This window comes from Hibiscus syriacus, unplaced genomic scaffold (assembly GCF_006381635.1).
Source record: "Hibiscus syriacus cultivar Baekdansim isolate YM2019G1 unplaced genomic scaffold, ASM638163v2 tig00110733_pilon, whole genome shotgun sequence".
Taxonomy (NCBI): domain Eukaryota; kingdom Viridiplantae; phylum Streptophyta; class Magnoliopsida; order Malvales; family Malvaceae; genus Hibiscus; species Hibiscus syriacus.
Window position 1 is genome coordinate 3,544,951 of NW_024062845.1, and position 72,089 is coordinate 3,617,039.

The following is a 72,089-nucleotide window of genomic DNA, read 5'->3' on the forward strand; positions in this document are numbered from 1 at the left end:
TAACTCGCGTACCTTGCATTCTCTTTAGATATACATTGGGTTATGAAATTGAAATATGAAAGTACTAAATATGTGATTGAATGAGAAATGATTATATTACCGATTATTATGAATTAGCATTGTGATAACTCTCTAAAAGAGTTATCTTTAGTACTTTTTCACCTAGGTTTAGCTTGAACTTGAGCATGTGTAGGAGCATTTTAGGATTAAAATTACTTAGCTCTACGCATTTTGCATTATAGGAACATTGTGGGTTACTAAGGGCTAAAATCAATTTTTGTTGTTGGTTACACTGATGTCGCAGGATTGCATGAAATGTTGATAGGATACTATAGCGATCATCCAAGCTCCAGACGATTGGGAGAAACTTCTGGATTGGGACAGTTGGCGTGACCAGCTGTCATTTAGCTGTATCACCTGAAACATGGAAATTGTCTATTGGGAGATGAAATTCCCATCCAAGCTATAAAAGGGAAGTACCTTAGCATAAAAAGTAAAATGTTCAAGAGCCTTTTTCAAGTACCCACATCTTCATATTAAATCATCAAATACGTAGAAGCCTAAGTCCTTTGTCAGGGATTGCTGCAGCACATGAGAAGCTTTTTGGATAGCTTCAGCAGTCAGCAGATCTCCATTCAAGGCTTTCTTTTGAGAAATGGAGTGATTTGAATACTTAAACCTTTATTGAATTATATTTCAAACTTTATATTTTGTTTCTTTGATACTCATTTTATGAGCTTAGTCGTTTATGATTGTGGTAGAAGTACTCATAATTAAATATATAGTATTTTTTTATTAAAATTGGAAATTGTTTTATTCGATTTGTTATATGCATTTATGAGAATTGGTGTTGTTTAGTAGCATAGTGTATTTTGAAAAGCATGCAGCCAATTGATTAGTGTTGTTAATATCTTGAGCCTTTAAGATACAAAAGTTGTTAACGTAGTTCAAGAGGTTTTAATCAATTTTGATCGAATAAATTGAGTGTTGGATGTTTACATGAGATTTGAAGTTCATAATATTGTATCCATAGATTTGATAGTTGACCACGTGCTTCCTAGAATGTTGTAGCATGAACTGGTGTTTTCACTTATTGATTTACATTTTGTCTTTAGCATCTCATACATTTGATAAATCATATTTTTGCAAACTCTAATGACAACACTATGCTCCTGTGGGTTCGACATCCGTTGCATTAATTGCTATCACTTTATTGTTTGAGCGATATGTATACTTGCGTTAAATTTTATAGTATTTTACACATCATCAAGTTTTTGGCGCCGTTGCCGAGGTGTATCTGTTTGATTTAGAGTTCTTTTAATTTTTCTTACTTATTTTTTTCTTTTGTAGGTATTTTTATTTTCTATTTTTCCTAGTATATGCCCCTAAACGATGACGACTTAGAGCCGTTTGATCCAGAGATTGAAAGAACATTTCACAAACGTCGCCATGAAGTTACTATAGTTAGACGAGGGAATGATATTTTACCCCTGCAACAAAATGGAGAGAATGATGAGTTACCAGATGGCATTGAATCTAGGCAACCATATCAGAATTTGGATGATCAAAATCGCTCCATTCATGAGCATGTGGTGCCAATATTGGATGATCTTCATCCGGCCATTGTGAAGCTAGTTATTAATGCTGTGAATTTTGAATTAAAGCCAGTTATGTTCCAAATGCAAGAATCTATGGGACAATATGGAGGATCTATTACTGAAGATCCTAGGGCTTCTTTGAGGTCATTTATGGAGATTTGCGATTCTTTTATTCAGCAAGGTGTTCCAACGGAGGCATTTAAGCTGAAGCTATTTCCTTATTCGATGTGTGATAAGACACAAGTTGGTTGAGTTCATTGCCACCAGTTATTATAGCATCCTGGAATGAATTAGCACAAAAATTCTTGTTAAGGTTCAACCCACAGAATATGAATGATAAGCTTCAAAACAATTTAACTTCATTCAAGTAGTTGGAAGATGAAAGCTTGTATGAAGCATGTGAGAGATTTAAAGAATTGTTGTGAAAGTGTTTTATGCATGGATTCCCACATTCGACTCAAATTGAGATGTTTTATAATAGATTAAATATACACACTCATATGGTGGTGGATGATTCAGCAAATAAAGCTTTGTTGGATAAGACATAAAATAAAGCATATGATATCTTAGAAAGAATATCCACAAATGATTACTAATACCTTAATGCGCGCAACATATTTAGTCAGTATGGTACTACAGCAATAGACTCGGAAGCTTTCAACTCTATGGCATCTCATATTTCAACACTGACTGAAATAGTGAAAAAATTGCACAAACCAGGAGGAATGTATGAAGTTAAAGCCACATCTCTTATCACTTGAGTATATTGTGGCAATGACCATAATTTTGATGAATGCCCTCAAAATCCGAAGTCTATATATTATGTGTGGAATTATCAGAGGAATGATAATATTTTTGGAAATAAATAAAATGTTAATTTCAAAAATCATCCCAATCTTTATTGGAGAAGTTAGAATGTCGCCAATCCACAACATCAACATTATCAGCAACAACATTACACGTAACAGAACCAGATGCCACAGCCATAGGCACAACAATCTATTGCTCATCCATAGTAAATGCAGAATTACCAAGTTCAATCTTCTAACCAAACTTCAACCTTACCCCCTTTTAAAGCCATGATGAAAAAATATATGGAGAGTCAATCTTCCTCATTAAAGGCTATAAATAATTAGATGGGACAAATGGCTAATGCTCTAAATAGTAGAATGTCAGGATCACTTCCCAGCAATACTGAGAATCCTAAGAAAAATGGTAAGGAGCATTACAAGGCCATTATCACCAAAAGTGGAATCCATATTTGGTAAACAAATTGAATAAATGAAGGGAAATAATGACTAGTCCATAAGCATGGTAAAGGGAAGAGAAAAGAAGTTAAGTCTGACTCCTATGAGAGTCATTTCACATCATCAGATGCAAGACAGAGTAGTAATTTAGAATCATTGCCGACAGCAACACCTACTACATCTGATGCTCAACCAACTTCAATGTCTTGGTAAAAACAACTAAAAATGTCTCCACCATTTCCACAATGCTTCAAGAAGACAAAGGAATATCAACAATACAAAGCTTTTATTGATGTTCTTCGCCAACTCACAATTAACATTCCATTGATTGATTCTTTAGAGAAAAACACGAACTATATCAAATTCATGAAGGAAGTTCTTTCGAAGAAACGAAGACTTGGTGAGTTTAAGATAATTGCTCTTACTGAAGGCTGTAGCACTATGGCTACAAGTCAATTGCCACCAAAACTTAAGGATTCAGGGAGTTTCACTATTCCTTGTAACATTGGTGACATATTTGTAGGTAAAGCTTTAAGTGATTTGGGTGCTAGCATAAATCTAATTCCATTGTCAATCTTTAAGAAATTTTGGAGTGGTGAAGTAAGGCCCGCTATAGTTATTTTACAACTTGTCGATCGATCTATCGTGCATCCTAGTAGTATTGTGGGGAATATTCTTGTGCAAGTGAAAAAGTTTATTTTTCCTACGAACTTTATCATTTTGGATTGTGAAGCGACCAAAGAAGTTCCCATTATTCTTGGTCACTCATTCCTTGCTACATGTCGAGCTGTGATTGATGTTGAAAAAGAAGAATTAATTATGTGCTTCAATGATGAGCATATTACTTCTAATGTTTTGAATAATGTTTCTTATATAAATGACAATGTTGATTGTTTTTTACTTAATGTGATTGACATTTTTTCACGTGAACATTTGGAAGAATGCTACAGTGCTGATACAACTCTGTATGATTCAGTAACAATCGAGGAATTTTTGACTCATGAAGAAGAAGAATGTAGTAGCAAGTATTTCCAGAGCATTGAACCCTTGCAAATGAATGATCATATTCTTCAAGCACAAAATCCATCTATTGAAGAACCACCAAAGCTCAATTTGAAACCTCTTCCTGAGCATGTGAAATATTTTTATCTTGGAGAAAATGAGACACTACTAGTCATTGTGGCCATACAGCTTACAACATCATAAGAAACTCATTTAATTAATATGCTGAAGCAGCATAAGAAAGCCATTGCGTGGAGCATTGCTAATATAAAAGGTATTAGTCCATCATTTTACATGCATAAAATTCTTTTGAAGGATCCTAATATTAGTTCAATTGAACATCAGTGATGATTAAACTCGATCATGAAAGTAGTGGTTAGAAAGGAGATTATCAAATAATTTGATGTTGGGATTATATACCAGATTTCATACAACAATTGGGTCAGTTCTGTGCAATGTGTTCCAAAGAAGAGTGGTATTATTGTGGTGACAAATGATAAAAATGAATTATGGCTGACAAGAACTACTACTAGTTGAAGAATATTCATGGATTATAGGAAGCTCAATAAAGCAATAAGGAAAGACCACTTTCTATTGCGTTTATAGACCAAATGCTAGATCGACTTACTGGTAATGTTTTTTATTATTTTTTTGGATGGAAATAGTAGTTACAATCAAATTACTATAGCTCTAGAGGACTATGAAAAGCAAACGTTCACATTTTCGTATGGTATGTTTGCTTTTTGTAGAATGTCATTCATGTTATGTAATGCTCCAGTCACATTTCAGCGTTGTATGATAGTTATTTTCTCTGATATGATTGAGGATTTTCTTTAAGTATTTATGGATGATTTTTGATTCTTTGGGCATGACTTCGATAAGTGTTTGAGCAATTTGGATGCAGTTTTGAGAAGATGTGATGAGACCAACTTAGTTTTCAATTGGGAAAATTTTCATTTTTTGGTCACGGAAGGCATAGTGCTAGGGCACCGAATTTCAATCCATGGCATTAAAGTGGATAAAGAAAAAGTGGAGGTTATTGAAAAATCTCCATCAAAACCAATGTGAAGGTAATTCGAATCTTTCTTCATCATGTTAGTTTCTATAAAAGGTTTATTAAATATTTCTCTCGAACTGCTAAGCCATTGTGTTCATTGATGGAGAAAAACAAGAATTTTGTTATTGATGATGAAGTGCTTCAATCCTTTTAGACAATTAAGAAAAATCGAGCGAATGTCCATGTTATTATGGCACGTGATTGGAATTTTCCCTTTGAATTAATGTGTGATGCTAGCGATTTCGCTATAGGAACAATGTTGTGGTAACGAAAGGATAAATTGTTTCATGCTATACATTATGCAAGTATGACATTAAATGAAGCTCAGATTAACTACAAAAAATTGAAAAGGAGTTTCTTGTTGTGGTGTTTTCTTTTGATAAATTTTGTTCATATTTTATGGGCATGAAAGTGATTGTCTATATCGATCACTCGGCGCTGAAGCATTTATTTGCCAAGAAGGGTACAAAACCTTGTTTGATCCAATGGGTGCTTTTACTTTAGGAATTTGACATTGAGATTTTGATAAGAAGTTATCTAAAAATCAAGTGGTTGATCATTTATCTAGATTGGAATATGGCAACAGAGATGGCATCATTCTAGTAATAGAATATGAATTCCCTAATGAGTGTTTGCTCATTGCTACAACATTAATGTGTTATACTGATTTTGCCAACTATATAATTAGTGGGATGATGCCACTTGATCTTAATTATCAAGGTCAAAGGAAATCTATGAGGGATGTGAAGAAATACTATTGGGAGGAGCCATACTTATTTAAGTAATGCAATGATCAACTTATGCGACAATGTATCCCTCAATGGGAACAACAAAGCATTCTACAACATTGTCATAGTGCCCTATATGGAGGACATTTTGGTGGTATGTGTACTGCAGTGAAAGTGATTCAATGTGGATATTATTGGCCATCACTTTTTAAAGATGTCAATGATTTTGTAAAGCATTGTGTCGCTGCTAGGGAACAGGGAATATTTCTCGGTGTAATGAAATGCCAACACAACCTATCCTAGAGATCGAGCTATTTGCTTATGGGGATTAGACTTTATGGGTCCATACCCTTCTTAATGTGGCAACCTTTTTTTTAGTTAATGTACACTACATGTCAAAATGGGTGGATGTTGTAGCTTTTCCAAACAGCAATGCTAAAGCAGTTTTGCGATTCTTGCATAAAAATATTTTCACTTATTTTGGAACTCCTAGTGATTTTATTAGTGATGAAGGATCTCGATTTATTAGTCATCAGGTTGCTAGAGCATTGAGATATGGAGTGAAGCATAAGATTGCTATAGTATATCATCCACAGTCTAATGGTCAAGTTAAGATGTCTAACCGAGAAATCAAGCAAATTCTTAAGAAGGTGGTAAACCCTTCTATAAAAATTGGCCACAATATCTTAAAGAAGCATTGTGGGCTTATAGAATCGCTTACAAGTCGTCATTAGGGATGTCCCCTTATCGTCTTATTTATGGAAAAGTTTATCATCTACATGTAGAGCTAGAGCATAAAGCTATGTGGGCATTAAAGAGTCTGAACTTTGATCTAGATGTGGTATGTGAAAAACAAATGTTGGAGCTTAATAAGTTAGAAGAACTTTGAATTAATAAATCCTATGAGATTTCACACATTTACAAATACAAGAGTAAAAAGCGGCACGATAAAAGGGAGTTCATTGCTGGACAACAAGTGTTGTTATTTAATTCGAGATTAAAGTTGTTCCCTAGGAAATTGTGTTCTTGTTGGTCAAGCCCTTTTAAATTTCTTGAAGTTTTCCCTCATGGTGTATTATTATTAAAGAATTTAGTGGATGGAAGTACATATGAAGTTAAAGGGCGGCGTTTAAAGCATTATTGCTAGTGACAAAGCCCTAGCATCGCTTCAATCACACTAAGCAACCTCCTTCTTTTTGATACTTTTACTTTTTTGAATAAGTCAATTTTTTGACATTTATTTTTAAGTCTTTATTTTATTTTTTTCAGGTATTTTTCTTTTGATCATTCCTAGGCAGTTCTTCAAATTCTGATGCATTTCATTATTATACTAAGGCCACAACATTGAAAGGACAGTCAGCTAAGTTCTTAAGGAAAAACTCAGTATGAGTTGTTTACCATTTACCCCTCTTTCATTTTTCACTGTCTATTTTACCCTATCATAATTGCCCATTTAAATTTTATCCTTATCCCTCCATCATAAGCATTTCAAATTTCAAAACAAATTTTTTATCCCCTTTGTCATGCAACCTCTTAACTCCTACTTACTTTACCTTCTTCTCCCCGATTTTGAAACCCTTGAGATGTTCTCCTTCATTTTTCTCATCTATCTACATACTTCCATGGCCCCTAAAAGAAAGCTAAGTTCAAAGAAATCAGGTCGTACGCCTACCTTGCCTCTGGTTATATCTACGCCCCAACAACTCTCTCTGACTAAAGAAGTCACTAGATTTATGGATGATGAACAACAACGGCAATATGAAAAGGACTTCAATGGTCGAGATTTTTGTTATGAGCAAGGATTCGATTTAACTACATATGAGGATCCTTAAATCTTTGATTATATTTCTCACATGGATATGCAACGAGGTTAGGGGAAGTTTTGTGAACATTTGGATGACATCAATAAACAAGTAGTTTGGGAATTTTACAGCAATCTCACCGACCAGGCCAAGCAATTAGTCTTTGTTCGTGAGAAGATGGTTCATTAGTGGGCTAAACCGGTTAATAGCTTGTTGGGTATTATTGAGGAGCCTTATGAACATTCAGCTTTCGTGGAAAACTTAACTAAGGAATAATTAAAGCAGGTTGGGAGTGATGTTTGCTTACCCATTTATTCTTGGACGAGATCACAACGGGCGTTCGCACTATAAAATGATCGAATCTCCATCGTGATGCAAGGGTGTGGTTCATTTTTCTTAGAACCCGTTTAATGCCAACCATGCATTTTTCCACAATTACTAAGGATCATATTTTACTTCTTCATTCTATTTTGATGGAGCGAAAAATCGATGTGGGTAAAATCATTTATGTTGAAATATTTATTTGTACCTAAAAAACCTCAGGCTATTTGTATTTTCTATCATTAATCAATGCACTGTACTATCAAGCACAAGTGGTTGTTCTATCTTCTGATCATATTATTGAAAACCGTAGCCCAATCACCCCTTTTGTTGTGAGCCCAGTCACCCCTGCTGTTGTGACCCAAACACTGCTGAAAGAAGGGCTAGATCCTAATAAAGTTCATGGAGAACTATTTGTTCCCATTGCCATAACACAACTCCTACCATGGAGTGCCTCAAAATGGTTATAGCATCTGTTAGTGTTAAGCTAGATCAGGCTATAGCATTGTTGAGCCATTCTCTTTAGAATCAGTCCCAGGTGCATAGCGCCTAGGTTTAGTATTGGGAGTATGTACAAAAAAAGATCTAGCGACCAAGATGATGTTCGCGAAGCTATTCAAAAAGGCTAAAAACACTATTCCTAATCTTCCCAGTGAACAAATTAAGAGATTTATGCAACCAGAAGTGATTGATACTGGCCATAGTTGAGCTAGGACTAAAAGTCCTAATGCTACACATCTTGGAGGTGAAAAATAAATAATTGTTATTGATACCAAGTCAATGGTGTTAGAGTATGCCCAAAGACCAATCATATAATGATTGTAATAATATATTTATTTACCGATTTTATTGAATAAAGACATTGCCAATATTATTTTTAGTTATATGTATGTGTTTAACATAAACTGAAAGATAATAAAGTCAATATAATATTATTAAAACATCATAGTCAAGAATTATTATGGGCATGGACAATAATAATACGCTTAATACTAACATGTTATTGATTGATGACAAGGAGTTGTCATTGACATAGAGATGTCAAAATTGATACATGATTATATTGTTAAATAATAATGTGTTGGATTGACCCATATGAGCATATGTCTTGGATTATTATGTAACGGTCATAACATTGCTCATGGTGATGACTATATGTATGATCCTCAGACTTGAGATCAATGTCGTCCAACATATATTGTTGTATGTTTTGATACAGTTAAACATGCTCCGTAACTAGTTGCACTATAAAGACTGTTATTGAATATATCTCGATATATGTAGTGGGGTATGTATGGTTAAGATATGATTTCTCCTTCCTATATAATAGGAAATATATCACAGGCCACTTGATTGAGTGAGACTAGAAATGCATGGCCATGCTCGAATAAGTTGATATGTGATATCACAAATTATTCGTTAATTATAGTCTACTCTAGATATCAAGAAACAATAGTTGGGCTATACAAGTGTGACTATTCTAAGACTTGTGCCTATTCTAAAAATAAAGGACAAAAGAATGTAATACATAAAAGAGTTAATCACGAAGATGATATGTCAAATCATAATTTCTTTTAACTTAGGTGACAATGATTTATTGCTAGATGTCACTCATTGTATGTAATATTAGAATTGTTCTAAATTTACTACTAACGTTTCAAGAACTTACAGGGTCACACCCTAGGATTGAAATAAGCAAAGATGTACAATTTGTTGTATGTTACTAAAATATATCTAGAGTTAAGATAGTATATTTGATATACATATGATTTTAATTATCCCGAATATAGTAAATAGCCATTAAAAGAATGCAATTTAGATTACAACTCTTTTAATTAATATTTAATTCGGAATGATTAAATAAGTTTTTTAAATAAACATTAAAGATTGTAATTCAGATTATAAGTCTTTAATGTGTATTTAATTTGAATTAATTAAATAATATTTTATTTATTAATTTGAAATAACTTTAAAAACCCTAAGATGTTAGGGTAATTGAGATATTTAAATGAGGTAAGGTCTAGCAGCCGTTTGACTTCAACCATTTTTCTCAAAATTAATTTTGGGAAAAGAAAATTTGCTCTCAATCGGGTGAACTAAGTAGAGGTCGAGACGTGTTTTCGTGGAGGCTTACGATTTGATCCGTTCATGATCACCACTTCTCACTGCTGTCTTTGTTGTTTTTCAAGGAACCCATTGTAAGTATTCGCATTCTTTCCTCCCGATTTTGGTTTTACGTACTTGGATTGCTAGTGAGACCGTCGAGTTTTATTTTTGCTGTGTCGTGGGGTACGTCGACGGTCCCAACAAATGGATGATGAAGAGGAGGTCAAAGGTGAAAAAAAAGAATGAAGTGATAGTGAGAAGGAAGAGGAATCAGAGAAATCTACTAAAGTTTTACCTTTGGATGAGGAAACTCCAGGTGAATAAGAGCATGTGAGCAACAATTTGCTATGAGAGAAGGCTACTGCTGAAGCTGATGCTCCAACAGAACAAGTGATGGCTCAATTAATGAATTTAAATACCACCATAGCTGAAGGTGAAACTATTACTATTGATGAACCAAAGTTTGATGAAGTGACGGTAATTCATAATGTCATCACTGTTGTTGAACAATTAGTTGTTGTGAGTCAGCCGAAGAGAACTCCCATCGTACAAGCTACAGGTATTAAGATATTTGACCTTGATAAAGGCAAAAGTCTCATCAACTTCAGCTAGTCAAAAGAGGAAGACCTCGATAAAGGCAAAAACAATAGCAAAACGTGTATGCCCAAATGTTCTTAGCCCAAGTAAAAGCTTGAGGAAGCCCACTTAGGGGAGTCTAACTTCCCTTCCTCCTATTTTAGTTTAGTTTATTTGCTTTTCTTGTGTTGTTGTTAGCAATGCATGCATTAGGGATAATGCATCCGTTAGGTTTGGGGGTGTCTTGTTAGGTTAAAATTTCATTTAGGAATAGTTTCAAATATAGAATTGTATTAGTAATGCCATAGGATAATTTTGAAGAAATTAATGAAGTTGTTAAGTGAACTTTAATGATTCCCAATGATGATTATTAATTGATATGAAATGTTGTAGAATCTTTTCGAAACTAGGATCCTTAGAATTTTCTTTTAACACTTATGTTCTCAATACTTAGAGAATTTAGAAATTTTCAAGCTGTAAATCTCTTATCTTTATTAGACGCAATAGTAATTATTAAAAATAAGAGATAGAAAAGTTTTTATGAAATAATTTGGGTAATGCTGGTAATAGCTCCAACATAGTGAGAGAATTAAGTTGGAATACCAATATTAGTGAGGAAATATTATTGTAGCATTGAATACCTTTAACAGAGTTGATTCAGAATTTTTTTAATTTAGGCCTGTATTGATTGGATACATCTATATTACACACACTACACTATGAGGATTCTGGTTTTGATGAGATGAAATTGTATTTCCTTATTTAAGATTACATATATGCTTCACAGTAATAGCTGAGGACTGAAGAGGGAACTTTCTTGCTTGGTTAATTTCTTAAAGTTATTATGTGGCATTGTTGTTTAGATATTTCATGCATGTTCTACTTGAAGCAAGCAAAGACTTAGGTTTGGGGGTGTGATAACTCTCCAAAAGGGTTATCTTTAGTAGCCTTTTTCACCTAGGTTTAGCTTGAACTTGAGCATGTTTAGGATTAAAATTACTTAGTTCTGCATATTTTGCATTATAGGAGCATTATGGGTTGCTCAGGGCTAAAATCAATTTTTTTTGTTGAAAATTGTTACACTGATGTCACAACATTGCAGGAAATACTGATTGGATACATCAACGGTCATATAAGCTCCTGACGGTTGGGAGAAAGTTTTGGATTAGGATAGCTAGCGCATGCAGCTTTCATTTGGCTGCATATCACCTGAAACATGGGCATTTTCTATTGGGAGATGAAATTACCATTCAAGTTATAAAAGGGGAGTACTTGAGCACAAAAAGTGTGATGTTCAAGAGCCTTTTCAAGTACCCAATTCTCCACATTAAATCATCAAACACATGGAAGCCTAAGTCCTCTACCAAGGATTACTACAGCACAAGGGAAGCTTGTTGGATAGCTTTAGCGATCAGCGGATCTCCATTCAAGGCTTTTTATTGAGAGGGAGAATGATTTGAATGCTTAAACCTTTTATTGAATGATATTTCAAACTTTACATTTTGTGTTTAATTTGATACTCATTTTATGAGCTAAGTCATTTATGATTGTGGGTAGAAATACTTATAATTAAATATATAGTATTTTGATTAAATCTATAAATAGTTTCATTCGATTTGTAATATGCCTTTGTGAGCATTGGTGTTGCTGAGTAGCATAGTGTATGTTGAAAAGCATGCAACCAATTGATTATTGTTGATAATATCTTTAGCCTTTAAGATACAAAAGTTGTTCAAGTATTTCAAGAGGTTTTAATCAATTTTGTCGTATAAATTGAGTGTTGGATGTTTGCATGAGATTTGAAGCTCATAATATTGTATCCATCGATTTGATAGTTGACCACTTGCTTCCATACTGTAGCATGAACTGGTGTTTTCCCTTATTTATTTTACATTTTCTCTTTAGCATATCGTACATTTGATAAATCATTTTTTTTGCAAACTCTAATGATAAGACTCTTCTCCCTGTGGGTTAGACATACGTAACATTAATTGCTACCACTTTATTATTTGAGCAATATGTATATTTGTGTTAAATGCTATAGCATCTTACGTTGCATCACATTGGTTGCTATGATTTTATAAAAATGTGAGATGTTGGTTTTACAAGTTTACTGACGAGTAAATGACTTATATAAGTCGATTTGGAAATTCAAATGATTTTTTTAGAAAATTTTATATTTTAAATTTATTTCGTTATTTTTATACTTTTATCACCTTGTTTTAGTTATAATGCTTCACTAAGTTATACTTAGCGTGTAAGTTTTTTCACACGTAGGTAAATAAAAGGAAAAGCATATAGAGTGAGGAGTATTATGAGCATCATCGGGTAGAACCATATCTACCTCTAGTACCACTAAAAACATCCTCTGATGTTTACATTTGACTTATTAGTGACATGTATATTATGTGTTTTGGTTTTACTTTTAATTATCGTAATTTAGAATGGTTTGTATAAAGTAAACTATATAGACTTAGTATAAATATTGTTAGATAAAAATAATATTATGCATGAATAGTAGTTTATTAATTATAATTTATATAATATTGAAATGGATTTTAAATTACGGAGTTTTTAAGTAGTTTACTTTATAATATGAAACAACATATAATTGTTATGTTGCTGCCTAAAACTGAACTCGATTTGAATATTTAAATAATATATTTTCATATTATGTGATTATATTATTTATCTGAAAGGATTAAATTAGAAAAAAAACTAAAAGAAAACAATTTGTACTGGTTTTCAATTGTAGAATGTTCATAAATGATGTGTGACAACTTTGACTTGTATTTAGGTACGTATACGGGTTAAGGGTGTTACAGAAATGCAACAAATTGTTATCTTTTATGTTAGAACTTTAGGATGTTAAATAACATTGTGTTTATTCAATTGAAAAGGAGATCATTAATTAATTAAATTCAAACTTTTAATTTACCATTGCAAAGGCAATTATTAATTGACTAGGTATCAATTTTAAGGCGTTATGGGGGTGTTAATTCTTTGCTCTACTAGTAAACGACTCCTAAACTCATTTTTGGTGTGTAGACCTAAAAGTTGTTTTAATAATTTTTAAACCTAAATTTTATTAAAATAAAAAAAATATTTTGGATGATCCAATCACACCCTAAATATAGATTGGTGACTACTCCCTTTGATAAAAGATGATAAAGGAGTGATGAACGTTGATAGTAGTTAAAGAATCAAGCCTAGTGATCTAGACTCAATCAAAGAAAGGGATGGATTAGATTGTTGTCACAATATAAGGTTTTGAATGGGGAAGAAAGTTTTTCAGAAAATTAAGATAAGAACACAAGATTAAGATTAAGACAATGAAGATAAACGAATGATAAAGAAGATAAACAAAGATGATGAATGTATAAATATAGGAATACTTAGCCAAAATTAGGGTTTTGGCAATGGTGGGTGATAATGGTAACTTGAAGATGATGATGATAGTGGTGGTTGATAGATATTATCCTACGAACCTCCTAGTTGCAATTGACTAGGTAAACTAGATAATCAGTTCTAAATAGCCCTCCTAATTGCAATGAGAAGACAAACAAGAGTGTGAAGATCTCCCTACGAAGAACTTAAATAACTTAATGATGAAAAATGCTTCGAAGACGCAAGTCAATCGACACTTGCAAAATCATTATCACGTTGTATTATTAATCTAAAGAAATATGATTTACAATGGTGAATTGACCTCCTTTATATAGAAGAAGAGTTTCAATGTCCTAAGTAACTAATGAATAAAATAATAATAACTAGAGATAATGTTTGATTCTAATTCCTAATAAAATAATAAATCTAATATTAAACTATAATGAAACTTCCTATATTAAATTATATTACAAATAATCAATAAAAAAATATTAAAAATTTGTAATATTTAAATAATCACGAATTAATCTTGTATAGGAATTTCAGCATGTGTTGTCCTCACTAAAATGAATGTATCTTGAGAAATATTGTTGGAAAGCTAAGAGACATACATCGTATCTCCAAAAGTCATATCGACCAAATAACATCAGGATCCTATTCAAAAAATTTGTTGCAAGTATGCTATTGTTTTGATCTTTTTCTAAGGCTTCAGGAATGTAAATCAAGTTCGTCAGCCTTTTATGTGAGGCTTGTGGTGCAAGTATCACCCTCGAAACACATTTTTTATTTTAAATAAAAACTTAGTTTTAGTAAAAAAAACAAACCTTAAAATTATTTTAAAATTTTCTAAATGTTACTACAGTTTCACCAGAGAAGTAGATGTGGGTTTTAAATATCGAGGAGAGAAATAGAAAATGAGCTAGCAGAGGGACTAAATTGGTATAATATTTAAATTTTTAGGCTTGTTTTTAGAATTAAGACTAAATTAAAAAAATATAAACTTTGAGAGCTAAATTTGTTAAAACGTAAATTTTATTAACTGACATATCATTTTTTTTGTTCATTTTGTTTTTTGTGAAAAAAAGGATCAAATTATAACTTATGTTAACTCAGATAACTATTTTATAAATTTTCAAAATCAAAGGACTCGATAAAAGTTATAATTAGGGACTATTTATATATATTACCCTTACTTTTTTTCTTGCTTTATTTTTTGGTCTCCTTTCAGCTTCGTTTTTTTCTTTTTCATTTTAGAGGGGAAAAAAAGAAAAATAGAAGACAGAAATAAGTAAGAGGAAGCAAAAATAAGACAACGAAGAAAAGACAAAAAAATCACCTTGTTTCTGTTATTAAATGCAAAATAAAACTTACAAAATGATTGTTTTACCCTTACCAACTGTTTCTGTTGATTAATATAAAATAATTAATTTAAGCATTTTAGTCATTTAAACATATTCAGTGCTGGTGGTAGTTTGGATGATTGAGATGACTTTGTACTGATCTTGTCTTTATTTTATTCCGCAGTGTACGTGCCCATGAAAATTACAATAATAGCCTCCGTTCTCAATATTATTAATTTGGACTTCTCTTTTATTTTTTTCCACTGAAAATAAAATAGAGAAAAAAATGAGAACTTGAGTTGAATAATACATTTAAACCCAAATATGCCCATAATTTAACTTTCTTGATAAGGTTATTTTCGTAAATAAATAATAAATCTTAGGGTAAACTACAAGTTTAATACCCAACTATCAATTTTATTATGTTTTGGTTATCCAATTATTATTTTTTTCAAAATTATATCTAATGTTATGTTTTAGTTTCATTTTTGTCGTCAACCGTTAAAAATTTAACAAAACTACTAATGTAACATTTTAAAAAAATCAATAATAACGTGACATTATCTTATGGTGATATGTAAACATTACCATTAATTTTTTTAATTGTGGGTGACTAAAATGAAATGAAAGTGTAATATTAAATATGATTTTACAATAAAAAATATTAGATGACTAAAATGAAATAAAAGTGATATCTAATGTACTAAACGTATAGTTTACCCTAAATCTTATAATTTAAAGCTCAATTTCTAATAAAAATAATTTAACCCAATTTTATGTTATTGTGAAGGGGGAAAAATGAAAAGAATAAGGGTGCGTTTGGTTCACGGAATATAAGATTACCAGTGGGAATAAAAGATTACCAGGGAATAGGATTATTGGGAATGTTGTATTTTGTGTTTAGTTGGTTTAGCAGGAATGTAAGATTACCGTGTTTGGTTAAAGGAATAAAAGATTATTAGAATGTATATTTGACCAAATTGTCCTTATTATATATTTGTATAGTATTACAAATTGTAAAATTTTATATATTTTCTTTAAAAAATTAAATTCATAATATTTATATAAATTTTTTTACAAAATTAAAAATATAAAAAAGGTTTAACGAAAGGGTAAAAAAAATTTAATCCCTAAACTTCATATAAAATTTTAATTATAGACTTTTTTTTGTAAATCTAAAATAATTTAAGGATAAATTTGTAATTTAATCTTCGTAGAATTTTTATTATTCAATGATAGAAAAATGATATTTTTGAAAAAAAATAAAAATTTAAGGGCATTTTAATCGAAAACGCCGGTAATGTTACAATACCTAAAGGAAAGGGAGGTAATGACATTTCCGACAATATACCCCAAAAAATTTTCTATTGATAATAAAACATTACCGATAATAAAATTTCCGATCAATTAAATATGAAAATGTGAGATTTCTATATATGAGAATCTAGCAATCCTTCAACTTAGCAGAGAGAAAATTGGTGAAGAAAGAATAGCGACCTCTTTGCTTTTCCATCTTTTCTGATTTCTCTCTCTTTGTGGAGGCTAAGGTTATTTGAATTGAGAAAGTGAATTATCTTTTTTTCTCAGATCCGCCTCCATTTTCATCCCTTTATAAACTTCTCTCTTCTTTCTTTACTATTATTTCTTTCCTTTTGTATTCATATATTTCATAAGAAATAAACTAATGGCGATGAAGGAAGAGAAAAAGAGAAAGAAAGAAGACGACACACATCTACAGAGAGAAAGGAAATGAAAGGAAAAGAAGAGAAAGAATTGAAGAAGCTTTCAATTACACAAGCAAGAGATATGTCTAGCTTTATGAGCTTTATATCCTTTCCTTCTTCACAGCTCTAACAAGGTCTGCCAATATATATACACACACACAATAAACTTGAATATGAAAACAAAAACTGAAAATGATCAAAGGGTTAGAAGAGAACCGAAAAGTTAATCAGCAAAGACCCTTACCCTCTTTTCTTTTCGTTTCTTCTTTTCCTTAACCGAGAGAAACTGATCTTTTTCTGTCCTTTCCTTTCTGATGGGTGTTTTTGTTTGTGGGTTGCCGATCCATGATTGAACAGCAAGAAGGGGAAAGGCAATTGATAGAGTTGAGCTAAATAAACAGAAGGATAAGAAGATGATGATGATGAAGAAGAAGATACTGATATGGGAATAGCAACGCCACCACTCGTCGCATCAATTATTTCTCGAGAATCTCCACACTCCAAAAAGTTTCACCATCAAACTCCACTAATCCAACACAAGGGCAATAGTCTACTAATTCTATGTCCCAAGATTACCCACCTGGCATCTTCAGCTTCTCGAATGGGTTCGAGAGATCAGCCGTGAACCAAGAAGACCAGCAGATCCGAAGAGATAAACTAAGAGTCGAAGGCTTTGAGCCTCCATCTCCACCATTAGTAGGGATCCAAGGGGAAGAATCAAGTGCTCTTCCGGTTTATGAAGCAGCAGGTATGTTATCAGAAATGTTCAGTTTTCCTTCAGGTGCGGCTGCCGCCACGGCCTCGACCGAGTTACTAGACCACCATATAAAGCCAAATTATGTAGCACACAGGCCAAACCCAGGTCATACCACCGAGTGGGATGTAGTTGGGAGTTCGGGACAGTTAGGTGAATCAAAGAGTCACATTAACCGTGACAGTTTAGCTCAACAGCATCAGCAGCAGCTACCGAGCATTAATGCCGACTCAGCAGCTGCCATGCATCTTTTCTTGATGAATCCGCCGCAAAGATCACCATCATCTCCTCCTCCTACAGCAGCAACTTCCTCTAATACTCTTCACATGGTGCTTCCAAATCCATCTACTTCTCTTCAAGCATTTAACGTGTCAAGTCCCGGAGGGGGTTTCGGTACAAGTTCTGTTCTATCTCCACCTCAATTTACTTGGGTTCCTGATAGTGCTCATGAAAGAGGCAACACTGAAATCGGAACTGTTGTAGAAGGCCAAGGCCTTTCACTATCTTTATCATCTTCTCTGCAACACTTGAAGGCGGCTAAGGCTGAAGAATTGAGGATGGGAGATGGGGGCTTACTGTATTATAATCAAGTTGGTGGTTCCGCTGCTCATCAGTTTCAACAATACAGGAATTTGGGTGGTCATCATCAGACGGTGCATTTGCATGGCGGAGTGGAACAAAACCAGCAGGTCCATGTTGGGTTCGGATCATCACTAGGGATGGTCAATGTGTTAAGAAATTCAAAGTATGTCAAAGCAGCTCAAGAATTGTTGGAAGAGTTCTGTAGTGTCGGAAGAGGGCAGTTCAAGAAGAACAAGTTCGGTAGAAACAACACAAACCCTAATTCTAATCTTGGTAGTAGCGGCGGTGGTTCTTCAGCAACAAAGGATCTCCCTCCTTTATCAGCAACTGATAGAAATGAACATCAAAGAAGGAAGGTCAAACTTTTATCCATGCTTGATGAGGCATGTAATCGCTGACTCTCGTTCTCAATTTCATAGTTTCGGTCCCATTCTCTCTCCTTCAAGATTGAAAGACCCAAGCTTTATTTTTTTTAATTGTTCTCCAATCATTTGTTTAAACACCCTTTATTTTTCAAATCATACATCAGTAGTACCACAGCACGGTGAGAACTTTGAATATTTTAAACAAAAGAAAACCCAGCTAAAGCAAAGCCGGCTGGTGCAGTAGGGTTCTATGGGATCTAGTTGGTAGAGTTTATTATTCTTTTCACTTTGTTTTTTTTTTTTTGGTCTAATATTTCATCATTTCGTGTCACTGATTGGATTGGTGGGTGTGTTGAGTACTCACCATTAAAGATTACTATTAAAGGTATGCGTTCAATCGAGAAGCGACGTCCCTTCTGATTTCGAAGATGACTATTAGCCCACCATATTACGTACCAACAATTCTTTTGAAACCACTGTTACTGAGAGATCCATACCCATCATAGTAATATTGCAGAAAAAGCCATATCTATACATAACTTGGTTGACTCTGGGAAAGCCGTTGTTATTTCCTTTTCCTTCCCTTTTCTTCTATATTTTAACTTGGTTGGCTCATTCACCAGCGAATCAATAGGAATGTAGAAAAATAAGTCACAAGGATATTATTTGTTCCCAGTGGGTAAAGTTTCCATTAACAATCATTTCACAGTACCAAGCTTTGGTTAGTGCGTTGTAATTAATGGTATAATGTTATGGTTTGACAGGTGGAGCGGAGATACAACCACTACTGTGAACAAATGCAGATGGTGGTGAACTCATTTGATCTAGTGATGGGTTTTGGGGCAGCAGTGCCTTACACTGCCCTTGCTCAGAAGGCAATGTCAAGGCACTTTAGGTGCTTGAAAGATGCTATATCAGCACAATTTAGACAAAGTTGCGAGATGCTTGGGGATAAAGATGGAGCAGGAAGCTCAGGCATAACCAAAGGAGAGACACCCAGGCTGAGGATGTTGGAGCAAAGCTTAAGACAACAAAGAGCTTTCCATCAAATGGGTATGATGGAACAGGAAGCTTGGAGACCCCAAAGGGGCCTGCCTGAACGTTCCGTCAACATTTTAAGAGCCTGGCTTTTCGAACATTTTCTGCACCCGTACGTTACCTTTTACCTATCTATGTTATTATCTCACGCTGGTCTAACACTAGAAGAATCTACATCTTAATGAAGGTTGATAAGTGATGGGGGAGAGGGTTAAAAAATCCAACTGTCTTTTTCCTTTTTTTCCGAATTCTCATAGTGATTAGTGCGTAGAAAAAACAGTAATGCAGTGCCTTGGATGTTGTCTTGTCAGCCAAAAAGATTTTAAAAGATCTTCATTTAACAGGCCTTCTTCAGACACACTCTCTCTCATATGCACAGTGTCTCATAAACATACCCAAAGAAAAAAAAATATTCGTTTTTTTTTTTGGGTTAAAAATAAAAGAAGTGAGATGCACATGTAGAAACTGGTGATGATATTTATTCTGTAGATTCTCACGCATGAAAGGTTCAATCCCATGTAGTGGTACACTACGTAAAGATGGGATGGGAGAGGAGGTTTAGGTCTACGCTAGGACTGATTTCATTTTCTGGTCTCTATCTCAGGTACCCAAGCGATGCAGATAAGCATCAGTTAGCTCGACAGACTGGTTTATCCAGAAATCAGGTAACGTCTTACTCCTCTCTTTCACTTCTAAAACACTAAATTCAGCTCAAGATATATAGATTTTGACCTGATTATTGGCACTTATAAGAAGAAGAGAAAAGGGTGATTCTCAGGAGAACTTGCATGGATTTGGATTATATGTTTATATATTATTCGTTCATTGTTTTGAGATAGAGATAATTTCTTTTATTTAAGATTTTTTTAGCCCAGGACATAGATTCTGATTTCTGAGTAAAAGACAAAAATACTGAAACTTGGCAGATTATATTTAAGGGCAGAGACAAAGTACACAAAGAGATGAGACATCAAAGTTTTCAGCTTTAATCTTCTCTCTGTCCCTTTCTCTCTCATATCAAATACTGAGGATGGCATCCTCCAGGCTCCAGCCACACGATAAAGCCCCCATAAATACACTAAGTTTAAATTTTCTGTACTTCAAAGTAACAGTAGTAAACATTTTTTTTACTCCACCATACTTCATTCTTTAATTTCGTGTGCAGTATAGAGTAATATTCTATAATAAGTACTAGTCCTCCTCCGGGATCCACGAAGAGTGTTATTCAAGTTTAATTAATTAGTTTGCAGGTGCAGAGTTTATATTTTCTCTCTCGTTGTAATCTGCATGCATGAAAGCCAAAATGGATAAACGTGTTGGCTGCAAAGTATTGTATATAGGAAAAGACAAAAACCTAATTCTAGTACCATGTCTTTCATAATTTATAACTCAGTAAGAAGAAGAAGAAGACAGTGATTCAGAACTCTTAAATGCAGCTTCCCCCACATATGTTACCCTCATTTCAATAATAGTAATAATAACTGATTATGGGTATTGGATACGGTGACTATCGTGGCTAAAAAAACGACATCTTTGAGCATACTGTTGTCTTTGGTTGGGAGAAGTTTAAATGTATTGTTAATGAAAATATTATATGTATGATTTGCAGGTTTCAAATTGGTTCATAAATGCCAGGGTTCGGTTGTGGAAACCCATGGTGGAAGAGATGTACCAGCAAGAAACAAAAGAAGGAGAAGATGATAATAATGGTAATAACAATAATACAGAGAGAGAAAGTAACCCAAATGCACAAACATCAACGCCCTCGACAACAGCAGCGCCAACTACTACAACAACCACACCAGCAGGCAAAAGATTCCAAATCAATGCCACTGAAAACGACCCTTCACTCATTGCAATCAAAACTGCCCAATGCTTATCCGAAAACCAACCAAAACGATCCAACCCCACCTCCTCCGAGGTGGTGCAGCTGATTTCCCAGCCTTTCACCACAGCCACAGCCGAAGGAACGTATCATCGTGGTGGTGTCGTTGCGGCGGATTACGGGACCACCGCCGGTGGTGATGATGACATTGGTTCTAGTCTCATAAGGTCGGGGACCACGGCTGGTGATGTATCCCTCACTTTAGGGCTACGCCATGATGGAAACATGCCCGATAATACGTCTTCTTCTTTCTCACTTGGAGATTTCGGGGGCTGTTGATTTATTTCCAAATACACATTTCAATTCCATAGTATTCTCTTAAGATTAAAAAAAAACAATAATCCCATTTTGATTTCTTTTTCCACCCCATTTTCTTCAATTTTATTAAGAAAAAATATAAGTGCAGGATGATAAACCGTGGCAGTATTTTAGCTACTTGTATTTTGCTTTACTATTATAATTTGTATAGTAGATTGTTTTATTTATGTACAATGTACTTAAAGTCTTGGGTTTTCGAGCTTTATATTTTTCTACAATAACAATAAATATTCATCTTTCATGCTTTTTCAGCACAAAAAGATTAACAATACATGTTAAAGATTAACAATACATGTTCCTCTATTTTATTTATTTCAACAATTTAAATAATATTCTTAATTCTCGTGTTTAATTATTTTATATTTATTAAAATACTTTATGTGACATGATTTTTTTATTAATGATATTAAATTCAATAATTATAGTGTTGATAAACGTGAAAATTTCTCTTCAAGTGTCAAAAGAAACTCTAAAATGATAATTTTCGTAACATAATTTTTTTAATAGAAGTTACTAGTTCTAGACACTAATTTTTTATTTTATTTTTAATTATTATTATTATTATTATATATATATATTATTAAATAAAAAAACATGTCCAATTATAAATCTCGGAGCCCAACAACCCGAGGCCCAAACTCGGTGGCCCAATAGTAACCCTAAACCCAATTAGGGTTTGTATCCCATGCACCCAGCCGTAGCTTCTATCAACTGTTGGATCTGATTAGATCCAACGGTCCCCAGATGCACCAGAAGTAACCCTAGGGTTATGATACCCCTAGGGCCACATCGCCGACTCCTCTGCTACCACGCGGCCGCCTCCTCCAACGTCGCTCCACCCGTTGCCATGACGCCCGTCGAAGCTCTCAGAAGAGCCATTCCAACCGCACACGCGTCGCCATTCTTCGGTGAGCAACCAAAACCATCAAATATTCAAACCAAAAAATAGAAAGAGGCTTACCGAGGAAGCAGTACCGCCACCGGAGTCTCAACGCGCCTCCACGAGCCACCAAAATATTCGAAATACCCGAAGGTATTTCACTAGATCTACTCTGATTAGGAGTTTTTTAGGGGAAACTAAGGCCAGATTCGGCCTTGGGGGTGTTCGGGGCTTCATTTTGATGTAAGGTTGTATTTTTCGACCACCGACAGCGGTGGCCGACGGCGGAGTTAACGACGGCATGTGGCTGTCGGCCGACGAACGGATTCCTCCCGGTGAGGGAATCCTAGAGAAAAGGGAGATGGTGATATCTTCTCCTGTTTTAGAGAGAAGAAGAAATCAGAAGAATGGCCTGTAGGGTTGACTATTTAGGGTTTACATACCCCTTTCCAAATGACGTCGTTTTGGGGAGGGATATATGCGTAATTTAATAATGGGTAAACTATACCCGCAATCATTACTATTTTGAAACTTTGCATTATAGTCACTTAAATCAAAATATGATAATTTTAATTCGGTCTATTAATTTTATTGCTTTATAATTTAGTCCCTACTATGATTTTATATATTTGAGGGAAAATAACCGATTTAGCCACTGTAAATTTAATAATTAATATTTTAATCCTGAATAATTAATTATGGATAAATTACACTGTTTTCACTCAAATTTTATGATATTTTGAATTAGGGCCTTTAGGTTTTATATTTTACATTTTAATCACTGATTTTCATTTTTGACCATGAATTTTATACACTTTAAAATTTAATTTTATAGTTTTAATTTCTTTTATTTTGGTCATTATTTAATTATCATTTTATTTTATTATTTTCCTTTATTTTTCAATACTTTAAATGTAGTACTTTATTTATTTATTTGTTATTTATGTTTTATTCACTAATATTTACATGAAAAACAATATAATAATATCATAACTTGATTAAATAATAATATTTATTTATTTTTAAATACTCAGAAAGGGTGGTCTTAAAATAACTAGAGGTCCTATTCTAATATTTTTAAATAAATAAATACATTATTTATAAAAATAAAAATATATATATATATATATATAGTTGTTTTAATCAAATAATTTTATTCTTATTTTTTTATATATATATTAAAGAAAGGGGTTGTCTTAAAGTAACTATATATCCTTTTATGATATTTTTAAATAAATAAATACCCTATTTATAAAACCCTAAGTATATATATATATATTTACTTATTTACTTTAGTTTTATAAAAATCATTTTATATATGTCTTTCTTTAAAATTATGCGATTAAATCTAGAATAAGAAGATCTTAAATTAAATTTATATTCGAATTCTTAAATTCTATTATTAGAGACAATTTATAATCGACAGGTACCAATTTTGGGCGTTATGGGGGTGCTAATCCTTCCCCAAACGTAACCGACCACAAATCCCTTTTTCTTACTAAAAAGAACGAATTTTTTGTTATACGCAGACCAGTTTATCTTTTAAATAGTTTTTTTATTAAAAGCTCTTTAAAGATGATTTTTAGGTATTCGACCTACATTACCCAAAAAGGTCGATGACGACTCCAAAACATTTCATTAAAAACCATTTATTTATTTACATTACTTTTCCGCCAAGGAAATTTTGTGCCCGGGAGAAAACCGGTTACGACACTAGTTTTATTAAAAAAATTCAAAATTACAATAAATGTTTACAATCATAATCGTAAATTAAATTCATATTATATTTTTCTATAATCATTAACATAAGAAAATAGTCACTCGAGATCATATAAGGATCATATAAGGAAAATGTTAGAAACTCAAATAACATACTCAAACAAAAGATAGATACAAATAGTGTAACACCCATAACCGTTATACGTCCTGAAATACGAGTTAAATATGTTACATTAACCATTTCATACATATTTTGAATAAAAACCCTTAAAATTTTGTTTTATTATAAAACTTTAAATTAATGATTTAAAATAATTTAATTAATATCGTTAAATAATAAAATAATAATTTATCACTTAAATCAACTTCGAATGTAAGCAACATCTAGGCCGTTTGATGTTGTTTCATAATATTTATAAAATTGCCTAAACACTACTCAACTTTTTTATATATATAAAAAACTGCTAAAACAATTTAATTAATATCATTAAATAATAAAATAATAATTTATCAGTTAAATCAACTTCAAATTTAAGCAACATCTAGGCAGTTTGATGTTGTTTCATAATATTTATAAAATTGCCTAAACATTATTCAACTTTTTTATATAAAAACACTGCTTAACTTAAAACTATTTCATTAACCTTTGAAGTTAAGCAGTGTTTTTTAGTATAAAAACCAGCATTTTAGTATCATACTCAATCAAGTATCTTCACATTTAAAAACTTGTAATTAAGTCCCCAAATTCCAAGGCCGATTCGAATTCAACCTTGAATTTAACCAAACTTGCACTTTAGTCCCAAATCATCATTCTATCCTAAAATTCAGCATTCAACAATTAAATTCCAACATTGAATACCCATAATTAAATAATTTCTCATCAATTTCACATAATTTACAAAACTTGCAAAATTGTCCTTTTACTATCTCAAGACTCCAAATTGATCCAATTCAATCTCCGAAGCATGTAGAACTCATCTAATATCAATTCTAGACCATAGGAAAATTTTCAACATTTTCCCCCTAATATTTTCCCTATGGTCGAATTTCATGTAGTAGCTAGGGTAAAATTTTCATTAAATTTCAAGCATGAATTCAACCTCTTAACATCAAATTCATGCTATTCCAATCATCCTAACATCAAATTAAAATTCAATCATCTCTTATGCTTTAAAATTAATCTACAACATCAATAACATAAAAATCATCCATAAATTCTTCAAAATCCAACATGTTATTCAACCACCCAATTCATGAAATTCATCATCCAAGAATGATTTCCATGAAATTTTATACCAAATGATAGACAATTTCAAGAGGATTAGTTCTCAATCTAATAGCTTAATCCAAAAATCAATCATATAGCCTTAAAAATCAATAATGAAAATTCTTACCTTTCAACAATAGAGCTCACGGTTTTGGAGTTGAAGATGGCTGATAAATTCTTAATTTTTCCTTTAATTATAATATAATACTCTTGATTACTCCTAATTTAATTGAATTTAAAATTCAATTAATGAGAAATTTCAACTTTGTCCTTAATAAATCATGGTAATTACAACTTTCCAATGGAATATATTCTATTTTAATATTCCATATTCAAAGATGAACCAAATTAAATTTGAATTTCCACCTTTGTCCATGCAATTTTTGAAAATCATAATTTAGTCACTAAATTTTTCAATTTTAGCTTAATATGAAAAATCGAATTTAATTCCACTAATCCACATTAATTTTCACTGTTTTAAATTATGGGAATAATATCTCCAACAATTTTCTACCATCCTTCAAATTTTCGTGAAATTCCAGTTCGACCTGATTATCCGTTTTCTTACTAGAATTTATTGTTTTATAGCCTTTAATACAAATCCTGAATCAAAATTTTGATTCACATGCTAACATTAATTTTGGGACAAACTATTCATTTAAGGGCCAAAATATATAACTTTTAAAAATTACATTTTTGATTCCTAAACTTTTATAAAGTTTATACTTTGGCCATCAAACTTTCAGAACTTACATTTTAGTCACTAACCAAAATTTGAGGTATTAAAAATAGATCTGACTGTATTGAAAAAGGAACCACAAAACTAGATGAAAACTACTGACAGACCACCGACAAACAACATATCAGAGTTGAGCGATGTTAGAAAACTATCCATTGACGCAACCATGTATCCTAATCCAATAAGAGGGTCCAAAGCATAGAGATCACTAGGATAACAGCGTCATCTTTATCAATCAAGGTTTCGTCAAATACAACCTTGAGAAAAAAATAAAAACAAAAATAATTATCAAACGACCAAAAATGTGTCAAAAGACATAAGAAAATATGTAATAAACATAGAGAAAATGTGTCATAAAGATAGAGTTATTAAAAACTAAAAATCAAAAGGGAATGAATGATATAATACAAAAAAAATTAAGAGAAAAATAAGAAGTATGGGTAGTCGACAACCAGTACTAAAGCTGGTGTCACCTTGATCAAGCAAAAACAAAGGAGTGAGCGGTGCAGAGGAAAAAACTTTGACCCTTGTATTTCTTAACATAAATGAAACTTTAACTGTAAAATTGTTTGAATATTATGGTAAAAGAATTTTTTGAATAAAGTGTATCATAAATTATTTTATAATTTATGATGATTGATATAATAATTAAGGATCTTGTCAAGATTACACGGTGACTTTTGAAAAACGTATTGATTATTCCGATATCCCCACTCTCTTATGTCGTTTGCCAGATTCCTACATCCAGATTACATCGTTGTCAGCTGGTGTGTATGCAAGTGACATTATTAAATTAAAAAACCCTATTTATTATTTTATTGGGACAGTAACCACCCAAATAGTATTAATTGAAAAAATACCCTCAAACTGCACACGTAACACTACCTCGTATCTTACAAAATGTGTCTAAGCCTCGCGTTATATAGGACATGAGATCCGTCCAACATGGAAACAATTTTCAGAGAACAAAATTAAATATTAAAAAAAGATCTCGCATTATGCGAAATACGAGGTCCACAAGATATTGAAACGTTTCAGCAATTTATCGTGGTTGAATTTAACAGTCCTCGCGTTCTATATAGCGCGAGTTCTATGGATTTTTAGCCCAAAACACTTATTTTTAGGCACGTTCGAGGGGTATTTTCGAGTAGTTAATCTATTTTTTTTGTTATTTATAAGATTAGATGTGTAGTATTAGAATTTATCTTTCAATTGAGGCCAATATTGATACATATGAGCACTATAGAAAAACTGGCTTTTTGCGGCGTATTTTTAACCTATAGCGGCGTTTTTCAGCGCCGCTAAAAACACCTGCGGCGTTATGACAAACGCCACAAAAAGCGCCGCTGAAAATAGTGCCGCTAAAGTTCACGACGTTTGTTATCGAAAAACGCCGTAATAGCTGTTGATATTTAGCGGCATTTGTCTTACAAACGCCGCAATAGGTGTTGTTGTTTAGCGGCGTTTTTCCCACAAACGCCATAGTAGGTGTTGATATTTAGAGGCGCTTTTATCACAAATGCCGCAATAAGTGTTGAGATTTAGCGGCATTTGTAACAAAAAATGTCGCAATATACCATACATTTAACGGCGTTTTTAGGATACAAACGCCGCGAAAGGTTCGGTATATTGCGGCGTTTTTAGACTACAAATGCCGCTAACGGTCTGGTATATAGCGGCGTTTTTTGTTACAAACGCCGAAAAATAACACATAATTTAACCAATATAAAATTTTGTTTGATTACCCCAAATCTGTTTTTTCACCCTGTTCCATTATCCAACAAACAAAACAACAATAACATCAAACTCTATATCTATAACAAGCAACATCAAATCCAATATAATAAATAAAAGTTTTCATTAACGTAATATAAGTTCAGTTAAAGACGGTTCAGTAACATTAACAGAATGCTCATAACATAAATGAGACTACGATGGTGGATTATGAGGTTGCGTTTTTGTATCATTTGCATCATATCATTAAGTCGTTTTTCAAATTCTCCACATCTCTGCTGATATATATGCTGGTTCTTTCTGAGCTGCCGTTGCTTCTCTCTCTACTTCCGCTGCTGCTCTGGCTGCTTTTGATGCTGCTCTCTCTAATTTTATTGAAGCAATGATAGGTTCAGGAGATTGATAATTTAATTGATACTCCTAATATGCACAAAATAATTCCACGACTCAGGCATAATGATCTCAGGTACTGATTTATCCTTGTTAAACTTAACAGATAATTGAAAACCATAAATGAAATACAATAGCAGATATTGAATAAAAGGTCAGATAATTGAAAACTCAAGATTAAATTTATCATTGTCAAACTTAACAGAGAGTAGCGTTCCCCTACATGCCTAAAAGCTGATGGTCAGAAAATTGGAGCATATATAAACTTGTTTTTCCTAGTCCTAATCAAATATGTATCAACTACAATCATCTGATTGGCACAAATTTTGAATGGATCGCAAAACACCACAACAAGATTGTTCAAAGACACAAATTCATATTAGCTAATACAACGGAAAACCCAGTCATTAACATCAATGGCTACACAATTTGCAAGTTCCTTCCCTTTGTTGCAGATGCAACCCTATTAAGTTTGGCTGCTAATGCAAATGAATACGACCTACGAATTGAGTACATTTCTTATCGTGCAGTTGCAACTGATAAGCTGATTAAATAGAACCCAATGTTACTTAAATAACTTACTGCAAAAAGGAAGCAACATCTTATTTGCTGGTAAAAATATGAACTACACAAAATCTGATGAAACCAGTTGTTTATTAACTGAATATGACAAGCCACTTCTTTGCTGGTAAAAGTGTTATCCTGAAAGACACGAGATTCTTTAAACAACATGGAAGCGGCATGAAGAAAAACATGAAGGCATAGAAACTTATATGAGTGCTCACTGCTGAACTACTCAATACTATACTAACAATTTTTCAGCAGTTCAAAACTACAAAACTAAAGCAAGTAAGCAAACAAACCCATCACTTAAAAAACGATTCTCTTAAAGTTTAAACGCATAGACATAGTTATTTACATCTAAAATCAAATAAGACATTGATTAGAAACGCAAGAACAAAAGGTTAAAAAAAGGAAACCCCAAAAACCTTTTTATAGAGATAAAGATATGGAACAGATTTAACAAACAAATTCAACTGAAAGGCACTATCTTTTGGGTGATCTGATCAATCAAATACTATGCTATGACTATAAGATCAACTGGAGTGAGATCAAAGTACCTGAGTCGTTGAATTATTTGAGATTTAAGATAACAATCTTTGAGCTTTGAAAGAATGTCGATCAAGAGAAGGAAAGCAGCCCAAACGAAAATCAGTACTTGCCTATCATTGCTTCAATAAAAACTTTCATAAAACGAAGGACATGGAAGTTAACAAAAAAATCAGCATAATGAATGGACAAAACTTTCATAAAAATGAAGGACATGGAAGGGAAACAAGTAAAACAGACCTGTTTGTCATGCTCTCACCCGCAGAAGGCTTCGTTTTTAATACTGACAGAACATTGTTAACCCTAATATTGAATAAAAAATGGGAGTAGCAGAGATAATGTTAGAGAAAAGAAACAATGTGGTTGTTGACCCACGGTGAGATAGTGGTTTGTGGTGAACCCTAAACAAAAATAAGCAAAGTTAAGTGGAGGAAGATTTGGGGGGGAAAACACATAAGGGATCGGGATTTTGAATAGGGGATATTTGATCAAAGAAAGACAATGGTGACGTTTATATTAAAAACGCCACAATGGGATAAACTACTGCGGCGTTTATTAAAAAAAGCCACTAACGAATAAAACAATTGCAGCGTTTATTACGAAAACGCCACAACGGAGAAAACAATTGCGACGTTTATTAAGAAAACGCCACTAAAAGAGAAAATAATTACGGCATTTATTTAAAAAATGCCACTAAATTACAACTCTTTAGCGGCGTTTGTTAACAAACGCCCCTAAATACAACTCTATTGCGGCGTTTATGTCAAAATGCCATTAAAGTTAACTTTTCAGCAGCGTTTGGGGTTTAGAAACACCACTCAATTAAGAGTATTTTATGGAGATTGATTTAAAAATGCCGCTATAAATGAAAATATACAACCTTTTTGCGGCTTTTTTTTTATAAAAACTCCACTAAAATATTATTCTTTCGCGGTGTTTTCGGATACAAACGCTGCTAATAACCTTTTATTTACATAATATTAGTTCATTTTACATTTATCATTTCTACTGTACATCAACTAAATTCACTGATATATGTAGCTTTATATAAGTAACAACAACCATATATTTGAATTAAGACATAAAGTATGCATAAAAATACTTAACAACATAATACATTACAATTTAGAAAACATTAAAGTTATTCATAAACAATCTTCACCATATTGTTCAGTAGAATTTAGTTGTGGACATTTGTGGGGAAAGGATGTAGGAAAGTTGTTTTCCTTGTTTGACGACGCATTGCTAAGTTTTTCTTCCTTGTAAACTCTATATGGATAAACTCTTCATCCATTTCACCAAATAAATCTCCTACCTCCGATTCACCGATTCACCAAGAAGACTCCTTGCGCGCTTCAGTGCTTCACTTGAAAGAGATAACGACCTTCCACCTACAGTATGAAACTTGACTGTAGATGGCTTGGGAACTGAATAAAATTAAAATAAATTTAAATAGATGATATAAATGTTTACTTGGAGTAACAGTAGAGGCAACTTTATCTTCATTGAGGATAGATATTGCTTTTGCAATTGAAGATTCTTTCAACGCCACAGAGTTACCAAATTCGGTTCTAAACATCGAGTATTTATCCACTCCTCTATCATCGTTCTCAATAAGCTTCGAAGATCCTACATGCGTACGATCTATGAAATTTGACTGAGCGTAGAAAAACAAATTATAGCGGATGAAAGATTCATAGATTATTACCTTCAAGAAGGATATCGGCCATGGAAGGGTATGAAGAAATAGGAGTTCCTTTCAGGTCATCATCGAGTTTTGATGGTGAGACCAGACCGATATCCTCCCAACGATAATTTGATCCATCGTCAGAGCAAATACACCATGCAGACATTCCGACGATAATTTCTCTTAGTCAAGGCAACACCTGCTCTTTTTTTCTCAAATACGTTAGCTTTCTTTGTTTTCCCCATTTTTAGAAGACCAAAAAAAAAGATCATTACTGATAAGAGGGATCAAACCATGCAATTGTGTTATAGCTCGTCGGTGAGAGGCCCGATTTGGTCGTCGGGACATACAAAAGATGACGTCGCTTGGAATCGTTTGAGAGTTGTTGTTATACCAGAGAATAAGCTTTGAGGGAAGAAGTGATTTTAAGGTTCGGGTAGGAGAAAAGAGAAGACCATATTTTAACATTTTGCGGCGTTTTTGAAAAAACGCCACTATATCACATGTTTTTGCGGCGTTTATACAAAAAAACGCCACTATTGATTAATACTATTATGGCGTTTGTCAAAAATGCCACTATTGATTAACACTATTACGGCGTTTGAGGAATAAACGCCGCTCTATGTATACTCTATTGTGGCGTTTGTGGTATAAACGCCACTAATTTATCACTCTATTCCGGTGTTTGGGCTAAAACGCCGCAAAATTTATACTCTATTACGACGTTTTTACAATAAACGCCGCCATTAATTAACCCTTATATGGCATTTGTCTATAAACAATGCTAAACTATTCTTCATTGTGGCGTTTGTTGGAAAAACGCCATTATAAAATACCCTATAGCGGCCTTTTTTGTAAAATCACCGCTATATGTCAATTCTATTGCAGCGTTTGTACAACAAACGCTGCTAAAGTATCAATTTGTGGCGTTACAATTGTAAACGCTGCTATATGTTTAACTTTTGTGGCGTTTTCTTTCCAAATGCCGCTACAGAACAGTTTTGATGTAGTGGAGATATTGGAAGCGAGTTAAAAATCATGTTCAAAATGATTACAAAGCTTGGTTTTGTGCATGAAGAACAAGCTGAAATGGTTTGATAGGCATGTTCGGGGAGTATTTTTAGGAAGTTAATCTAATTTTTTTTTTGTAATTTATAATATTAAAGGCGTAGTATTGATACATATGTTTCAATTGTGGCTAGTATAGGCACATACGAAACATTACAATAAAGTTTTTAAAACATTAATTAATTTTTCATTTCAAGTAGTTCAATGAAAAAACACAAATAATCGATACAAGAGTGTGATCGATTAGGACATTTGTTCTTCATGTGTTTGGGAATTTAATAGATAGAGCATAACTTTGGTTGTCCAGTTATTTCTTGATGTTCAACCAAATCCTAGTCCCAATAAATCCTCGTTCATTGTGGATGACCTTTTTTTTTTGCATCGTAGTGTGAAATCTGGCTGTATTGTAGGTTCATCATCAACTTCATCCGGATCCCTCTCGTTTCCAATGGGAGGAAACTTGTATTCATAAACATTGAATATGGTTTGAAGTAAGTATACCCGATCAACGAATTGCATGTAGTGAATCTGTACAGAAGAACAAATAGCAATGGCGTGCGCGCACGAGTATTTGAATGTTTGGAATACTAACAATCACAGGTTCTTTCTCGTAGATTAACCATATATGAATTATGTTGTATGCCTTCCAATGGTCTCGAATATTTTAAAACATGAAATATGTTTTGTTCACGAGAGACACATGTCATATTCATCACATTTAAATGCCACACAAAGGTTTGCAATCTTGTGTGGAGGTCTAGGTGGACTATATGGCCACCAACCATCCAATCAACTGCTTGCTTTCCCAATGTCACAAACAGTGTAGCCAACCGATAATATGTCGATTTGACAATGGAAGTGATAGGCAAATGTCGCACTCCCTTTCCTGATGAATTGGTCGCCTCATCCAAGTTCGTTGTCATGTGACCAATCATCTACTCCCATCAAATGATCAAAGTCATCTATCCCTTGGGATTTTAGCAAGGTAGTTATAGCCTTGTTGATTCATGTATCTCAATCTTGAAATATCTCCTCAACCTCACGTATGGAATGAGAGTGACCTATCCATAAAAAAATTCAACATTTAATTAGAAATAATATATAAGAATATATCTTAAACCCGAAAGAGTAAAAGCGCACTCATTCGAAGCACCATTACGCGTTCATCTTCGGTCTTGAACTTTTGAAAAATAATTCACAACAATGTGGCGTGAACAATACCGATGATAAATATTGGGAGGTTATCAAGACGGTCTCATAAATTGGATTGTGTATTTGATCCCTGCGCCCCAATCAGAAATAAGATATATTCCATCATCTCTATCGTGTAAAACATGTGATAGAACATGTTTTGCGTGAGTTCTTAAGGAAGAATTCCCAAGAGTTAAAATTACATTTTTGAAAATGTTTCAATGAAGAATTTCCACGTCATTCTGTGGACTCGAACCGAGAAATTTTTTAAAGAAAGGCATAAAGCTTGTAATAATCATGAAGCGTTATATCAAGGAGGCGTGTATAAATATTTTAGTGGAAAAATTTCATAATCTAGTTTGCATTATTTGAAGAAAATAGTCGATAAAGGTAATATCAACGCCACAGATGTCTATGGCCTTATTCTAATTTGTTCTGAGGGTGAATTAAGAGATGAAGGACTCAAATCGTGAAAGCTCACGATCTCGCAAATTCTAAGAAAATAAAGTTATAAGTTATTCATGCACAGATCAATCCGTTTGTCCGCTCAATATCGTGGAATGGTCACAACATTGCCTTTCCATAAATAATCGAAGACTGCAATTGTGACGACAACTGTCTGAGTTATTCATATGATCAGGTTTGGCAACCATCTAACAACCTATGTACTCGTTATGATTCTTGTTTTGGAATCATGAAGCAATTTTATTTTGTAATACGATACATTAGATTTAACAAGTTTTGTCTATTTATTATAAAAGTGTTTTTTATTATTTTATTATATACTTCACACAAAAATTAATGAATAATATAAATTTATTACAAAGAAATTTACTGTTTTGTAACAAGTTCTGTCTATTTATTATCAAGAAATTTATTTTTTCTATAACGCCACTGGGACTCCCGTTACGCAAACTGCGAGGTCCCTTCATCAGAAGCGACTTGGCGATGGTTCAAATTCTCGAACTATCGAGGCGTTTCAAAATATCGGGACCTTGCATTTCGCATAACACAAGGTCTTTTTTTGAATTTTTAAAGTTTTTTCTCTAAAAAGTATTTCCACATCGGAAGGATATCGCCCTATATGACTTGAGGCCATGACACACTTTTTATAAGATGCGAGGTAGTCTTACGTGTGCAGTTTGGGGGTGTTTTTCCAATTAATGATGTTTGGGATTATTTTTCTAATAAAATAATAAATGGGATTTTTTATTCTAATAAAATAATAAATAGAAAGTCGCCATGTAGTTTACAAAATTTTAAGAAATCACCATACAGTTTACACGATTTTTCCGAAAATCATCATGTCGTCCAGACGAAGTCCACAGGTTACTATGGCTATCATCCTAAATAATAAAATAATTTTTTAGTGCACCTTATTCAAACAATTTTTTCCACCTCATTATTTAAGTAATTTTGCCGGAAAATACAGTTGATGGCTTGAGGGGAAAATAACATAGAAATGAACTTTGGATGTATTAATGATTTGATATTCATATACATTTACATGGAGGATACGTGTTGTTGAAAAGATTCAACCATTGAACAAGTTCATCACTAATAATTTTAAACCCAGGAAACAAATTACTACCAAATATAAGTGAAATAACATAATGATTCCTCGCTAGGGTTTGTTCACTTTCCAAATGCAAAAGACAGAGAAAAGAAAGCGAAAGTAGCCATTTTTACCAAAAGGGAAACTGCCTGCCAACAAATGGCTGGTATAAGTCATTGTTAACATAAACTCCCTAAACCAATCGATTCTCAATCTGTTTTCCTTTATTTTTGTCTTATTTTGCAAGCTTGGGTAAAAAGACTGGTAGATATTTTTCTTTCTGTTTCTGCATTTGTTCACCTGATAATCAAAGTTTGGTTCCTTAAAATCCAAAACAAATTATTTGCAAAGCAACAAGTACCCTTTACCTAATATGTTGTTTTTCCTTCGAGAAAAACAAATATATATATATATATATATATATATATATATATGCCAACATCTCTACATTTAGTTTTAAACCAAGCTGTTCAGTTGCAATCCAGCCATCAATCAGTACCCTTTTTTGTTTGTTATCAAAGATGAGTATAATTTCATGGGTGAAAAATCAAGCTAACAGTTTGCTTAGTCTTTTAGTGTGAGAGTGGAAATGGGTTTCTTTTGGATATGATATCCCATCCGTTTAAATGATTATCTAAAGCTGCTAAAAAAAACTTTCGGTTTGAAAAGCGTTTTCACTGTAACAATATCAATTTACCAAGCGGGGTCACTTTCAGGGTTAAGAAGCAAGAATCTTTTATATATAAAACATAATCCAGTAAGGATGTTTTAATCGAGATTAGTTTTATTTTATTTAATGTTTTGGAAGCAATCTGTGATATTAGCAACCATGCAGAAAAAATTAAAGCATGTAAGAGCATTCAAGTGAATTAGAACTCATCAAGTGATTTTAATGGTAAAAAAGAGAAGTTAAATATTCAAGTAGTAATTATGTCTACTGAGATTATTGTGAACCATTGAGAAATATTCTGAACAGATGGAAAGGTTTTAAATACCTACTATCAATCAAGGAGACTGACTTAAAGATTCTGAAGGGTGTGTGCATCTTAAGGGTACACGTACTTTGTTAATGACTAATAACATAATATTAGACAGATTGAGTACATGAGAAGGGAAGGGTTTAAATACCGACCCACCAATTAAGGAGACCGAATCCATAATGATTCTTAAATGAGGTGCTTTTTGTTTGGTCTTTTTAACCTTACAAACGTTACTTTCTTAGCAGATGTAAAGGAAGGGTGGTCCTGAATCCCCCCCTCCCCCCCGCCTTTTTTCTTTTCTTTTCTGAGGATTTTGTTTCCGTATTTATTTCATCTGGTTTTTTCTTATTCCTGTGGTTTATATTACAAATTCAATACAAAAGAGACGGACTACAAGTTAATCAGAGTGCTTTTTAAATTCATTTATGAATTTCTTTGAGATTTATAGTTGTATGTGGTAGGTATAAAAGCAAAGGACCCCTGCTTTTACCCCACCTATGTAATGGCAATAGAGAAAGATGGCCAATCCAAGGATAATTCACCAACCAGATAACCCACTCTCCATGGACCTCATCCATTTTGCAGAAATTTGTTAAATGCAAGGAACAAATTGTGGGATGGTTCGAAACTTGGTGGTATTTGGATTTCCTTGATCATTCAACAAACCATCCATCTATTTGTTACTGAAACTGTAAGGTTTATTGTGAATATTTATTATAGTGATTAGTGTCAATATACAATTGTTAGTGTCCGTAGACAATTAGCCGAAAGATTGGGCCACTAAAAACTGTCATACGAATTAGAAATAAGTGAATATATATCGCATTTATGGCTATTAAACAAATGTTTCCCCTGTAAACGGCAAAACCAGGGAGAAAGCTATAGATGTCCAGACCAAAAGTGACTTCACCCAGCAGATATAGTGCAACCGCAATCTCTTGAGTTTCATCCAATTTCCTTGAAGCTCGTTAAGAAACACTAATTTGGCACCCACAACTCTCTTTACACCATCTTACAGCTGTCCATCTAAACTCAAAATTATGTTAAAGTACATCATTTATCAATGAGCTCCATATAATATGATTTTTGAACGATAATTCAGTTCATTATAATACAATAATTGTTGGTGTTATCCTTCCGTACAAATCCCACGTGATAGAGATTTGAAGTTGACGCCTTTACGGTTGCCATGATAAAAGAACCAGCATCCTAAAATGTACAGCTGTTCACAACGTGTGTTGCGTTTCGTCCAGGGACTAGCTTGATGGAGATCAATCTCCCTTGTTGGTATCACTCATTTGGGAACTTAAAAAGCAAAACCTTGGATGCCATTGAGACCCCGTAGAAGCTTCACGTTGACATGGATATCCTTCTCCAGGAAGCTGTTCATTTCCATAATCAAAAGTTAGCTCTTCACCAATAGCTACTGCAAAATCAGAAAGTGAAAGTGGTAGGATTCAATACATTAAGAAAACAATGAAACTCCTACATATTTGAATGGTAAATAGAGACTAGCATTGATTGATTGCCTAATAAACCTTGGTATAGGAAGAGATACCTATTCAAAAAAATTTGAACCGCCAATCATCATGGGGTTCACAGATGTGATTCAGAACGAGACACACTTACACTAGAGACCAATGTCAGCACTGTGACAATCCATGCCCTCCACAAGAACTTGATGATTCACAAGATTCGAGCAACTGGAGAGAATTAAAGGAAAGAAGACGAAGAAGTATCAAGAGTGAATCACTAAAAATTCAGTAATTTAAAAGTAGAAAAGTTGAACTGCAACACTAAGACACCTAGTTCCTCTTTAAGGTCATAAATGCTAAAAGGGTGAGAGAAAATGATTAATATATATTTAAAATATCAGAATCGTCAAATTCACAACTACTATAGGCAGGCAACAAATTGGAAAGGTCCAAATTAAGAGTGTCAGAAAGCATCTTCAGTACTTGATTCATAGCAAGTGTATCCTCACCTATGATTGATGAACCAAGAAACATTCCCACACTGGGTTGCATCCATAACTTATTGGACCTGTCCCTTAATCAACTGGCTCATATCATTACCATGGGAATCAATGTTATACGTATAGTTGCAACCGTCTGTATCATACTTGGAATCCAATCATATAGCCTACTTAACATAAAACATAAACTAAAAAGAAAGAAAAGAAGGAAGAAGCAAGCATAGGGCGAAGACAGATCCACATAAATCTGGAAATAAAACCTGGTAAGACATGAAGCAACGTCAAAGGATAAAACTATAAAATACAACCAGAATTTGAAACTATTACCTTATTCTTTGTTTAGAAAATTTTTAATTTCAGTCGTACGTTATTTTGTAATACCCTATTTGGACATGCTATGTTGCAGCTACACAAGTGCTTGCATTTGCAGGCAATGTAACTCTCATGCACAATTTTAAGAAGGCTTCGCATATAAGCCACAATTAAAGAAAGCAGCAAGAATGTCAATCAGATTACATTTTCCTTTTTAATTGTCAAAAGGGCTAACCGTCATATTAGATGCTTATGAGTATCCTATAAAATCAGTGCACGCCTTTAGGAGACAATTATAAATAAAAGAATCCATTGCATGGCAAGAAAAGGAATGTACAAAAGAAAGGTATCTGATTAACCGTTTAGAAAGAGTTTTCCAGCAAATAAGGGTAGATAACTCCGTGATTTGAGAAACAGTATAAAAAAAGCAACACCAGAAATGATGCTTTAGGGTGAAAAGAGTAACGGCTGACAGAACAAGAATTAAAGTACTTACAAGATAATACGCCCTTCGTCATCACAATTCACAAGGAAAATTGCCATGCACAGGTTTCTTGTATATGTCTCTTGCATCATCATAATCATTACTAAAGAGATATAAATGATCAAATGTCTCAGGACAGCATGTTGAATAGGAACAGGTCATGCAAGCTGCAAACTCTGAAAATGATATGTACATATATTACAAGTAAAAGTGGCAAAAGTATTTATTGAACAAATCATAATAGTTAAACCTGTTCGACCAACGTACAAATGCATTCCACAATGTGACGGATTAGATGCAAGCCATAAGAAACAAGAAAGATACCTGCGCTTGAGTTAAGAAATTGATTTCATAGTATTATCAAACAAAATTGAGAAATCTCTGGCATGGGAGTAATCAAGAAACTTAAAAATAACTTCCGGTGGTAAGGTCATTGTGATATGAAATAAAAGTAGGAATCTATATGCTGTAGCAATAAAGGAAAGGATATAACAATCTAAATACAAAGGTACCTCAGCAACAAGAAGAGATTGGCTAAGGAAATATTTTGTAATATAACTAAAGCTCCTAGCATTTTGGTCACTGGAACTATCAACAGAGAAGTAACAGGAATCAAAAAGACTTCCATCCACTACACAAGCTACATCAATGGCCCAATTCCAAATAAACTTATCCACAACCCACTTTTATCTTGCAATACAGTATAAATCAGAGGTTAAATGCTACTACAAGAAAAGGGAAAGGGAAAAAAAGTAGAGAATTTTGGGGGAAGGAGATGCCAAACAACCTAAGTAATGAAGGCTATAATATTGTGACCAGCAAACATTGAACTCCAGTGAAATCATGACTAATTTGAATCACCACAAACCAAACAAAGCCAGCCAATCACCCCAAGAATCTAACACTCAGCTAATTTGAAACATCAAACACTATGGATTTAATGCTTGAACACAACTCACTTCCAAGTAAAAATCCTAAGGATGTTAACTTAAATCCAAACAACAAAACCCAACAGAACCATAATGGCAATCTCATAACTACCAAATATATTATGACAAACATTATTTTACTTCGATATATTCACACATACTTAATAAGAAAATATAAAAAATACGCCATATAACTGGCACCTTCAGTAGGAATTTTTTCTTGTTAACCTTTCTAACTAAGAAGCTAACTGAAATTAAGGTATGACAACTAGCTGGAATTGCAATGAGTTCTCAAACAAAATTGCTCATCAAGGGGCTTCAAGAATCATTACAGAACTCAACCCAAATATGGATAATTAAGGAAAAAATCTATAGCAAGGTGCTAGATAGAAGAAGCGATTTTCAATACTGGTTATAACTGTTACAGGACAATAAAGATGAAGGAAATCGAAGTAGAACAATAGGTGTACATTTCTAGACTGGGGGAATGGCACATAAAAACTTGCACCAGAAAAGTCCACTGATAAATTAATTAATGCTTTCTATAAAAAAAATAATTAATTAATGCTGAAATCAAGTTTTGTACAGGGATCAGACATTCAGCAAATTCTGGCCATTCTATTTTTTTTTCTCAATTGACATAAAACTTCTAAGCAACTATAACAAGAGTGATATCCAACTTCAGTTTTTTTCTCTGTAGTAGCATAAAGTCATGTCCTTTCCAGGCTTATTAAAATTGAAATTTTCGGCATTAGAAAGCAAGAATTTTGCACTTTTCATAATCATGATCATAGAAGCCACAATACAAATGCAATCAAACATAGATTTTTTTACTATATTCTATAATCTTGGAAAGGGGAGGATGTTTCAATTAAAAACGTGAAAAAGTAAAGTTGGGTTAGTTTAAAAAAAGCACTGAAACAAATTCCTTACAAAACTCGGAAACCCTAAACGCTGCAATGGAACGTTAACGAACCGATTAACTAAAATAAAACAGGGAAAAGGAAACAAGTAAAAAAAATCAAGGAAAGAGAAGCCATTGAAACAGAAATTTACTTCATTACTCTTCGATGAAGGGTGGATTTGCACGGGGAAAAAATTTGGACCATTTCTCGATTTGTGCGTGTCATCCTTGCGCAGGGGCCATGCTAATCTTCTCTGTATCGTTCCAATTTTATCGGATGTCCCCAAAGGAAAACTTCAGAGATTGTAAGTTTCTGTACTTAAGCTGGCAGGAAAAACTGTACGTGAGTGATGTGGGAGTCTTCGATTTGAACTTCCAACCGTGGTCTACCATTCAACTGAATAGGTATTGATGGACCTGGCACAGAAAGCATTTGGGTCTCAAATGCCAGGCCGATAAGCAAGCCCATGAATAAAATTATCTTTTCTATAAAACCCAGATACATCCGATTAAAGTACTATTGAATTAGATTTAATAAAATGAAGAGAGTGATATTTATTAAAATATGAGATTTAAATATAAAATTGAAAACAAGTGCAGCAATAAAAAGCCAGTGGAAGGATTAGTTTAAAAAACTTTAGTCAATTAAGGTTTCATGTAATTTATTTTATAAAAATATCTATTTCGTTTTTGGAAAAATTCAGTTGATGTAAATTAGGTTGTTAATTTTAGTTTATCTTATTGATTAATATAATCCATTTGTATTTTGTATAAAGTATTTTTTTAGTCTAATTTTTATAAAATATTTTCTCATTTTTAATTTTAAAATAAACAGCCAAAATACTCCCGTCAGTATCTCTCCCTTAGTGACAAGGATAAAATTAATAATTTTTATTCTTTTCTTTAACTGGATATTGATTGACTAATTCAATAAGTGTAAATAATTTAATAATATTTTAGATTAGTCACTATATTTAATTTATTGATTGACTAATCTAGATCGAGTAGTAAAAAAACTTATTATGAGAGCGATCCTCCCAATCCAGATTGCTATATTTACAATATCAAGATTCAAATCGTTGATCTTGCTCAAGAGATTTAGTGTTTCATCTTACTAGATCAACTGATTGTTAGTAATTTAATAATATTTCTATTATAAAAATATTGATTAGATTATAATATTTTAAAAATAATAATATTAATTTTTATATGAATAATATTATCTATTATATTTTATAATTTTAATGAATTTTATTTTAAAATTTTTATCAAACATAGGTAAATTATATATATATATAACTTATTTTTAAAAAAATATATTATTCAAAAATATATTTTTTAATGATAAAAAGTAATCTTAAATTTCAAAATAAATTCCCAAGGAAAGAAGACTAATGAAAACAATGAATTCAATTAGGCCAATGAGTGTTACATAAGTGGTTGAGATTAACTTGGAAAATTAAGCATTTATTACTATCTCTTTCTTTATATTCTTTGTTATATTCTCTGACTCATGAAGTTTACCATGGTCAACATTTCTGAAACCCTTAAAAGTTTGCAGGAAAAATTAGCTAATCACGAGCAGTTATTGAATTCCCTCCAGAATCATGTTGAGGAACAGAAGAATGGAACGCAGACAACCAACGAACACTGATGGATAATCAACGAACCCTTCAAGATATGGTACGTCAATTGTCAGTGATTTCATCTCAACTGGGAGGCACATCCGCCACTGCCAAGGAAGGAGTAGGTGAGATTCTGGGCCAAGGGGAAAGACGAAAATCAAAGAGGAGACAGGATATTTTTCCTTTTCCTCCTAAGCTAGTATTCATGGAGCTGTCCTTATTCACCGATAAAGACCCCGAGGAATGGCTCGCCTCTGAAGAAGACTTCTTGATTTCTATAGAACCGAGGACCACCCTCTTGTGACTATGGCATTGTTTCAAATGAAATGAACCGCAAAAAATGGTTCAAGTTGATGAAGCGACGGTGACAACTAGCGGGTTGGAATCATAGTACTAAATTCCAGTCGCAACGCAGCGTACGTTCGTATCGTAACGAGTTTTAAGGTTACCGCGACGCAATATCGACGCAACACGATAAGGGAACCACATCACAATTGTTGCAGTCAAAAACCGTTACGTAACACCATGATAAACGTCGTTTTGCTATCAAAATAATTCCGGCTTCTTAAATAGAAAAGAAAAGATAGTATAGAGAAGCAGAGTCGATCCACAGGGACTGTGGTGTTTCTGATTTAGTAAAATTGTTTCTTGATTTTAAGAGGAGATAGAATTCCAGGTAAAGTTAAAAAATTTAATAAAAAAAATAGATAATAAATAAAAGGGAAAATAATAATAATAAATAATAGTAGTAAAATAAAAAGTGGTTTTTAAAAGTTATTTTTAAAATAAAAGATAAGAATTATATAAAAGAAACAATTAAATAAATAATTTAAAGAGATTGAGATAAAGAGAAACTTATAGTGAAAGGAGCCTCATACTTCAGTTTGTCTCAAATTCCTCGGATCATCGAAACTGATTTTTACTTCAAGATTCACGTCGGCTACTACACGAACAATCCCTTGTTGCCGACTCGGATTATGTTGTTTCAACAATAACTGATTCGATCTCTATTTCCTTTTATCAAACAATTTTGCTAAGTGTGTTCTCGGGGAGTCGAATATGTTTCAATAAGCCAATCCGTCTTCCAACGTTAACCATAACAATATCTAGACCAATGTTGAAAAATCATTTGGATTTGAAAACTAAGCTCAGAAAACAGAGAGAAAAATCCGAAGCGATTTATGTACCTTACAATTCTCACGTTTGAAATTGAGTATTCGCTTTAGCCCTCGGCTTAAAAGAAAATTAGCTAAGCATGACCAAAGTCATATTTAGTATTTGTTGAAAATGAAAATTAAAAGAAAATAAAGGAGTATGCGATAATAGAGAGAAAATAAAAAAAATAAGCTAAAGATAATTCCAATAATAACATCTTAAATCTTAATTAAAACACTTAAAACTATTTAAACTAAAATACCTAAAATAAAGGTAAACTAAAATGCTATTTAAAATAATATCTTAAATCCTAATTGAAATACTAACATCTATTTAAACTAAAATACAAAGATAAAATATAATGTTTAAAATATTATCCTAAACTTGAGTTTGATCCAAATTCGAATTCCAGAAATGTGCGACCAATTCATTCGTTCTTTAGAAACGCTGACTGGATCTTCTAGAAGGTGTTGACATCATCACCTCGTTGAATGTTTCATGTCCGAATTCATGCCACTAATCCAGCTTTGATTCCGAAAATAAAAAAAACTAGAAAATTATTTCCTTTTAGTGTAATTTCCAAATCTCTCTTTGCACAGAAAATGAATGAAAACGAACAATTAAGCCACAAAAACCAATGATTAAGGTGTAATTTAAACGCAAAATATTAACTAAATTAAGCACTTATCAAATTCCCCCCACTTATACAATGCTTGTTCTCAAGCATTCATCAATTAACATATCAAAATCATAAGTTGTCATCTTCAATTTCATGATATTCCTCAAACTTCCGATCGAACTAAGTCCATGATATTTGGCGAATTCAAGTAACAATCAAGCAAAGATAAAACCAATAAAATTTAAAGTAAACAAGATATCCCAATTAATTGCCAACTTCAATGAAACATGACTCATTACCTCACAAAGATTCACACATATTCGCTCAAAGTGTTTGGGGTAAATGAAATCGCTCAAACCAAAACTAACCAAAATATTACCATAGGCTTGGAATCCAATCAAGTTTCCACTACGAAAAATGAACATAATGCAATAGTTAATGGGTCTTTAGACAAGGTGTAACGAAGCTTAGGTTAGGGTAAGGAAAAGGCCAAAAGAAAGGTTTAAAATACCGAAACAAGAGATCAAAATAATTAAGAACGATCCATTAATTAGCATGAAGCACAATGAAGAACAAAACAAGGAAAAAATAGATGAAAGGCAATTGAAATGATCGATTTTTCCTTTTTTCCGAAACAGTGGACATTTTTTTTTCGTGGAACAAGATGATACAAGATCTCATGTCTCGGTAAGGGTGTGAAAATAGAGGAAAAATAAAAAGAAAGTTTTGGGTTTAATTATGGGGTGTAAAGGAAAGAAAGGGAAATAGGCTCAAATGTGGTTCACTAGTGGATACATAAACGGGTAGGCTTTTTTGTGAAAAGTGATTTATCCTAGGTTCCCCTATCACATTAAAACATTACATTCAACATGTAGTCTCGATATGCATTGTGATTACAAGTTCTAGAACATCCTAATTAGTTCGGTACACACAAGTCAAACAATGAGCAAGAAGGAAAATGTATGCTCATTAGGCCCAAATCTCACAAGAAAAGTTTATGTGCATTGAGTCAAGTTCATCTCTATCGACAAAAGCATGAAATATCAATACTCAGCAAAAATATTCACTAGCTATATCAATCACCAATCATGCAAATTAAATTCGATAAAAACATGACCACAATCCAAAAGAAAGCAAGAGTATAAAGCGAAATTCAAGACTAGCAACCAACGATCCCAACATATCAATATTAGAACAACTCAATTTCAATAATCAAATAAGTCAAGAAAATTTTTGACGACATACTTATCCTTCCCCCTCACTTATTCCGTTTTGTCCCTAAAACATATATTAAATTGAAAATCAAAGAGTCGAAAAAAGAATACTCCCCAATCTAGTGGCGGCAATGGTTAGACATCTTGTTGAAACCATGGTGTCTTGCAATCGACTAGAAGCAATGAAGAGTGGAGAACAGAGGTGCGATAGAATAGCAACAGCAGTGTAGTCGTTTTGATATTGGCATGGCTGGTATAAAAGAATAAAGAAAGTGTTGGGTTGTTTGGGGGGTCTTTGTCACGTGTGGGGTATAAAAGAAGAATAAAATAGTTTGATTTTTAGTCAAACTAAAAGGTGGAAGGAAAGAGTGTTGGGATTGGTTTAGAAGTGTAAAGGTTGAGATAGTGATAGATAAGGTGGGATCCACAATGAATAAATTTGAAATAAAAGTGGTTTCAAACTTGTAATTTTCGGTAGATGAGGGAACAAAAATATTTTGGGTTATGCTACCGTGTGCTTCTTGGGGGTTGGGTTTTGCTAACGTGCGTCTCCTTCTTCTTCCAGATGTGATTTATTGTTCTTTTCTTCAAATATTCGATCGGAATTTGGATATGTTCAGAAAAAATAAAATAAAATTAATTAAAATAAAGTTTGCTGAAAATAAAATAAAAAGTAATAAAATATAATAAAACAAGAATATATCAGAATGGGTTGCTTTCCATCAAGCACTTTTGTTTAACGTCGTTAGCTCGACGACCTGATTTTTCAAAGTGTGGATTCCTCTAAATTGATTTCTTCTATTAGACCAACCGAGCATTTTCATAATACGACTTCAATATTTGACCATTAACTTTAAATCGTACTCCTAAGTTATCTTCAATTTCAATAGCACCGTGAGGAAATACTTGAGTAACTGTAAATGGTCCGAGCATTTTGATTTGAGTTTTCCTGCAAAAAGTTTAAATTTGGAGTAAATAATAAAATGTTTGACCGACATAAAAAGTTTTAAAGAAATTCTACTAACGTGAAATTCTTTTGTTTTTTCTTTAAATATCATGGCACTATCAAAAGCTTTCTTCAAGTTCTTGAATGTGTAATTTCAGAGCTTCACCAATTGCATCCATGTCTATGTTACACTATTTAACGGCCCAATAAGCCCGATGTTCTAACTCAACTGGTAAATGGCATGGTTTACCGAAAACAAGTCGGTATGGTGACATCCCAATGGGACCTTTATAAGCGGTTCGATATGCCCAAAAAGCATCGGTTAATTTTAAACTCCAATCCTTTTAGTCCGATTTGACAATTTTCTCAAGAATTGTTTTAATTTCCCGATTTGATACTTCTTCCTGGTCATTTGTTTGTGGATGGTAAGCGGTAGCAATTCTTTGAGTTACTCCAAATTTCTTCATCAATGATTCGATCACTCGGTTTATGAAATGTGTTACTCTGTCGATTATTATAGCCCTTTGCGTGTCGAACATGGAAAAAATATTATTTTTCAAAAAATTAACTGTAGTTTTAGCATCATTATTCCGAGCGGCCTTAGCTTCCACCCGTTTAGAAACATAATCTATAGCTAAAATAATATAAGTATTCCAAATGACGAAGTAAAAAGGACCTATATAATCAATTCCCCAAACATAAAAAATTTCACAAACTTGTATAGAATTAAGCGACATTTCATTTCTATGACTTAAATTACCTGTACGTTGACATCTTTAAGAAGTTTTACAAAATAGATAAGAGTCCTAAAAGATGTCAGGCCAAAAGAAACCACATTTAGGAATTTTATGGGATGTACTTTTTGGCCCAAAATGACCACCGCAATAGTAAGAATAACAAAATTGTAAAATTGAAATTACCTCACTTTCGACAATACATCGTCAAATTAGCTAATTCGAGCAGTGCTTCAATAAATAAGTATCATCCCAAATATAGTATCGGGATTATCGCTTAATTTGATTTATTTCAGCCTCGGCAAATCTAATGGTAACTTATATGTGGCCAAATAATTAACCATGTCCGCAAACCATGGAATTATGCTTTACACCACCATCAATTTTTCTTCAGGAAATTCTTCTCTAAGTGGTGGGTTGGATGTAGAAAGGGAATTCGACTCAAGTGATCCGCAACCATATTTTCGCATCCCTTTTTGTCTTTGATTTCCAAGTTAAATTCATGTAAGAGCAGGATCCATCGGATAAGCCTTGGTTTTGCTTCCTTTTTTCTCATCAAATACTTTATAGCTACATGATCAGAAAAACCAGTCATTTTAGTGCCAAGCAAATAAGATCTAAATTTTTCTAAAGCAAAAATTATAGCAAAAAGTTCTTTTTTCGTAGTCGAATAATTTTTTGAGCTGAGTCCAAAGTTCGGGACGCATAGGCTATGTCATGTGGCTCTTTCCCTATTTTTTGGCCTAGAACAGCTCCAACGCTAGTATCCGATGCGTCACACATAAGTTCAAAGGGGTATTTCTAATCTGGCGGTTGAACAATTGGAGCTGAAATAAACTTTTCCTTTAATGAATCGAAAGACTCATTGCATTTTGAATTAAGGTCAAAGTCTTGATCCTTTTGAAGTAGATTACATAAAGGTTGTGTTATCTTTGAAAAGTCTTTAATAAACCTGCGGTAAAATCGTGCATGGCCAAGAAAAGAACGAATTTCCCTCACAGTTGTGGGGTAAGGAAGTGAACGTATAACATCTATTTTAGCTTTATCAACCACAATCCCTTTTGAGGAAACAATATGACCTAAAATTAACCCTTTATCAACCATAAATGACATTTTTCATAGTTCAAAACAAGGTTATATTCTAAGCATCTTTTAAGAACATTAGTTAAATTATCAAGACATTCACTAAAAGAATTATCATAAATCGTGAAGTCATCCATAAAGACTTCGATGCCTTTTTCTACAAAGTCGGAAAATATACTTAACATGCATCTTTGGAAGGTGCTGGCGCATTACAAAGACCAAAGGGCATTCGTCTATATGAAATGTACCGAAAGGACAAGTAAAAGTCATTTTTCTTGATCCTCTGACGCTACTGGGATTTGGAAAAAACCTGAAAAACCATAAAGGCAACAATAATGAGTTTTCTCAGCTAATCTTTCAATCATTTGGTCTTTAAAAGGAAGAGGAAATGATCTTTTCAAGTAATAGAGTTCAACTTCCTGTAATCAATACCATCCATTTTGAACTCTTGTTGGCACTAATTCCCCTTCTTGATTTTTGACCACTGTGACTCCCATTTTCTTGGGAACCACATGAATCGGACTTACCCAATTACTATCCGATATCAGATAGATTATGTTAACATCAAGGAGTTTCTGAATTTCTTTCTTTTCTACTTCCATTATCAGTGGATTTAATCGGTGTTGCCCTTCTCGTGATTGCTTTGCTCATTTTTTGACTTTGATCTTGTGCATGCAAGTCAAGGGACTTAATCCTTTAATGTCGGTAATGGTCCATCCCATGGCTTCTTTGTAGGAGTGTAATACTACTACCAAAGCTTCCTCTTCTCCTTCAGATAATTTACTTGAGTTGATCAGTGGTAATGTTCCATTTTCGACCAAAAATACATATTTCAAATGTTCCGGTAATTGCTTCAATTCTACCTCAGGTGCCTGCAAAATATAAGGTAAAATTTTAGTTTTAGAGGAAGATAAAGATAAACCAGAATTGATTGAATTAATATTTCAAACTCCCTTTCTTCCTTTTCGTGACAAAGTTAGGATCCTTGGAAAGATCATAAGAGAAATTAGATTCAATGTATTCATCAATTAAAGGATCTATAACATCAATAGAATTAATTCTTTCAACAAGATCAGGGTATTCCATTGCTTTGTAAACATCAAAATCAATTATCTCACCATCAAATTTCATTGTCAGTATACACTTCTAACATCGATATTTGTATGTACTGTGCTTAGGAACGGTCGGCCTAAGAGTACCTCGAAATAAGAATCCGACCTATCATGTTCCATATCAATGACATAGAAATCTGCAGGAAAAAATAATACATCGACCTTCACTAAGACATTTTCCATTACTTCCACCAGATAGATCACAGATCGATTAGCCAACTCTATGGTTATTCTGTTTTCTTCAAAGGTTCGTTAGTAATAATTTTATATATAGAAAATGCATAAATTAATTGAAGCTCCTAAGTCACACATTGTACGTTTAATTTTAAAATCACCTATTTTGCAAGGTATAACGAACATACCTTGATCCTTTATCTTTGGTGGGAGCTTTCGTTGAAAAACTGCAGATACATGTTCTCCCAAATTTACCTTTTCATGCCCCATTAATTTCCTCTTTGTAGTGCAAATGTCCTTTAAAAATCGAGCATACATTGGTACTTGTCGAATTACTTCAAAAAGAGGTATGGGAAGGGTGGTGTCATGATTTCATGAGAAAAAAGAGAAGGATGTGAGTTAGATGTACCTTGTATTTCTGAAGGTGGCGTGTCCTCTTGTTCTTTCTAATGTGGCTTTTTTTGCTGGAACTTCGGGTGAGATAACTGTTCCATTTCTGAGTGAGACGGTACTAACATTCTCTCTCGGATTTAACTTCGTTTGAGAAGGTAGTCTTCCTTGTGATTCAATTTTTCCATAGTTTGAGCTAGTCAGCTTAATTGGTTATCTAACTCTTGAAGATGTTTCGGTTCGACTTTGGAATTTTTTCTGGGATGCAATGAACTTTTCTTGTGAAATTACTAACTTCCATATGAGTTCCTCCAATGACGGTTCTTGCGTTGCTGTTGAGGAGGAGATCTTGGTTGATAAGTGGTCTTTGATTTACTGCATAGCTAAAGTTTAAGTGGTTTCGCCATCCTGGATTATAAGTATTGTTGTATGGGTTGTATTGTCTTTGTGGAGGACCTGGGAAGTTCCCTACTGCATTGATATTTGCATTGCCTCCTTCTTATATCAACAGACAACAATCGTCAGATGGTCTAGCTTTTTGCATATCCACATGCTCTTGTTGCTCCATATTTTCTTGCAACAAGTGAATTAACTACTTCAGTTAATTTGTCTAACTTATTTTCAAGGAAAAAAGTACTTATCTCGTGAACCCGTTAGGCTGGGTTCACTTGAAAACTGTTGGAGTTGGCTTCCATAGTTGAAATCAATTCTATTGCTGTTGTTGGGGTCTTGTTGACTAATGGTCCTCCACTGGCATCATCTACCATTTTTATCTCCATTGGTAAAAGGCCTTCATAAAAGTATTGAATTAACATTTGCTCACTTAATCCGTGTTGCGGAAAACGTGTGCAAAGCTTTTTAAATCGTTCCCAATAGTCATAAAGACTTTATTCGGTCTTTTGTTGAATGGAAAGAATGCTCCTTCGTAACTCGCTTGTTTTAGCCGCAGGAAAGAACTGTCAAGAAAAATTTGATTCATGTCAGCCCATGAATTAACTAAATTTGGAGGTAAATAAAATAATCAATCTTTAGCCAAGTCAGCTAAAGAGAAAGGGAAAGCTCTCAATTTAATTTGATCTTCGGTAACTCCCTATGGTTTCATGCTAGTGCAAACCATATGAAATTCCAACAAGTGTTTGTACGAATCTTTAGTGGAAAAGCCATGGAAGGTGGGAAGAAGATGAATGATTCCCATCTTTAATTGAAACAGAGTCCCACCACTAGGAAAATTAATGCATAATAGCGTCTGAGTGACAGGAGCTGTGGCTAGCTCTTGGATTGTTTTTCTTTCTTCTGCCATCGGGATGTTGTATGCGTATGCTTCAGAGTTTGTCTTCAGATTTGATTCTTCTTCTGAACTCTGCTCTTGTTCTTCTTGTCTTTTTCTCTTTTCTCAAAGCGTTTGTGCGTGGATTCTTCGTTCTCGTGCTTCGATCTCTGGATCTAGATCTACTAATTCACTTGGGTTCCTTCTGGTCATAAATCAAAAACTAGAAAAATAAATCAGTACTTCCGTTAGTCCCCGACAACAACACCAATTTGATAACCTTCGTTTTGCTATCAAAAATATTCTGTCTTTTTAAATAGAAAGGAAAAGGTAGTATAGAGAAGTAAGGTCGATCCACAAGGACTGTGGTATTTCTGATTTAGTATGATTCCGATCTCTGTTTCCTCTTAGCAATCAATTTTGCTAAGTGTGTTCTCAGGGAGTCTAATGTTCTTCAATAAGCCAATCCTTCTTCCAACGTTAACCATAACATTATCCAAACCAGTGTTGAAAATCATTTTGATTTGAAAAGTAAGCTCAGAAAAAAGAGAGAAAAATTCGAAGCGATTTAAGTACGTTACAATTCTCACGTTTGGAATTGAGTCTTCGCTTTAGCCCACGACTTAAAAGAAAATTAGCTAATCATGACCAAAGTCATATTTAGCATTTGTTGAAAATGAAAATTAAAAGAAAATAAAGGAGTATGCGAAAATAGAGAGAAATCTAGATAGAAAAAGAAGATTTTATTCTCATATGAGGGAGATGTGTTTCTAGGCTCACCCTTAAAGGGTATTTATAGCCTTCAAATTCCTAAAAATATGCTAAAGATAATTCCTTAAATAACATCTTAAATCCTAATTAAAACACTTAAAACTATTTAAACTAAAATACCTAAAACAAAGGAACCTAAAATACTATTTAAAATAATATCCTAAATCCTAATTGAAATACTAACATCTATTTAAACTAAAATACAAAGATAAAATATAATATTTAAAATATTATCATAAACTTGAGTTTGATCCAAATCCGAATTCCAGAAACGTGCGGTCAATTCATTTGTTCTTCTAGAAACGCTGACTGGATCTTCTAGAAGGTGTTGACGTCATTGCCTCGTCGGATGTTTCATGTCCGAATTCCTGCCCACTAATCCAGTTTTGATTTCGAAAATAAAAAAAAAACTGCAAATTCTTTCCTTTTAGTGCAATTTCCAGGATCTCACATCCTGCACAGAAAATGAATGAAAACAAACAATTAAGCCATAAAAACCAATGATTAAGGAGTAATTTAAAATCAAAATATTAACTAAATTAAGCACTTATCACACCACAACACGCTATAAATTGTGTCTCAACAACACAACAAACTTTAAATTATCTGAAATATAAAATTACATAGCTGAATGTTTCTAATTTAATTCTTAAAACTGGATTATAAATATATATCATTAATAACATCGTAATAGTTATGTTTAAAATTAGTTACTTAAATTTGAATTAATTAAATTACTTAGTAACATTATTTTAAAATTAATTTAATTTAAATTTAAATTGAATTTTTCTCATATCTAAAATTGACGTGATTAATTTTAAATTAAAAAAAGTTTATATTAACATTAAGTATCATAATTATATGTTTATTTATTATTATATTGGGAAATAATTGATAGATGTTGGAATAAACAACTTCAAAATGATTTACATTCTACTGGTACGTTATAAAACATTTAAATTTAAATTGTGATATTTTGTTTAGATCTTTATTATGCTATTTTCTAAATCCACAATTTCTATACGGAGGAAATTCCACAAGTGAAGTGATTCGTGAAACTATTAATGGAATTAGAAATGTCATACAGAGGATAGAACCAAACTTGAATGATCAAATTCTTGCAATGAACCAGATATGCATTTTATATACTTAAATTGTTTGAAAAAACTCATAAATTATCATGTTTAAACTACTAATTCATTTATTTTTTAGTTGTTGTTATATCGAGACAAAATAGATTCTTTTGGAACACCTTTAGCTCAAGCTGCAATTTTGAAGACTAGCCCTGGTAAACAAAAAAGAATTTATCCTCTATAGTTTTGTCGATAATAAAGATATTTGTATAAATACTTTATGATATTTATGTTTTTTGTAGCTGAATGGTGGATTAATTATGGAAATTGTGCACCGTAACTTCAACACATCGCTGTCAAAGTTTTGAGTCAAACAACTTCATCTTCAAATTGTGAGCGTAATTGGAGTACTTTTAGTTTGATCCATACAAAGAAAAGAAAAAGACACAAGCATAAAAAGCTTCAAAATTTTGTTTATGTCCATTATAATATGAGGTTGAAGCTGAGACACATGCAAAGAAAAATGCACAATAATTAGAAATGGATATTAATCCGATTAATCTTGAAAATATTTTTGTAGAAGATGACCTACTAAATGCATGGATTGAAGAAAGAGAGAATGCTACACTTGATAGTGAACAAAATTTCTAATGGTTGCTTGAGGAGTTATTTAATGAAACTGATGAAGAAATTCAAGGTGTATATATGAACAGTTAACCTACTCCATCTAATGAGGAAAATATTCAACTATCGACGTCAAGTTATGATGATGATGACGATGACGACGATGATGGTGGTTGTGATGATCATGGTGGTGATAATGAAGGTACGTACCAACCAGAATATGAACACATTTATTCTACTGCTTTTCATAGAGATTAAGGTATGTCCATATATCCTTACGATGATAATTCAGTTTTGTATAGAACAAATGCATCACAAAATAGAAGAGATGATGATGATAAAACTTATAGGATGATGGGAGAACACTTTTATGATTCATTTGCATGTTCATCATCATATAGTTCAACTACAAATGATAATGAAATTAGTGAATCATCTCATGGTTCTCATTCTTACCAACCAAATTCATGTTATCCACCAACCTTGAACAAAATCCAAGTTATGGATTTTTTTGTCATCATTTATCATACAACATGTTTCCTATCAATGATGCATCTTATGATGCACATAGTGTGATGTCTTCTTCACATGGAATAAGAAGGAATCAAAACTAAGACAATGACGAAGATGAAAATGCTTTAGATCCGTCACGTCATTCATTTTGGTGGTGAACTGTAAGATATAAATTTTTTATATTTGTAGTTATGTATTTCTTTCTTTCTAAGTTATGTAAAATGAACATTTTTATGTTACAATATAAAAAAATTGATAAGATTTTAGTGATATTGTTTATATGTTATTCATTAACATTATAATTGTTATTACCCATTATCCAGTATGATATCACTTCTATGGTTTATATTTGTTTTTAATAAATTTTTATCTATGAAATTAAATTTTTATTTTCAAAATAAAATATTAAAATAGTATATTAATATTAGTATATTAAAAGATAACTATAAAATGTATAAATATAAGATTTTAGACGTACTGTGATTTTTGAGGAAGAAATCACGGCCGCGACAGCCGCAACACGTTATGTAACGTCCGCAACATCTGCAACTGCGATATCGCAACCGCATCCGCAACAAAATCCGCAACCGCAATTTCATATTATGGTTGAAATCATTTGATAGATGCTATACGGAGGCGATTTACCGTAACAGAAACGGAATCTCTAGAGGGATAACTGACCAAAATATGTCAAACAGCCACAGTGGAGGAATATCAAACACGTTTTGAAGATATGGCCCTGCTTACGACCAACCGATCTGATCGGTTTCTGACCCAATGCTTTATATCTGGGTTACGAACGGATATAAAGAATGGAGTGCTAACCCAGCGGCCAACAACCATGAATGAGGTACTCGGACGACCTCCTCTTTTGGAGGATTCCTTGCGTCACCATGGCTCCATTCAACCTAGACGAATTTTTTTCGTCGATTCTCAGATACGATGGGAAAATGGGTTGTGTTATTATTGTGATTCAAAATTTGTTCAAGGGCATAAGTGCAAGGATCCTCGATTGTTTTTGCTCGATGATGAAGATCGAGATGAGAAATATGTGGGTATGGAAGAAACAGACCAACATGAAGAAAAGGAAGTGGAAAATTCAGACATGGGAGTCCAAGAGAAATCGCTGGTATCATTCACGCACTAGCTGGCAGTTTCATTAGGATAAGAGACGGAAAAGTATCTCGGTCATATAGTGTCTTGAAAAGGTTTAATCGTAGAACACATGAAAATGGTTGTTATACGAGTTTGGCCAATTCCCACTATCGTTAAAGAAGTACATGGTTTTTTAGGCATCGCAGGGTATTATAATAGATTTATTAAAGGATTCACAACCATAGCAGCCTCATTGTCGGATATGCTTCGCAAGGGTGAAGTATTTGAATGGACTCCAGAGGTTCAAGGAGCATTTGAACAATTAAAATCGTGCTTATGTTCCACTCCAGTATTGAGTTTATCGAATTTTGAGAAGACATTTTGGGTGGAAACGGATGTCTCCGGAATTGGGATAGGGGTAGTGTTCACTCATGAAAATAAACCGCTGGCATACTTCAGCCAGAAATTGAGCCCTCGCATGCACGGCGCTTCGACATATCATCGAGAGATGCATGCCATTACACAAGCAGTGGGAAAGTGGCGGCAATATTAGGGATGCGCACGAGGTGGGGAAGGCCGATATTTTGGCCGCCCCGACCTAGACCCGAAAATTTATCGCTTATACCTAGCCCCGTTCTGATTTTTTAACTAAAACCCCAACGCTGACCCCATCATACCCGAATATATTAATATCTTAAAATAATTGAAATAATACATTTTATAATAATTTATTATATTTTTAATAATTAAATAATATATTTTTAACATTATAAAAATAAAAATATTTAAAATCTTATATATATATATATATATATAACCAGTTTGGTTCGGGTCAATGATTTTTCACCTTAAACATGGCTACGCCCCCTCCCAAACCTACCTATTATGAAACCCGCCCCTCCTCGCCCCGAATTACAAAATTAAAAAAAAACCCACCTCTATAAGATCGATTCGGGTCGGAACCGATCAGGTTAAGGTAATTTTACCATCCCTAGGCAGTATTTGTTGGGACATAAATTTATCATTATGACTGATCAAATGTCTCTCCAGGAACTCGCACAAAACAATACAAACCCCGAAACAACAGCGATGATTGTCAAAGTTGATCGGATATGACTTCGAGATTTGTTATCGACCAGGAAAGTTGAATGGCGTAGCTGATACATTGTCAAGGGAGGTTAGTATCATTGAAGACATCTGGACAAGTAAAAATGATACAGAAATAAGAAAAAATTGAGGGGAAGACGAACTGAATGATTGTGTGGAGCAGGATGGACTCATATTGGTTCAAGGGCGCATGATGGTGCCAAATGAAACTGCATTGAGGTCTTTATTATTGAGGGAGTTCCATAGTACTACTGTGGGTGGACACGTTGAAATTACACGAACGTTTCAAGGCTAGTGATGGATTTTTATTGGAAAGGAATGAGGAAGGAGGTTAGGCAGTTTGCCAATGAATGTCAAGTATGTTAACGGCTGAAAAACGATAGTTTATCACCCGCCGGACTACTCTAACCCTTGTCGATTCCCAAGTAGGTTTTTAAGGATATCTCATTGGACTTCATTGTGGGGCTACAGAGATTAAATGAAAAAGAAGCGATCCTTGTTGTGGTAGATAGACTCACCAAATATGGCTATTTCTTTACCTTGCCAAAATAATTTGACAGCAAACACGTTGCAAATATTATGGTGCAGGGAATAATTAAGTTACATAGGATACCCAAGTCCATGGTCAGCGATAGAGATCGTATCTTCGTCAGTGAATTATAGACAGAATTAGCTAAGTTACAAGAAACAGAGTTTTGTATGAGCTCGTTATACCATCCACAGACCGATCGTCAAACGGAAGCTTTGAACCACTGTTTGGAGATGTACCTACATTGCATGGCTGGCGAGGATCCGAGTAAGTGGGAGTAATATCTGGCTTGGGCCTAATATTGATCACCAAAACTCAACCAGAATGACCCCTTTTCGAGCCTTATATGGGAGAGATCCTCCTACTGTGGCATTTTACCTTGAAGGAAGTTCCAGCAACAGTCAAGTAATCGTGAACTTCAAGATCGCGATGAACTACTTCGGGTGTTGAAGCGAAATTTGCTGCAGGCGCAGACTAGGATGAAATCCTGATAAACACAGTAAAGAGTTGGAGTTAGAGGATGGGGAATGGGCCTTTGTTCGGTTACAATTATACCGACAATTGTCTCTTTTTCGGACCCTGTCGGATTGTGAAGCGGGTTGGACCAGTTGCCTACAAACTGGAACTGTCGGACTCTAATCGCATTCACCCAATATTCCATGGCTCCCAACTCAGACTGTGTAGAGAACAACCTCTCCAACGGAATACTCCTATGCAGTTGATGATGGATGAATCCAACTAGACAATAGCTACACCAAACCTTGAGGACGAGGTTTCTTGTTTAGGTGGGGGTAATGTTGTGGACGTGATAGCTGAGCCACTCAAGCATGAGATCGTTACCACCTTGCCAAAAACAGTAGAAGGGGAGGTTGAGAGCGGGAACCAGCAACAGTAGTTACTCGAGATAGGCGTAGTGGTTTGAGAGATAGAAAGGTCCTACATGCTCTAACAGATTTTGTTTGTTAGTAAGGGTATCTAGCTACAAATAAAGAAAGCGTGTAAGCCTCAAAGGAAATCAACCTAGAAAATGGTCATTATTCTCTTAATCTAAAGCGTCTATTTCTACCTCTTTCTCTATATTCTTTGTTATATTCTCTAACTCACGACAGACCCACTCGAGATTAAATTCAAATTAGATTATTTAAATTCTTCAAATATTACAAACCAATCGATTTTAGTGGTTAATAGGTTTGTTGTTATTCCTTGAAGTCTCATATTTGAACACCACATATGTGAGGGGTATGAGCATTCTTTGAATAAATATTGCCTTGTATACACTTTATATTTATAAAAAAAATCTTCAAATATTGTTTAGGGAATTATTTTTGCATCAAGTCATTATTTTTAGAGTAAAGTAAACAAATAGTTCATCGATTATAGAGTATTATTTTGTTGAGTCTCTCAATTATTAGAAGTTACTAAATGGTCTTCCGATTATAGGGTATTATTTTGTTGAATCCTTTAACTATAAAAAATACAAATGGTCACATGACTATTCATATGTTCTAAACTAGTTCTTTTTTATGATAGTTTGAGTTTGACGTTAATCTATTGACTGAATATGATAAAATCTAATCTTAGAATCTCGAATGACTATCATATCTCAGTCAACATCTAACTCATATTGTTATCATTTTTTAACATAAAAGGATGAGTTTAGAACATATGAATAGTCGAATGACTATTTTGTACCTTTTAATAGTCGATGGACTCAACAAAACAATAAACTATAGTTGGATGATCATTTTATAACTTTTAATAACCGAAGGACTCAACAAAATAATGCGGGAGATCATTTGTGTATTTTACACTTACTTTTAAATAGGTATATTTGAGTTTTAAAAAAAGACAATGAAAAAAAAAGTTTTAATTAATATAGGGAGGGTAGTGGAGAATGTGGAGTGGAATGTGGGAAGGGAGAAATACCATTTTTGATATATATGATTAGCATTGATTTCTTTTTCCAAATGATGTTGGAAACTTTACTTTTTTGGGGTCACCATACTGCTAGAACCCCATATATGGTCATAAGAAAGGACCATAGCCCATTCCAATTCATATGAAATTCATCCATCTTCTTTCATCACTTTCAGCTGCAAAGTACATGATGTTACTCACCAACTTCTTATTGATTTTCAAGTTTCAACTACTCTTCAAGATTAACAATCCTCCATCATCTTTGATATATAAAATTTCAATGATCCTAAGAAATCCTATCTTCATTTAGCCTCTAAAAATATCATTTGAATATTAAACCATAGAGGCACATAGGCCATGCCTATGTGATATAACCTTTTGTTTATAAACTGACATGACAAGTATTTATTTTGTGCAACATTTTATGCTTCAATACTCCTTGATTGTTCATTATTATTGTTTATTTGGGCATTTTTACATGATTTCTGTGCAAGACAATGACTTTTGGAAAATGTGCTTAAAAGGCCTGAAAACTACACTTTTTGTTCTGGAATCAAGGCTGGAAAGTGGGCATGAAATGGCTGACACAACAAATTGTCAACAACTTCTAGAAAGTCCAGTCAACAACGTCCAATCGGCAATTCTAGAAGGCAGATGGATGGCTGGATCATTTCAAGCATTTTAAATTCAAGTTTTAGGATTTTTATTTTTATTTTTAGATTTTCAATTCAAACAAATATCCTTTTTATTTTTTTGCTTATTTTAGGGTTTTTATAAGGCTATAAATACCCCATTGGGGCAAGCATAATTCATCATCCCATTCATCAAATTCTTCTGTCTTTTATATCATTGTGATCTTTTTTTTTATTTACTTTTATAAAATTCTCTTTTTAGTTTTTACTTTGCTTACTTTTAAAGCTTTTATGTTTAAAATGCTAAGTATGACTTTTGTCATACTTAGCTAATTTTCTTTCAAGTCGATGGCTAAATCGATGACTCAATTCCAACGTGAGAATTGAAAAGCATTTCAAACATAATCTGAGTCAGTCTTTTACGAACTTAAACGATTTTGGTCTATAACATTGTTGTTGCTTAGATCAACTTCCAAACCGAAATCAAAGGATTGCTCTTGGGTATTTGGTATACAAAGAAGAATCGCAAGGATTTTCCCTTGTAGACAAAGTAACCAACGTGAATCCCGAAGGGAAAATCTAATTCGATGATCCGAGAAAATTGAGTCAAAACTGAAGCCTAAGACTGATTTTTACAAATTGATTTCCAATTCCTATTTGCTTTAAATCAATTTCATTTAATTTTCTTTGCAATCTTCTTCACTTTCCTTATTTTATTCTCCTCATCTACAAACACTCCCATATTTACCCAAATCACTACTCAACTCACTTTCTGGTTCAGAGATCAAATCAAGAGCAAATGAGGGAGTTTTCCTTAGTCTCAGTGGGATCGACCCTTACTTATCTTTTACTATATTTAACTTCCTTTGTTTATTATTTGAGAAGAATGAATTATTTTGTCACGAAAACAACGCGTGACAAATTGGCACTGTTACCGGGGACTAACAATAATTTACTGATTTATTTCTTTTGCTTTTAATTTATGATGAGGAATAACTCGAGAGAATTACTAGATTTTGACCCAGAGATTGAAGCACGAGCCTGAAGAATCCACGCACAAACGCTTCGAGAGAAAAGAAAAAGACAAGAAGAAAAAGAACAAGTTCATGAACAAATCTAGATCTAAAGACAGATTCTGAAATTGACGCATATACAGAGACAAATTACGAAGATCAGATCCCAATGGCAGAAGAAGAAATGATCCAGAGCTAGTTGCAGCTTTTAGCACTCAAACGTCATTGTGTATAGCCTTTTCTCAAGGCGAAACTCTGGTCCAATTGAAGACAATACTTATTCATCTTCTTCCCAGTTTCCGCGATCTTCCCAATAAAAATCCACACAAACACTTGATGAAATTTCAAATTGTTTTCTCTAGCATGAAACCAGAGGGAGTTACCGAAATTTTAAAAAAACTCAGAGCATTCTCTTTTTCCTGAGCCGATTTGGCTAAGGAATGCTATTTTATTTACCTCCAAATTCAGTTAATTCATGGGTTGACATCAGTCGAATCTTTCTTGATAGGTACTTCCCTATGGCCAAAGCTAGAGCATTCTTTCAATCCGCTAAAAGAACGAATAATGTCTTTATGACTACTAGGATCGATTTAAGAAGCTTTGTGTGAGTTGTCTGCAACACGGATTAACCGAACAAACGTTACTTCAGTACTTTTACGAAGGATTGTTACATTTAGAGATGAAAATGGTAGATGCCATCGAGGAGCATTAGTCAACACAACTCCAACAATAGCAAGGGAATTAATTTCAACCATGGCAGCCATCTCTTAATAGTTTTCTAGTGAACCCAACTGATGGGTTCACAATATAAGTACCTTTTCCATTGAAAAATAAATTAGATAAGTTGACTGAGGTAGTTAATTCACTTGTTGCAGGGAAATCTAGAGTAACAAAAGCCGACAGACTGCTGTCAGATGTTACAAGAAGGAGGTAGCTCACAAGTCAACGTCATAAGGAGCTTTCCAGTAACTCCCCAGAGACCGTACAATCCGTATGGAAATACATGCAACCTGGGATGGCGAGATCATCCTAATTTCATTTATGCACAGAACCTGAAGCTGACATATCAATCAATGCCACCTCAACAACAACAAACGCAGAAGACATCATTAGAGGTGATAATGGATAAGTTGGTAATATCTTAGGAGAATCTGATTAATTCCCAGGAGAAATTACAAAGCAGAACTAAAGCGCATTTAAAGGATTTGAAAAAAAACAAGTGAACCAATTAGCTCAAAACATGGGGAGATTTGAGTCGCAAAGGAGACTACATTCTCAAACGGAGTCAAATTTACAAGAGAATGCTAGTGCTATTACCCTCCGAAGTGGAACCGTTATCATGCCTAAAGATCTAGATGAGAATGTCGCACATTCCAAAAAAGAGAAGGAAATGCCACATTCTGATAGTCAAGGTACATCTTCATCGCCTACTTATCATTCTTCTTCTTATCTTAAAAACATTTATCCTCCTTTTCCTTCCCAATAAGTCGCACCACCCTTCCCATCGAGATTGTTGAGGCACGACAAAAGGGTCGAAGAAAAGGAAATTATAGAAGTGGTCCAGAAAGTACAAGTCAACATGCCTCTCCTTAAAATAATCTGACATGTCCGAGGTATGCAAAAGTTTTTAAGGAACTTTGTACCACAAAGAGAAGATTGATTGTCACGAGAAAGTAAACATGGGATAAAATATTTCAGCGGTAATGACAAGGAAACTTCCAGAGAATGAAGGATCAAGGTATGTTCGTCATACCTTGTAAAATAGGTAATGTTTTAATTGAACGTGCATTGTGCGATTTAGGAGCTTCAATAAATGTTATGCCATTTTTGTTTATAAAATGATTAGTAATGAGCCTTTGAAGGAAACAAGAGTTACTATCCACTTGATTGATCGTTCTATTATATACCCGGAGGGAGTGCTCGAAATGTCGTAGTAAGTTGATGTTCTCATTTTCCAACCGATTTCTATTTCGTCGACATGAAAAACGATAGGACGAATACCTATTTCAAAGTACTTTTGGTCTGACATTTCCTAAGCACCACACATACAAAAATTGACGTAAGATGTGGAATATTAACAATGGAGTTTGATGGTGAGATCATAGAGTTTGACGTATATAAGTGATGAGTTGAAAGAATTAATTTTGTCGATATAGTTGATCCTTTAATTGATGAGTTCTTTAAAACTATTTTTTCTTATAATTTTTATAGGGATCTTTAACTTTTCGTAGAGAGGAAAAAAGGAGTTTGAAAATATTTTTTATCAATTATAATTTATATTTACCTTTCTCTAAAACTAAATTATTACCTTATATTTGTAGGCCTTGAGATAGAATTAAAACAATTGTCATAACACTTGAAATATGCCTTTCTAGGAGAAAATGGGACCTTATCGATAATCATCTCAAATAAGTTATCCGAAGAAGAGGAAGGAACATTGGTGAAGGTGTTGCGTGTGCATAAGGAAGCCATAGGATGGACTATATTCGATATAAAGGGAATTAGTCCCTCGACTTGCATGCACAAGATCAAGATTGAAGAAAAGGCAAAGTCATCATGAGAAGGACAACACCAGTTAAATACACCATGATAGAGGTAGTAAAAAATGAGATTCAGAAACTTCATGATATTGATGTGATCTATCTTATTTCATATAGTAATTGGGTAAGTTTGATTCATGTTGTTCCCAAGAAAACGTGTGTTACAGTGATCGAAAATCAAGAAGGGGAGTTAGTGCCGATAAGAGTTCAAAATGGATGGCGAGTCTACATTGATTACAGGAAGTTGAACTCTCTCAATAAAAAAACCATTTTTCTCTTCCCTTATAGATCAAATGATTGAGAGATTAGTTGGGAAAACTCATTATTATTGCCTTGATGGTTTTTTAGGTTTTTTCCAGATCCTAGTGGTGCCAGAAAACCAAGAAAAACAATTTTACCTATCCATTCAGTACATTTGCATATCTTCATATGCCCTTTGGCCTTTGCAATGCACGAGCTACTTTCCAGAGATGTATTCTGAGTATTTTTTTCGACATGTAGAGAAGGATATCGAAGTCTTCATATATGACTTAACGGTATATGGTAATTCTTTTGGCGAGTGCCTTGATAATCTAACTAATGTACTTAAAAGATGTTTAGAATTTAATCTTGTCTTAAAATATGAAAAATGTCATTTTATGGTTGATAAGGGATTAATTCTAGGTCATATTGTTTCATCATATGGTATTGCCGTTGATAAAGAAAACATATATTATACGCTCACTACCTTAGCCCACAATTGTGAGGGAGGTTCTTTCTTTTCTTAACATGTAGGTTTCTACCAGAGATTTATTAAAGATTTTTCAAAGCTGGCACGACCGATGTGTGAGATGTTACAAAAAGATAAAGTGTTTGACTTTAATTCTGAGTGCAAATTATCATTCGATGTACTTAAATAAAAATTGATCACAACACCAATCGTCAAAGCACCAATTTGGGAGTACGATTTTGATCTTATGTGTGATGCATCGAATATGAGTGTTGGGGCCATTCTTGGACAAAAAATCGGTAAAGAACCGTATGTTATCTCCTACACTTCACAAACTTTGGATTTAACTCAGAGAAATTACTCCATGACAGAAAAAGAATTACTTTTTTATTGTTTTTGCTTTAGATAAATTTAGATCTTGTTTATTATGAACTAAAGTAATTGTTTTTTATCATGCAACTTTAAAGTACCTGATGAGCAAAAAAAGGCAAAACCAAGGCTTATCCAATGGATCATGCTTTTACAGAATTCAATTTGGAAATTAAAGACAAGAAGGGATGCGAAAACTTAGTTTGTAACACCCTCAAACCAATTCATGTGACCCTATCAGTTCGAGGTGTCACATTAGGGCCACCGGAGTGACCCACAATAAAAAATCCAGAAAAATTTAAAATTTTTGTTAATCCATTTAAAACACTAAAATAATTTATAGATAAAATACAAGTTCATAAAATCATTTATATATTAAAATAAAATTCCTCCCATATCCAGTGGTAAAACAAGTTTCAAACTCGAATATAAAAACAAAATACAACCTACATGTCTTTCCCTAATTACATGCACCGTACTACGTAAGTAACGTCGGTGGAACTCCTTTACTGATGTCGGTAAAAGCACATGATCAAACTCTTTAACCTGAAATGGTAAGTAACAGAGTGAGCTTTGGAAAGTTCAGTAATACATAACTACCAGATGATTACAATATGCCACCAGGTATAAGGTAAAGCATAAATTCTTTAACGAGACATTCATCATCAGATTCGAGCGAGTGAATTTAGATTCCATTAGCTAAGTCTTCAGTTATAAAAAGGAATTTACGATCTAAAGAAAGTATTAAGAGAGAGACATAATCAGAAGATTTAATTGGGGAGTCTAGTGTGTTCCAACAAAACAGAGAAATGTGTACAAATCCATTAAAAACATTAGTAGTTCAAAACATATTTTAAAACATAGTAATACCCTCCAACCGAACACTGATACTGCATCCATAAGGACTTACCCTAGGCCCATTGGGTATAGGTGCCAACCTAAAAGAGCACATTGGGTCCATAAGTCTTACCCTAACCGAAGCGTAGGTGCCCACCTGAGGGGTGTGCCCTCAGAACCATAAGGACTTACCCAATGCACATAGTAGAGGTTCATACTAAGAGAATGCCTTAGGGTTCATAAGGTCTTACCACTAGGCCCATTGTGCCTAGAAGCCCACCCAAGGGTCGCCTTAGGTCCATAAGAAATTACCAGCTGATCATTGTTGAACCTATATAAGGAATTACCAGCTTGATTAGAACTGAACCTGTAATAAGGAATTACCAGATGATCGGTACTGAACCTAGATAAGGAATTACAAGCTTGTTCAGAACTGAACCTGCAGATACTTTATACCAGATCCTAGAGTACCCCGAAGAAAAATATTTTTCAGACAGTAACCAGTGGCAGCAGGAAATCATAGTTCAGACATTTTTATTTATCAATAAAAACAGTAACCAGAGAACACATATCATGTAGCCATAGTTCATAAACAGTAAACAATACTTCAGTAAATCTGTAATTTTGGAAAATCATATTCTAAAACAAGTAAAACAATTACATGGCATATAAGGAACACACTAGAGGATCCAATTATTTTCCGGATGTACTTAGAAATTATCAAGCGGGGAAACACGAAACTTCTACAAACATATTGAATTTTTTAGAAATGAGATCCTTATAAAAATAAAGTTTGATAGCTAGAGGATTCATCAGTCATTCAAGAAGTGATTTATCAAGATTATAGTATTCAGATATTTTTTGGAGGCACTAAGTAATCAGAAAGGTATTCATAATTTTTTACATCATAGATACTTGAGATTTCAAATATGAGAGGAGTGATTCCATTATTCAGGCAATCAGTGGCATTTTATACATTTTGGTTTCTCCAAGAATTCTTAGTAATTTATCCCAATGAGAGTAAAACAACAATTTATACAATTTATGATTTATATTGAATTATCAGGATTTCAAGTCAAATTAAACTAACCAGCCCATCATTAAGACCGAGGTACTTCACCATTATTCACTTTTTAATACTGATTGCTCTAGTTGAACTGATCACCTTAAGAATCATCGTTGAATGGATCTTAGGGAGACGAACAGGTTTTCCAATGGTATTTATTTTATTTTTGTATTGTAACGTTATCAAGAAATATTAACGTGCTTGATTCGTGGTTCATAATCCTTATGGACAATACAACATGTAAGTTATCATCATTTCCAGACTTATCTCAGTCATACACTTAATTATAGGTCATTGAGGGTACTTAGGTTATTTAGTATTCAAGTATATCTCGTTCATTTTGGAGTTTCTAGAGAAATTTGATTGTTTCAACAATTTAGATACGTGTACTTCCATTTAGTTCAACTTTGTCATATAATATAGCCATTTCAAGTAATTCAGACGTGTAAAGTACTTTCGGTAATTTAACCTTCGGGTGTTCGCTTAGGAATTAGGAATTCTAGGTCATTTTCCTATTTCAATGACATTTCAGTCATTTCATTTATTCTTGACATATACTTTACTTCTGAAAAATTATTCTTTAGGATTTTACTCAAGAATTAGAATTCTAGGTCTTTTACCAACTCAGAGGTTATGATCAATTAACTGGGTTATTTTCATTTTCAGGGAAAATCCTTGTCTTTTACATCACATGGGTATCTTTTTAGTTTCTTATTCAAGTATTTATGACATTTAACCTTTAGTGAGATTAATAAGAATTTACTAGTCCTGAGATTAATTGATTTACAGATTAAATCACTAAACTTAGATTTATCTCTTATCGATCTTCTAGTTCCTTACACGAGTCAATTGTGTGTTTTTTGTTATGATTGATTTGGTTTAGGGTTTAGGGTTTATATTGGCTCAGATTGATTCGGTCCACTTAGACTATTCTAGAAGGTTTCTAGAACGAGGACAAGCCCCACGCTCACGCGACGGTGTGTAGTGGCACGTTGCGGTGGCGACGAGGTCCGATCGGTCGGTCGAGCTTTCCACGAGCAGCCAAACATCATTTGCAACACCAACAACTCAAAAATCAGCCAATAACCGCAACCAATAATCGAATAAAAGCATTTGGAAGCATACCCACGGCGGACGATGAGAACGACGACGGTGGACGACGAACCAGTTGGGTTTTCATCAGTACGATGAGGGGAACTTGACAAGAGCGGTGGTGAGGTCAACCGAGCTTGGGATCAGCGTGAAAATGATGAAAAAAACTAAGGTTCTTTTTATATTTTATGGTAAATTTTCGAACTCCTCAATCGGACGAATGATGACATTTCACATAACAAGGATGATTAGGGTTTGGTCGGACGATGAAGTGGACTTTAACAGTGATTATGTTGCAGTAAATCGATGAAAAATATCAAAAATCAGAAGAAAATATAGGCGGAAGCTAGGGATTTTTGATTGCCTTCAAACGGTTATACACAACACACGATGGCGGTTTTCGGTGAACTACCAGAGGGGTTTTGGTCGCAGGAATATGCCAGTCACACTGGTGGTGACAGTGCACATTGACAACGATCGGAACGGGCAGATTGAGGGAGGCCGACAGGGTTTGATTTTGCTATGGGTTACCCGATCACGGGGGGAACTTGCCTTTGGGGGTTATAACCCAACCCAAATTATAATAAAATATATTTTTATTATTTTAGTCTCAAATAGTGGCCTAGGTCGGTTGGTAGAGTGATGGTTGGCTATACCCTAAGTCATAGGTTCGAGCCATCCAAGCCATTAGTTTCTCATATTTTTTTATTTTGGTGTCAAGAGATATTTGTTGTTATGGGAAAATTATAGGGCTAGTCCCTGAACTTCCTAGATTTCCAAAACTAGCCCAAAAGTTTCACAAATTCATAGTTTAGTCCATAAATCAATTAATTAATTCTATAAATTATAAACTAAAAAATTTAGGGTTTGACATTAGTTACAGATCATTTGAGTCACATTCTACTTTCTTTAGCCGATTCGCCGCTTCAAGAAGAGTTCTTAGAGGAACATTTGATGTTAGCACAGAAGATGGTTCCATGGTTAGCTGATATGGTAAATTATCTGGCCACAGATAAATTACCATTAGATTTACCTAGATTTGAAATTAATTGGCTGAAATGAGAATACAATATTATATTTGGAATGATCCCTATTTGTGGAAATAATTCAAGGATCAATAATTACGCGATGCATCGCTGAAGAAGAGGTAAACTCCATATTAAATTTGTGTCACTCTTATTCGTGGTGGTCACTTTGGACCAAAGCGTACTACCCATAAATTTTTGGAATGTGGTTTCTTTTGGCCTACTTTATCCTGTGATGCTTACTTATTTTTAAATCACGTGAGAAGTGCCAACATATAGGAAATTTAAGCCGAATGAATGAATTTCCTCAAAATTTGATTTACGATTGTGAGATTTTTTATGTGTGGGGACTCGATTACGTGGGCCCTTTTACTTTTTTATTTGGAAATATTTACATAACACTTGCTGTTGATTACATTTCAAAATGGGTAAAAACTAAGACTACAAAAAATAATGATGCCAAAACCACTATTAACTCCTTGAAAAATTCTATCTTTTTCATATATATTTTTTAATTTTGGTGTCAAGAGATATTTATTGTCATGGGAAAATTATAGGGCTAATCCCTGAATTTCCTAGATTTTCAAACTAGCCCAAAAGTTTCACAAATTCATAGTTTAGTCCATAAATCAATTAATTAATTCTATAAATTTTAAACTAAAAATTGGGAGTTTGACATAGTTGCAGATAATTTGAGCCACATTCTACTTTCTTTAGCCGATCCTCCGCTTCGAGAAGAGTTATTAGAGGAACATTTGATGTTGGCACAGAAGATGGTTCCATGGTTAGCGGATATGGTAAATTATCTGGCCACAGATAAATTATCTTTAGATTTGCCTAGATTTGAAATTAATTGGCTAAAATGGGAATACCAATATTATATTTGGGATATCCCTATTTGTGGAAGCAATGTCTGGATCAGGTAATTAGGCGTTGCATCACTGAAGAAGAGGTAAACTCCATATTAAAATTTTTGTCACTCTTATTCGTGGTGGTCACTTTGGACCAAAGCGTACTACCCATAAAATTTTGGAATGTGGTTTCTTTTGGCCTACTTTATCCCGTGACGCTCACTTATTTTGTAAATCACATGAGAAATGCCAACGTGCAGAGAATTTAAGCCAAAGGAATGAATTTCCTCAAAATTCGATTTACGTTTATGAGATTTTTTATGTGTGGGGACTCGATTATGTAGGCCCTTTTACTTTTTCATTTGGAAATATTTACATCATACTTGCTGTTGACTACTTTTTAAATAGGTAGAAACCAAGACTACCCAAAATAATGATGCCAAAACCACTACTAACTCCTTGAAAAATCCAATCTTTTTCAAGTTCGGTACACTACGAGTGATAATAAGAAATCGAGGAACCCACTTCATCAACAAGGTAATTGGCGCACTCATGAAAATGTTCAGAATAACTTAGCGTATTTCCACTACTTACAATCAACAGACCAATGGAGAAATGGAAGTATCGAATCGTTAGACTGAAACCATTCTCGAAAAAAATGTGAAGCCGGATCACAAAGATTGGAGTCTCAAGCTATCTGATGCATTGTGGGCATATCAAACTGCTTGTAAAGGTCCAATTAGAATGTCGTTGTATTGACTTATCTTCGGTAAGCCGTGCCATTTTCCGGTTGAATTAGAGCATCGAGCCTATTGGGCGATTAAGCAGTGCAACATGGTTATGGAAGCTATTGGTGAGGCGCGAAAGTTATACATCAAGAATTGGAAGAAATCCGAAGGAACGCTAAGACAACACAACCATATTTAAAGAAAAACTAAAAGAATATCATGATCAAAAGATTTCTTTTAAGTCATTTGTTGATGGACAAAAAGTTATTTTATTTAATTTCAATTTAAAACTTTTTACAGATAAGTTGAAGTCAAAATAGCTTGGACCATTCACGGTGGTTCAAGTATTCCCTCATGACGTGATAGAAATTGAAGATGATTTCAGCGCTCAGTTTAAAGTTAATAACCAATGATTGAAGTCGTATTATGCTAACCCTCCGCTCAGATTAATTGAAGATATCGAATTGGAAGAGCCTAAGATCTAGCGAAATAGTCATCGAGCTAACGATGTTAAAAATGACACTTTATGAGACGTAGCTCATATTTAATTTGATTCATTTATTCAATTTCTTGTTTTTATTTTGTTCGCTATTTTATTTTTTTAATTTTTAATTTTAATTTTAATTTTTAATTTTAATTTTTTAGGTACCTCTTGAATTTTAAGCATGATAGAATCAAGAATTATTCGAATCAAAACTAAAAATGACAAAAACCCGACTCCAAGGCGTGAAGAACTTGTGCAGCACCAATCAAATTTCTTTGATTTGGAGCAGTCATTTGCACACAAGAAGTAAGGAAAAATCGGGAAGTATTTAGATTTTTACCCAATTTAATAAAACTCACTGTTTCATTTAATTGGGCACAGTTTAGCACCTTTCTGTTTTTCCAGGTGCACGTTAGCAAACCCAAACCCAATTTATTTTTCCTTTGCCGCCTACCCCACTTTTCTTCCAAAAAAATCCAACATTTTCCCAAGTTGTTTGTTTTCGACTGCCCTAACGACCTATTATTTTCAATCTTTATCCTTTTTCAATTTTTAATTTTTAAACCAAATCATTATCTTATTATTTAACCAAACACAACACCCCTTTTTGTATTCAAATTCTCCTCCTTTATTTTACACCCCTTTGTAAAACTATAAGTCGTTCCTCTCCAAAGACTAAAGCATCGCCGCCTCTCTGACTTTTCTTTCACCGTCAATCGTCACTGTCGTTATTCGCCAAACATCAGTTAGTTTTCTTTTCCTTTTCTTATTTCTTCCATCTAATCTCTTCCTCTTCAACAATGGTGCAAACTAGGAATCAAACCCGACAATCGGTCACTCTCGGTGGAGGTCACTGGCGCTTCACTACGCAGCCCATCATCGAAGTTTCGAGCGGGTCGGACTCACTACCAGAGCAGCCACCCACACCCAAAACCATGCCCACTCTCACTGCTCAACATGGTAGGCGTCGTGCGCAACAACTGCAAACACAGTCTCCTACCCTGGAACCTTTCACCGCCGCCTCTGTCGAGTACTCCTCGATCGATTTTCTTATGCCGCTACATAGCACTGTCAGTCCATCAAGACCACTGTTGAACCATGCTTTATCATCGATGACTCAAACATTATACACGACACCTTTAGGTTCTCGCTCCAAATCAATGTCATATGTTGCTCTGTCATTTTCCGTTCACTCAGCCATGCTCGAGCAACTCGAAGTAAATTTCGATCTAGTTGATATTGAACCTCTAATGATGTGGCACCTTATTTTTGGCTATTCATAAGACTTCCGAAGAAGATTTTTATTCCAATCCGGTGTGTCGCCTCAACCGAGCCCTGTATCATCACAGGGTCCCGAGCACTCTTCATCATCTCGACCATTTTCTAGGCAGCCCTATGCGTCACACTTTGCCTCAAATTCGGATGAACCCAATGAGTAAGACGACAATGATTTTGATCATTTCGATGAGTGAAACTGACGTGGCTGAACTTATTCTCTCCCGGTTGAAGAGGTGTTGAAAGGATACCTCGACTTTGATGGTGTTGAGGCATGGCGTTTCGATAGTATTCATCACCGTAAGTTTCAAGTTTTTAAGTATATTGCATCTCACACACTTAACACTTTACATTTACATGATTCTGTGATGCACTATTTTGATGCTAGTGACTGGACTCCATACTCCGATATTAGACGTGATACTTATTATCAGTTAGTATTCAAGTTTTATGCCACTTTTGCTTTTTGGTAGCGTTGTGCCTCTTCTGTCGATACGCCTAATCTTATTTCTTTTAGGTTGATGGGGTAGTATTTTCAAATGGCGTTAAATGATTTTTAATTTTTCTACAGGGTTCATGATGAATGTCATGGACCATGGCTATCTAATGTCTTTACATGAGTTCCCCCAGGATTTCAACACTTATATGGAATTCGAGACACTCATAAGTTTGGCAGGAGCCAAGTTCGATTGTCGCACGACAAAAGCGTGGCACATCCAAGATTCAGCTCTCCGTTACTTCTACTAGCTCTTAGCATACAACTACT

General features: G+C 33.7%; 1 protein-coding gene, 1 long non-coding RNA gene, 2 other non-coding genes and 1 pseudogene across 8 annotated transcripts; 2 read left to right on the forward strand and 3 right to left on the reverse strand.

Annotated features, from left to right (window-relative positions):
- Positions 1–1,936: 1,936 nt before the first annotated feature.
- On the reverse strand, positions 1,937–2,043 carry LOC120139323. The gene has a single exon (XR_005517621.1). It is a non-coding gene; the product is annotated as a small nucleolar RNA R71 (small nucleolar RNA).
- Positions 2,044–3,070: 1,027 nt separating this feature from the next.
- Positions 3,071–4,051, forward strand: LOC120139268. The gene has a single exon (XM_039154556.1). The coding sequence runs from the start codon at positions 3,071–3,073 to the stop codon at positions 4,049–4,051; it is 981 nt and encodes a 326-aa protein (XP_039010487.1).
- A 13,110-nt stretch (positions 4,052–17,161) lies between these two features.
- On the forward strand, positions 17,162–21,881 carry LOC120139313 (annotated as a pseudogene).
- Positions 21,882–37,016: 15,135 nt separating this feature from the next.
- On the reverse strand, positions 37,017–40,638 carry LOC120139286. 5 transcript variants are annotated; one of them, XR_005517610.1, is made up of 4 exons: positions 38,934–40,638; positions 38,135–38,385; positions 37,709–37,853; positions 37,019–37,576 (listed from the first exon to the last, which is right to left on the reverse strand). It is a non-coding gene; the product is annotated as an uncharacterized LOC120139286 (long non-coding RNA). The 5 variants fall into 5 exon arrangements; XR_005517611.1 differs by having other exon boundaries at positions 37,017–37,532; positions 37,780–37,853; positions 38,135–40,638; XR_005517609.1 differs by having other exon boundaries at positions 37,017–37,576; positions 37,780–37,853; positions 38,135–40,638.
- Positions 40,639–40,944: 306 nt separating this feature from the next.
- On the reverse strand, positions 40,945–41,049 carry LOC120139320. Its single transcript, XR_005517619.1, has one exon. It is a non-coding gene; the product is annotated as a U6 spliceosomal RNA (small nuclear RNA).
- Between the last annotated feature and the right edge of the window lie 31,040 nt (positions 41,050–72,089).

What these genes read in the sequence shown, in the direction of transcription:
- LOC120139268 (XM_039154556.1), top strand. Translation starts at nt 3,071, where the DNA reads ATGTCTCCACCATTTCCACAATGCTTCAAGAAGACAAAGGAATATCAA.